Source organism: Neovison vison, chromosome 7 (genome assembly GCF_020171115.1).
Source record: "Neovison vison isolate M4711 chromosome 7, ASM_NN_V1, whole genome shotgun sequence".
Lineage (NCBI taxonomy): Eukaryota > Metazoa > Chordata > Mammalia > Carnivora > Mustelidae > Neogale > Neogale vison.
In genome coordinates this window covers 6,830,013-6,887,797 of record NC_058097.1, presented here as the reverse complement: position 1 = coordinate 6,887,797, position 57,785 = coordinate 6,830,013, and the positions used below count along the sequence as shown (strand labels likewise).

Below are 57,785 nucleotides of genomic sequence, written 5' to 3'. Positions count from 1 at the left end.
CTGGTACATTTGTTACTTTTGATGAAAATCAAAACCGGCTTAATATACAGATATGTAAATATAGTCAGAGAAGCAGGGCTGAACAGTGCTCTATAATGTAATGATATTGTCTATAGATTATAGATATGGGAAGAATACATTTTTAGACATAATTAGCAAACAGCATTGATACTTCCATTATCTCAGAGTGAGGCACTGGGTGTGCAGGGACTCAGTAATGCTAATTTCTTTGAAGACATAGACATGGTATCAAGCATCTGTCCCTATGTGCACACATGTGGTAGGCATTTTTGCTTGGCACCTGAAGCCCTCTATTAGGTCTGCACAGAGGCTCTGCAGCTTTCTAGATGGATTCTCACAGGCTCACAGCCCTCCTTGGTGCTTGGCAGTGATATGCAGTTAGAGCCTGAAAAGGAAGACACTTATCGTAATATCCAGCCATAGTAGAATCGTTTGAGGCTGTACCCTACGGTCCTCTCAGACAGAGGTACCTACTTAAGGAAATGAGAATACACGGAACCCTTTATCTGTTATGTACTTGATGTTCAGTCGGCCCTCAGATCTTCTTTAGGAGGAATGATTCTTTTTTTTTTTTTTTTTAAAGATTTTTATTTATTTATTTTGAGAGAGAGAGAGACAAAGTGAGAGAGAGCATGAGAGGGGAGGTCAGAGGGTGAAGCAGACTCCCCATGGAGCTGGGAGCCCAATGTGGGACTCGATCCCAGGACTCTGGGACCATGACCCGAGCCGAAGGCAGTCGCCCAACCAACTGAGCCACCCAGGTGCCCCTTTAAATAGATACAATTTGGTGTATTCCATGGAGGAGGTGAGTTCAGTTTCTTCCTAGGCCGCAGTCTTGCACAGGAACTTCTCTTATGTACTTGATAATCCAGGGACACATACCGCATTCAGATGCAGCCTTGGGGACAGATGGATCAGTAAGTGTAGACTCAAAGACCTCTACTGCCAAAGGACTTTATGGCACATTAGGTAGGGTCTCCAAAAACGAATAGCTAACATTTTTGGAGTACTTGCTATGTCAGTCCTAAGTATTTTATATGCATTATCTTATTTTCACCACAATCCTATAAGGCAGGCAGCATTACTAGTCTTATTCCACTCTAGTGAATGCCAAAGCCGATGCTAGTAAGTGGCTGAGCTCACATTAACCCCGGGCATTCAGATTTGAGAGCCTGCACTCTGAGACATGCCAAAAGAAACAAGAGCCTGTAGGTGCTATCCCCCACACACATAGCTGTACAGTTTGTTTGTTTGTCCCCCAGTACTTTTAAAAGCAAAAGTAATTTCTGTGATAGGCAGAATAATGCCCCCTACTCAAAGATGTCCATATCCTAATCCCTGAAATCTGTAAATACATTACAAGGCGAAGGGACTTGCAAAGGGGAAATTATTCTGGACTTCCTGAATGAAGTCACTGTAATCAGAAGGATCTTCAAAAGTGGAACGGCAGAGGAAAATGTGGAACAGAAATAGGCGAGATCTGATGGAGAACAAGTCCGTGATACGATGAATACTCAACTCACCATTACTGACTCTGAGAAGCTGGAAAAGGCAAGTAAGCAGATTCTTCTGTAGAGCCTCCAGGAGAAATGCTGCCCTGCCCACACTTTGATCTTAGGGTAGTACTTCTGTCAGAACTCTGCCACAATCTGTGTTGACTTAAGCCACTAAGGTGGTGGAAACTTGTAACTGCAGCAATAGAAAACTAGTACGGCTTCTGATACATGTAAGTTAGCAGTTTTCACATAAAAACCTTGAAAAATAAATCTAGCAACACCAAAGATGAGTAGCATCCTTTAAACAAAGGATGGGTTTTTCATTTCACCAGTCCTCACTTCTCTCCTTTGTCTACACATGGCCTCCTGTGCTCATTTCCTTGGTCTAGCTAGTCCGTCCAAGTATTTAGGTTTTGGAACCCTGCCCTGAGTCATACTGTCTCCTAAGTAGTAGTATGTCTTCAGCAGTGAAGAGGCAAAAACAAAAAAGATACAGGCAAGTAAATCCAGTCTCCCTTAAAATGATTAACTCAACCATAGCAACTTACTTATTTGTACAATGCGACCTGGAGCTAGTTTCTTCTCTGCAAAATGGGGTAAAACTTACAGTACATACCCGTGACACCTGTTTTGAGGACAAAATGAGATACAAAGTGAAAAGTGCCTTCCCCAAAGTCTAGCACATGGTAAACCCTCAATGAACAATAGATGTAATTAACATACTATTGCCTCTCCTGCCATTGAATATTTGGGTTGTTTCTAATATTTGGGGAAATAAGGTTCCTGAGCGTATTGCTTTTTCTTCTATACAATTAATGCCCAATGTTAAGTTTTCTGGGAAGATGAAAATGAATCAGTGGGACCAATACCTTCCACCTGTTCCCAAGAACCCTGTGAAGTTTTATAACCCTCTTGCCTCACCGGGCGGCGGCTTCCCGCAGACACGCCTTCCATGGCCGGCAGGGGGCGCCGCGGCCGTCCCGGTCCCGCCGGATGCTAATGAGGCCGGCGGCCCCGCCCCCTGCCGGAAGTGGCTGCGGCGGGAGGCGGGGCCTGTTCGTTCGGTTCTTCTGCTGTGCGGGAGCCATGGCGGCGTCTGAGGCGGCGGCGGCGGGGTCCGCGGCTCTGGCCTCGGGTGTTCCGACCGCCCCGACGGCCGCGAGGGGAGCCGCCGCCGCCGCCTCGGGCCCGTGGGGGCCCCCCGGACGGCTGAGGGGCAGCCGGCCGCGGCCCGCGGCGGCGAGACAGCAGCCCGCGGGTCCCGCGCCTCCGGCCCGGGAGCTGATTCAGCCGTCGGTGAGCGAGCTGTCCCGGGCCGTGCGGACCAACATCCTGTGCACCGTGCGCGGCTGCGGCAAGATCCTGCCCAACAGCCCGGCGCTCAACATGCACCTGGTCAAGAGCCACCGCCTGCAGGTGAGCCCGCCGCGGAACGGCGCCTCCCCCGGCCTGGCGCTCCGGGGCTTGGGCGCGGGCTCGGGCGTGCGGGGCGTGCGGGATCCCGGCCCGCGCCCGGGATTGCGCCGTGCGTGTGTGTGTGTGTGTGTGTGTGTGCGCGCGCGCGCGTGTGTAGCCTCGCCGGCTGGCGTCCACCCACAAAACGGGCCAGACCGGCCAGGGAGTCCCGGCGGGGCAGAGTGGGGGCCAGCACGCAGGGACTCCCAGTGGAAAACACTGTGTCATGCCCCTCCGCTGTGGGGCTCGGACGAGCCGGGACTGCTGGCCTCTGGCTTCGCGGCCCGGGCATTCGACGCAGGGACCTCGGTAGTTCCAGTAACTTGCGGAGGCCCGTCTCGTCCTCATCCTGCTGTTGAGGAGCGGATTGCGCAGCCGGCCGGACCGGAGCAGCAGTTGAAACCCGGTGTCCGCTTGTCCAGCCCGAGCGCTTTCCACCACACCCACGGTACCTGCGTGAGGCCTTCAGCTTCTGCCCGGCGTTGAAAAGGGCGCCGCAGCTCTGCCTCGTTTTCCCAGTGTCGGCAGAACCGGGTGTGCTCAGGAGGGAGACGTAAGGGGAATTGCCCGCAGGACTTCTCTTACAAAGGGAGCCCGTACGTTAACAGGACAGTCGTGGGACCGTCCCTTCCTCGGTCTGTGCAGTGGGGCCGTGATTTTTACCCCTCAGTGCGCGTCTGTGGAGAGCTCGGCCCCCCCCCCTACACCTGTTAAGTCCCAATTTCCCCTTCGTTACAACGGGCAGTTTCCTCCCCCCGCTCCTTACTCGCTTCTCCCCGTGTCGACAGTGACGGAATTCCGAAGCGTGACGCTCACAGCAGTTTCGTGAATGTAGCTTTGGATGGTCCGAACGCCTCCCGGAGTACGTGTTGCGGGTTCTGTCTGCAGCGGGGATCCTTCACGGAGATCCTCCTTGGAGACCTCCTCAGAATCGGGCTTCCGGGGAGAATTGATCCGAGGTTATAGTTTCTAGTGGCCCAGACATTGGTGCCCATGAGAGGCCGCCCCCGTCGGGCACCAGCTGAACAGATGCAGCACGGGTCCCCCGTGAAGATGAGGGAGCCGGGCCAGGAGGTGTGCTGGGGGGGACCCTGCAGGTGGGGCTGCGGTTTCCCTCAGAACAGAGGCCGTTCCTTCCAGGACTCGAGTGCAGTACCTCTTCCGTGGTCTTTGGGAATGCTCTTCGACCTTGTGTTTTCTCTCTCATACTAAATTTCAACGAAATTCTTCCTTTTGATTTCAACTTGAGTGGGTGAACTACGTGTTTGCAGAAATTCTACATGCCTTGATGCTCTCGGCTCACAGACAACGGCCATCGCCCACCTCTCCTACCCTGTCCTCACTGAGAACCAGCCAGGACACTTCACATCTCTGAGCCCAAGAGAAGCTGCCCGTCTGGCCAGGACTGGATTGGTCCAGAAATTGACGCTCACAGTTTTATTATCCTTTTGTCTGGAGTTCCTGTCTGGAGCTCTTTCACTCTCAAGACTTTGCGAAGCATCTGTTAAGCACAAAGATACCATTTACTCTTCAGGACTACTAGCGTGATAGCATAGGAGGTCTATTTCTAATTATGTTTTTAAAAGACGTTGAGTTTAGGAATATCTAGATACCCGTACATTTACAAAATGCACAAACACGTACAATATACAGTGCGCATACAAAGTATAATGAGATTAAGAAGGAGGCATATGGTTGAGGCAGATAAAAATTTTGATAGTCAAATTTTTACCCGGACTTTTCAGAGCAACAGTATCCTCCCTTGCTTAGAACCTATGTGAAGTCATTCTCCCAATTCTAAGCCGGTTTTCAGATGTCTCTTGTCTAAACCCAGGACAGTGCCCTCAAGATCCCTTTCTGAACTAAAAATGTTGAAGGTAAAAGTGGACTCTCCTGATTTTCCTTCATAGGTCATTACGGAGACCTGTTTCAGGAGGAATTAAAGGAATCTCACCCAGAACCATCATTGTTTTTGTTTTTTATTTTTTTCTTGTCGGAGAGGCTCACTTTGCTGCCTTGTTCTGCCTTTCTAACCACAGCACTCAGCCAACCATGAGCATCTGCTGTATGGGAGGAAAGGGGTTCATTTTCTTTCACGAGCGTGACCTGTGTGACACAGCAGCCTTTGTGTACCTTTACAGAGGTGCCCCAGTGGGGTGAATCTCTTACTCTCGGTCTGCATCCTGAGGAGAAGGCTCTTGAGTTCAAACATTACTCTTGACACTTGTTGTTTTCAAAGTATTGGGAGGAGGGAGGGAGGAGGAGGAGGCCTGGGGAGAAGAGCTGCCTGGGAGCTCCCAGTGGTTTTGAAGGCTTTTTGGAGCTACTCAGGTACCAATCAAGTGCCTGCCTGCTTACTGCTCTGAAGGTAGCCTGAGTTTAGCTGCTTGGCAGATTTGCATAATATTCAGTAGGAATTTTTCCTGCTCTTTCTCTTGGTTACTGGCACTTGCAAAATTCTAGTTTCTTTCCTAGTTTTTATTTTTTCTGGGTTATGATAATCTTTTATCCCCTTCCCCATTAGTTGCTGTGTGGTCCTTATTTTATTCTAGACTTTCTTCACAGGGTACCCTGTCCCCAAACAAATATTCCCTTCTTAATGTAAATAATTAACCAACCCTTCTGAACGATAGTGGTTAAGAATAGGGATTGGATTGTAAGGTGTAGGGACAGCTGTGTTTTGGTGTTATGCCGGTTCTTAAGATACATGTCTCTATTTCATCCCCCGGTAGGAAATCTCCTCCTAGGAAATCTCCCTTGCCTACAGGGGGATTCCTGAGGAAATGAAAGCTGGGGATTAAGGAAAAGGAAGAGTAGGAGTAAATGGACATTTCTCAGAGATTCTTTTATTTCTTGTTTGAAAACAGTGAAGGGGACAGGCTGGCCCTTAAAGAACCTCTAACCCAGCAGCATTTTTATTTTTGAAACCTGGCTTAAAGGATATGTTCGGTCCAGGGTTTGCTTTTAATGATTTGCAAGGAAATTTGTTTTAAGGAAAAAACAAAGGAAAAGAAAGGTTCCAGGTCATTCTGTAGGCCATATTATACAAAGACCTGCAATTTTAAATTTACAGTAAGAAGACAACAGAGCGAACTGATTTTCTTCTTGGATGCTTTCTGTGAAGGCAGTCAGGTGCTGGTGTAGTTATAGTGCCTTTTTTTTCCCCACCAGTTTTTGCCATTGTTCTTAAAATCTTTTCCTTTTACCCTTTCTCCTTAAAGTGCGTCCTTACTCCTGGTTTTCTCTTCTTCCATGTGTTTACTTTTTTCCATCTTGTTTATTATTTCCTCTCACAGATTTTTTTTTCCCCAAATTCTTTTAGTTAAAATGTTTCATAAACATTTTTGAAATGCTTGGTTTTTTTTACTTTAAAATGTTCTGTGTAACAGGTACCCAAAAAAGGAATGCAAAACATGAAGTATTTTTTGTGTTCTCCTTTTAGTCATGCATACAAAAGATGAAGTACAAGAAGTCTGGTGAATTTTGTTTTTGAACATAGATAGAGGATGCCAGAACAAAACATGACTCTCACTGTGGTTCATGTGGTTTTGTGCCACCCCCATTTCTTATCTCCCCCATCCTCATCTCAGCCATCCTGTCTTTTTTTTTTTTTTTTAAGATTTTATTTATTTATTTGACAGACAGAGATCACAAGTAGGCAGAACAGCAGGCAGAGAGAGAGGAGAAAGCCGGCTCTCCGCTTTATTTATTTATTTATTTATTTATTTATTAGATTTCATTTTTTTTTTTTTAAAGATTTTATTTATTCACTTGACAGAGAGAGATCACAGTAGGCAGAGAGGCAGGCAGAGAGAGGGGAAGGGAAGCAGGCCCCCCGCTGAGCAAAGAGCCCAATGCGGGACCCGATCCCAGGACCTCGAGATCATGACCCGAGCCGAAGGCAGCGGCCTAACCCACTGAGCCACCCAGGCGCCCTGGCTCTCCGCTTTAAAGCAGAGAGTCCAATGCCGGGCTTCACCCCAGGACCCCAGGATCACAACCTGAGCCTGGGCCACCCAGGTGCCCCCTCCAGCCATCCTGTCTTTTGAGTTTATTGTCTCAGGACAGGAAGGCCCTGGAACTGGGATGGGGAGATGGTGATAGGGAGGGTGAGGAGTTGGCCCTCAGAAAGCGGGAAAGTGAACACTCTCAGATTGTTGCCATTCCTGTAATAAAGGCCACCAGGGGATGGTTGGTGTCCATTACAGCTGTCTTTAGTGTTTCATCTTCGTGCATGATATAGTTTTGGCTTTGATGGCCACGTGAACATGTTCAGTATAATGCTCCCAGTTTTTATTAAACATTTACTCTGTCCAGACATTGCCAAATGCAACAGATGATACAAATACTTTCTTCCCCTTGAAAAGGTTTGGGGGATTTCAAGTAGTTCCATTAGACAAAACAGGTAAGTAACAGAAGAGAAAGGCAATTCGAAGTATTTATAGTAAGGGACTGGAATGTCTCAAGCTAGAGAAATTTGGACCCAGCAAGATATGGGGTGCCACTAAAAATGTTCGAGTGAGGTAATGGCATGATCAGAGTTATACTTTAGAAAAATGAATCTGGCAAAGTGAATGAAAAAAAGATTGAAGTTCTAGAAATGAGTCAAGAGGCTAATGATTAAAGTCCAAACAGAGTCGTCATGACTTGAACTAATGATGTAACAGTGAAAACGGAAAGGTGAAGGAGGTGGTGGAAGACACGTAAAGAGAAGGGACTAATTGCCAAAACTCGGAATCTGGCAGGATGTTCACCAGTAGGTGAATGGGTAGATGAACTGCGGTACCTCCAGAGAATGGCATATTACTCAGCACGAAAAAGAAATGAGCTCTCAAGCCATGAAACGACGTGGCAGAAATTCAGGTCAGGAGTATACTCGATGAAAGCAGCTAATATGAAGAGGGTACCTACTGCATCATTCCAACTGTATGACTTTCTGGAGAAGGCAAAAAGATTAGTCCTTGTCATGTGGGTTTAAGGGAATATTAGGAATAGGTGTAAGCACAGAGGATTTTTAGGGCAGTGAAAATACTGTGTGATTGTGTAACAGTGGATGTTTATCATTACACACTTGTCAAAAGCCATAGAATATACAACAGCAACAATGAACTCTAAGTGGATTTTTGGTGATACTGATGTGCCAATGTAGGTTCATTGATTGGAACAAATGTACCACTCTGGTAGGGGATAATGTTAATAGCGGAACAGGCTATTCATGTTTGGGGAGGGAGGGAGGGATATATGGGAACTCTCTGTGCTTTCTGCTCAATTTTGCTGTGAACCTAAAACATCTCTAAAACGTTAACTTCTTTTAAAAAGTGAAGTGAACATGTCTTTGAGAACATGATTAGGAGTTTAAAAGGGGATAATAAAAAGGGCATGTTAGGGGTGCCCGGGTGACTCAGTGGGTTAAGGCCTCTGCTTTCAGCTCAGGTCATGATCCCAGGGTCCTGGGATCAAGCCCCGCATCGGGCTCTCTGCCCGGCAAGGACCCTGCTTCCTCCTCTCTCTCTCTGCCTGCCTCTCTGCCTACTTGTGATCTCTGTCTGTCAAATAAATAAATAAAATATTTTAAAAATAGGAGGGGGGCTTGTTAGGGCACCTGGTTGGCTCAGTCTAAGTGTCTGCTTTGGCTCAGGTCATGATTCCAGGTCCTAGGATTGAGTCCCGCATCTGGCTCCCTGCTCTGCGGGGAGCCTGCTTCTCCCTCTGTCTCTCTCTCTCTCTCTCTGTCTCTCATGAATAAACAAATAAAACACTTAAAAATAAAAATTAAAAGTTTTTTAAAAGGCATGCAAAGCAGAGTTGAGTGTATTAGAAGTGAGCATGAATTTTGTAGTGACCTTGTAGGCAATTTTGTGGAGCATCTCAACAGCCTGGAACATACACAGGAGCCATCTCCCTGGCGTATCACTAAGAGGAATTTGATCATACATGGTCAGGTGAATGAAGAATTTCTCAGTCTTAATATTCTCCCCACATGTCATTGTTTCTTACTAATAACACTAGAGGGAAAAATACCAAGTTAACTGAAAGTATTTCATTGAAAAGAAAACAAAACACTAGGTGAACTGGTGAGTAGGATGGTTTGGTGATAAGAGACCATGTCAGTTGCCATTAAAGCTAGTGGCTGCCAGGGTTTTAACAGAGAGCCTTTCAGTCTGACTTTCACAAGGACAGTAATTTAATGTAAAGTACTGGTTTATATTAGATCTTTGGCATTAAGTTGGTTGGCAGAAAGCAAAAGAAGAAACAAAACTCTCTATAGCAAATAGCAATAATAACTAATTGAGTGATCACATGATAAGCACTGTGTTAATGACTAAGTCCCCACAACAACCATGAAGTAGATCCTGCTTTACCTTCTTCACAGGTAAGGAAACCAAGGCAGTTCATTTTCTCAAGGTCACAAGAAAGTGGCAAAGTAGAGAATTCAAACTACGGCAGTCCACATTCCAGAACCCAGGGGTTTAACCACTATGCAAGGGGTTCCAAAGCTAGACTGTATTTTCGGATTATGTGGGGAGACTTAAAAACCAAGTATGGATCCCTAATCCCCCCCACTCCAAACTAAAGTGTCTCCTGTGATTTTTCACAGGCTCCAGGGTTGAAAACCACCACCCTACGCTGGACTGCCTTTCAAAAAAATGCCAGTTAGCAGGCAAATGCTCTCTTCTTTAAGCATTAAGACAATACCAAGAGGTGTACAGAATAGTCTCTGCCCTTAAGAAAGTTAGTTGGAGAGAAAGAATTCTGGGGGAAAAATGGTAATATTTAAAATAGCTTAAGTTTCATTATCTCAGAATTCAAACAGGAAACAGATCTCTACATCTGGGTGGTAGTGAGCAGAACAAGGGAGTGTTGTTTATTGAGGCTATGATCTGGGCTTGGCTTTATGCTAATCCAATACAAGATCATCTTGAGAGTTAACTACTGTATCTATCTCAGAAATGAGTAAACCGACTCAGAGAGGTTAAGGCAACTACCCTAACTGGTAGAAGTGGTTTGTAGGTCTTTCAATGCCAGGTGCTTTTTCCACCATCGCAGTCTGCCTGAAGAGAGCCAGGAGAATGTAGGGCAAATTGGGCCTTCATAGACTGTGCAATTGGAAGTGGGAAGAATGTGAGGCTGAGTAGGGTGGTGTATGAAAAGGGAACAGAAAAAGATACGGCTATAATGGGAGATTTGAGGCATAACACAGTTAGGTGATACATACAAAAAAGTTTTCAGAATGTCACATTTGTTATAACATTAGAAGAGGAAGGAAAATTATGTAAGAGACCATGTAAATAACCCAAATGAATATGAATATCTGGGCAGTATGGCGCAGTAGGATTGTAAAAGAATGGACCAGTGTGGAAGACATGGAGGACTAATTGAATTTGATATGGAAAGATAAATTGTGTTGTTTAAAATAAAACAAGAACAGCTTATTTTCCCTCTAAATGAGTGGACACAAACTCAACAAGGTCAACATGTTCCTCTTGAGATCCACTGGGAAGGCAAAGGGAAGAAGTCTTAGCCACGTGATTATTCATTTCTCACTTCTCCAGAAGCACTACTGGTAGAGAGGGAGGTGGACATGTTCCAACAGTATTGAATCCTCGCTAATCAGAACACTAGATGACCAGGATACCTACCTGAGCGCTGCAGCAACAGCTGACGCTTGAGTCAAAGGGAAGTTCTACCCCTTCCACTTGGACCTCAGTCTGTATTTTCTAACTGATTATGTTCTTCTTTCCAGCTCATCTCTTAACTCAGGCAAAAGATCCAGGGGAGGGGCATCCCATGATAGGGACCCAAAACTATTCCCTCAAGCAACAGGGATTCCCTTTACACCAGCAAGAACCCCGCATGGTTGACTCCAAGATAGCGACTGACCTGACCTTTTCTGCCTGCCTGCCCGTATCCACTGACCTTTGTCCTACATTTTCCTTACATAAACCTGAAAGTATTTTCAGCACTTTGGAGACAGTCGTAGAGAAGTTAGTCCACTGTCTTCCTGGTACTTGATTCACTGAAATGAATCCCTTTTCTTGGTCACCACCACTTGTCTCGCTGCCTTTGTGTCAGTGGTGAGTGGCCAAAGTTGGTCTCTTTTGGGACCCCCGGAACCAGGCGCTCTTCTACCCTTGAGCCCTGGTTACACGAGTGTATCTCCAGTTGTTGCCAGTGGCCTGTCAAGAGGTCCTTCCCCACCCCACCCCACCCCACCTCACCCCACCCCACCCCACCCCACCCCCTTTAGGGCCAGACAGGAATTACGCTGGAGGTCATAGGTGTGTCACACCTGCAGTATGTGAGCTTATCTGGGGCGCCAGGACAGAGCACTCCAAGCTAAATGAAGTCATGCGGTATTTTAAACTCCCAGCTAAAAAGACGATCACATACTTAATAACAAAGGATTATTAGGATTATATGAGTTAATATTATATATGTGTGTATATATATATATAAGTTGCGTTGACTGCCTTCACCTACTTCAGGGGTTTAAGGATCAGAGGAAGTCAGGGTGCCAGGAGGAAGGCCTGAAGAACAGAGTCAAAGGAGGGGTTTTTTAGGGGCTTCCAATAATTGAGGGTGGGGTAAAAGGGAAGGGAAGAATTAGGGTTGAGCCTGAGAAATGGAATATACCACTTACAAACAAAGAAAGCTGGCTTTAAGGACAGAAATTTTAAGTTTAGAAGGAGGAGTTTTAAAGGAATGGATAGAAGACTTTTAAACAACATTTAAAGGGTTTTTTGGTTTTGAAAAAAAAAATTTTTTAAGATTTTATTTATTTATTTCAGGGAGAGAGAGAAAGCGAGCGAGCATGAGAAGGGGGTTGGTCAGAGGGAGAAGCAGACTCCCTGCTGAGCTGGGAGCCCGATGTGGGATTCTGTCCCGGGACTCCAGGATCATGACCTGAGCCGAAGGCAGTCGGTTAACCCACTGAGGTGCCCCTGCTTTGAAAAATTTGTATAGATTTATTGAGCTACAGCTTGATTCACCATAACATCTACCCATTTTAAGTGAAAAATTTAATTATTCAGTAGATCCACGTAGTTGTGCCACCAGCACGACAATCCTTTTAGAACATTTTTATCTCCCCTAAAAGATCTCTTATGCCCGTCTTTAGTCATTCCTTGCTTCTGGTCCCAGCCGGTTCCACTGTTTTGTTTTGTTTTGTTTTTTTTAATAATTATATAAAGTAATTTTTTCTTTTGCAGGATGGCATAGTAAATCCAACAATAAGAAAGGATTTGAAAACTGTACCAAAATTCTACTGTTGTCCCATTGAAGGATGTCCTAGAGGCCCTGACAGACCATTTTCTCAATTTTCTCTCGTAAAACAGGTATTTTATTTGTCTTAAGTATACTTCTCTGAAGGTGAAATGCAGGTGATGTAAACCTAATGTGCATTCTAATCATTTACCAAACCATAACTGGAGAATTCTCAAATTCTGCCTGTGAGGATAGCCCTACCCGGGAGTCTCCGTGTTGAGGAAAACAGGAGTGGGGTGTAACAAGAGTGAAGGAGACGTGGCTTGTTCTGGAGAACATGTCCAGAAGTGGGTTTGGAGAGAAGGGCGAGAAGACCGGTTCCGCAGCAAATGAGAAATGTGTGCTCCACGTCTCTTGTGTGACTGTGTGCCTCCAAGGCCCGAGGAGCAAAGGCACAGAGGAAGAATTCTCTTAAGGAAGGACGAAGCCGCAGAAGTCAGGAAGAGTTCCAGAAGCAGCTGCCTTCAGAGGAGGGAGGGGCTCAGTGAGTGGGGAAAGAGGTCACGTAGGACTGGCAGGGACTGGCAGCTGAACTACTCTCCCGAGGGTTGGCTCAAGCGGTCCTGAGAAAAGCATGGCAGACTTTCTCCTGCCTCCAGCACTAGTTCGTAAACCCAACCGGGTGCCATGAATTGCCACCAAAACAGGGTTCTCTCTTTTCACAAAGCAGCAGTGACAGGGAGAAGGGGCGTGTGGTAAACTGCATTTTGCCTGCTTTTCCATTCTTTTGATGTAGACCGCTCTCGCTTGTCCTATAGACTCATTATTAATGCATGTACAGGTTTGGTTTTTTCAAATGTTTTGAGCAATGTGGTTTTCCACTTTGGTCCTCTGTGTTCTTCCTAGCACTTCATGAAGATGCACGCCGAAAAGAAGCATAAGTGCAGTAAGTGCAGCAATTCCTATGGCACGGAGTGGGACTTGAAAAGGCACGCTGAGGACTGCGGCAAGACCTTCCAGTGCACGTGCGGCTGTCCCTATGCCAGCAGAACTGCGTTACAGTCTCACGTCTACCGCACTGGCCATGAGATCCCGGCAGAGCACAGGTAAAGGGGAAGAAACAGTGGCCCAGGAGTCAGTCGCTATGGGAAGAATTTCAGACGAAACTCCTGGAAAGCTGGTAGTGCAGGGAGAAAGGAGGACTAACAGCGAAAAACATGACGTGAAAGGGGGGACCTTTCGGAAAGGCGAGCGGTACTAGCAAAGGATCCACATCTGTCTAACCCAGTTGTTCTTCCTTATTTCTTCCCAATTGAAAAGCCCAGCTTGAAGCATTTTTCATCAGAGGGATGTTATTAAATTGCTAAAGAGTTAAGTTTTATCATGAAACTGTACTTCATCTTAAAGGTCAAATTTATATTTGGAGTAATAGCTTCCTACTTTAGGAACAGTAAAAGTTGCATTATATAATCTGTTAGCTCCCTCGTGCTTATAGAGCTAAGCTGAGTACTAGAGTACTTAGAGGTATGCCCCAAAAAAGATGGGCTTCCTCCTTCCCTACCTGCATGGTCCTCCACTTCTGCCCACCATATAGTAGTCCCAGTTCTCATAGAGGCACAGAAGGATGGATCTCCCCTCCCCTGGTGGATTCTGATCTCTGCTCTAGGTGTGGGGAACAGCATTTGTAAATAATTGAAGAGACTGCACCAGGGTTGAAGAAAGCTGCAGCCTAAACTCTTGTTTTTCTCTTGTTAACTCTGTCCTTGGTTTCAGGGATCCACCTAGTAAGAAAAGGAAAATGGAGAGCTGCTTGCACAGCCAGAAGTTGTCCAGTAAGACCACTGAGGCCTTGAGCACCCAACCAGCTGCAAGACCAGACACTCAAGAACTGGAAACTTCAGATATAAAGCTGGTCACTTCTTTTGAAGACTCTTGCAGCTCTAATGCCGGAAAGCAGACTCTTACAACACCTCCAAGATACCCTCAGAAGTTGCTTTTACCCAAGCCCAAAGTGGCTGTGGTGAAACTTCCTGTTATGCAGTTTTCTCCCATGCCTATCTTCGTGCCTACAGCTGACTCCTTGGCCCAGCCTGTGGTGTTGGGTGTCGACCACCAGGGTTCTGCCCCTGGCGCTGTGCACATACTGCCCTTGTCAATTGGAACCCTGATCCTCGGCCTCGATTCGGAGGCTGGCTGTCTGAAGGAAAGTCTCCCTCTTCCAAAAATTGTAAGTCCTGTTGCCATGGAGCCAATTAGTACAGGCGTTCAAGTGAACTTGGGTAAGAGTCTGTCTAATCCTTTACAAGAACTAGGGAACACATGTCAGAAGAACAGTATTTCTTCAATCAACGTACAGACAGACTTGTCTTATGCCACGCAGCACTTCATACCTTCCACGCCGTGGGCTGGGCCTGATTCCTCTGTATCTTCTTGTTCTCAAACAGATTTGACGTTTGGTTCTCAAGTCTCCCTTCCCATTAGTGTTCATACGCAAACGTTTTTGCCCAGTTCCAAGGTGACCTCGTCCATTGCTGCTCAGACTGATTCGTTTATGGATGCCTGTTACCAGTCAGGTGGGATCTCCAGAGAAACCCAGACGAGTGGGATGCAAAGTCTGACAGATGACCGAGTACCAATGGACCAAGCTGTTATGGGTGGGGACATTTTTGAGAGCGTCCATTCATCCTACGGTGTTTCTACAGATAGTATTATAAGCAGCAGCTTAGTAGCAGAGACCGTCGCTCATGATTTGTTACCTCAGACCCACCCTAAGACTTTAAATCAAGATCTTGAGAAATCAGCACCAATTATAACCTTCAGTGCACAGCACAGCATGCTTCCTTCACAGAACATGACAGATAATCAGACCCAAACTATAGATTTATTAAGCGATTTAGAAAACATCTTGTCAAGTAATCTCCCCAGTCAGACACTGGACAGTCGTGGTCTTTTGTCTGACACAAGTACCGGACCTGACCCCCAGCTCCCATCTGGCCCAACCCAGAATCCCGCAATTGATTTTGATATTGAAGAGTTCTTGTCTGCCTCAAATATCCAGACTCAAACTGAAGAGAGTGAGCTTAACACCATGACCACCGAGCCTGTCTTGGAATCGCTGGACATAGAGACCCAGACGGACTTCTTCCTTGCAGACACATCTGCTCAGTCCTATAGTTGTAGGGGAAATTCTAACTTCTTGGGCCTTGAAATGTTTGACACGCAGACACAGACAGACTTAAACTTCTTTTTAGACAGTAGCCCCCACCTGCCTCTGGGAAGTATTCTGAAACACTCCAGCTTTTCCATGAGTACTGATTCATCTGACACAGAGACCCAGACTGAAGGAATCTCCGCTGCTAAAAACGTACCTGCTGTAGAGAGCAAAGTTCAGTTGAACAGTACAGAGACACAGACCATGAATTCTGGCTTCGAAACCCTGGGGAGCTTGTTCTTCACCAGCAACGAAACTCAAACAGCAATGGATGACTTTCTTCTGGCCGATTTGGCCTGGAATACAATGGAATCTCAGTTCAGCTCTGTAGAAACCCAGACATGTGCAGAACTACACAGGGTCTCTGACTTCTAAAAGTGAAGTCCAAGCGTGCGACGGCATTGATGATTTTCTTCTGCGTTTGGAAAATGGAGAGCGGGACAACAGTGTTAACGCTATTGAATGTAGTTACTGATGCATTTACTTCAGTTCTTGGAGGGTCTTTGCCTTTTGTACTTGTAAACATGAAATTTGTGTATAAATGTGAGTGTATGATAAAGTGTAAGATGTTGGTCTAAATAATACTGTTTCTGTGTTGCCTACATTTGCCCTGTCATGGTTAGTCTTCCCATCTTCAAAACACAAGTGTATTTCACGCCTTTCAAACCCATCTAGCATTAGCTAAAGCCAAGCTTACCAGGTACTAGGGTACAGACTTTTCAGACCTTCAAAACACTTCAGTGGAAATGTGTCTTGCTTAACTTAAATTGCTCCTAAAATATTTGACAGTGCTTGTTAGAAATTCCTGTTTCCTGATAGTGAATCTAAAGAAATCAGATGCCACACATCAGATGTAAGAGCCGGCGCTCAGATGGTGTGGGACTCATGCTGCCTACGGCTTCATCTGCTTTGACATCTCGCTTTTTTCTGACTTGAAGACAAAGGAGAACTACAGCCGTCTTTAGCTTCTGAGACCATCTCCATGTAGTCAGTGCCATTCTTCCTTTACATGAACTGAGACCAACCCACATGTACAGTACTTCCTCACGAGACTTGTTGCTGTACAATTACTGCTTCGAGAAGTAGCGGCAAGCACTTAGTGTAAATAGCGATCCTTCTAGTCCAAGTAACTGTACGTCATCCCAGCCGTGGAAACTCATTCTGGAGTGTGCCCTGGGAACATCCCTCCTGTTCTCCCCAGTAGGCGAGGGTGGTACTCCACAGCTGCTTCTCAAAATGTACCCATAGGCTGGATCTGAGTTTTGTCTCTCTAAATGTTTAAAAAAAATAAAGGAAAGAGAAAAAGGACATCTCCCCCCCCCCCACAGCTAAATTTCAGTGTAAGGTGATCGGGCAAGAGTGCAATCAACAGTTACTCTAAAGTGAAGCTTCCCATCCACTTCTCATCTTTTCCTTGAATAAGGAAAGACATTGGGCTAGCAAGGATGTTACTGTGCCTTGAGGATAGCGAGTATAGAAGAGATCCACCTAAGATACGGTATTCTGCATTTTGTTGCTTTGTTTAGACGGCAATACCAGTCTTCAAAGAAAAGGAGGTGAAGACCAGTTATTTCAGTAATCGAGGACATCCATGTTTTTAGATAGGAGCATGGTCATACCTGCTTTGGAGGTTAACTGTATTTAGGATTGTTGTCCAACTTTCACCCAAGGAAAAAATCAGTGCAGCCTGTACATTTTCAAAGTTTGTTAAGAAAAAGTTCCTTCTGTGGCACGCTTATGCTGCTGAAGGCTAAATCCTCAAAATAAAACTTAAGGAGTGGACTAATAACCCCAAGTAAATAGATGATATTACTACTAATTCCTGTCCCATAGAAGAATAGTTGGTAGTGAATAAACATATCCTGGAGAGATGAACCCAACCTGGTAGATAAGAGTTTGCTTTGGTCACAGTGGCCTATGACTATGGGTTTCAAAACAAACATAAAGCCTTAACTAGAATTTCATTGCTTTAGAATTGTCACTGCCTTAATGTTTGAACATTGATTTAAATTCTCCCAGCAAAGGAGAAGTGCATGTTTGTTTATGGCTTTTTTGTAAATATAAATGCAGTGATCTTTGGCTTTAAAAAATTCGTTCCTGTGAAAATGTTTGTTAATTAATCCAGCCAGTAGAGTTATTTACAGAAAAATTGAGCATGTCATAGTTCTTTATGTACAAGAATTGTTTTCCCTCCCAAAAACCTTAGTTACCTGAATTGTCCTAAGATTATTCGTAATAACTGAAATTCAGTGATTAAAGAGAAGTGAGAATTCTACCTTTTTTGTGTGTGAATTCTTTGACGTACTCATAATGTGACCTGTTTTGTTGCCTTGACTTTCACAAACCCATCATCTGCTGATAGTCACAGGATGCAATGGTTGTGCCTAGTTATTTTCATAACTGTTTTACCTGTGTTCATGAAAATATACTAATAATTTTCCGAGTAGATGAAAATGAAAAGACCTGCCGTTACTAAACTTTCTATTTTGATGTGAAGTTTTTATCTGATAAAAGTAACACACCTTACGGTTTTAAGTTTTGGAAGGATTTCAAAGGAGATGACTCCACTTCATGCATTTGCTGAAGGCGACCATTTTATAACACGATGCCGTTTATCTTCGTAAATAATACAATTCTAGCTTACGAGCAAAAATAAGAGGGTTAGAATATGAGTAGTTCCTTAGTCAATGTGTTTCTGATTCCTTGATATAAAGGGGAAATAAAAACAATTTTTTGTAGACTTACCTGAAAGATGCTGAGTAAGGTTTGAAGCTTCTTTTTATCAGAAGAAAATGTATCCATGTCAGTCCAGTTGTGAAGCTGTAGTCTTAGTAGTGGCAAATTGACAGGGTGATGCTTTCAAGTAATATTTTATGGCCTCAGTTTTAGAAGGTTTACCTTAATTCCAGTCCAAACCTCACCAAAACTTGCCATCTAATATTGACTCTAAGCATTTACTCTGCTTTATTTCAAGCAATGCTTCTCACTCTGGTCCTCAGAAGCCTCTTAAAGAGGAGGGGAAACGTATACCTTTGGGGATTTAGGGACAAAGGCTTTGTAGTCTCAAGTATTCGTTCCCATTGGAAGTGCTTTCAAGTGTCGCTTGGTAAGATTAGGTTCTGGGAAAGAGCATGTCGATCTTCTGGCTTCATACTCCCAACATCTAAAAGACTGTCAAAAGACATGGAGTTTCATCAAGATGTTGGCTAGTATAATGTAGTTACGGCCAAGAAGTAGTCCAGTAAATATGCTTGCTTTGCAGTCATTCAACCCGAAGGGTTCTCTCAGTTGTATCAACAGTGTTGATGAGCGGACACACTGATGTTTTAGCTTACATATCGGGAGAGGCAGGCTAAAGATGAAGGGGATTCCTAGGTTGTCAGTGTTCCCAGACTAACGTCTGTGGCCCTACATTTGATAACCTGTGTGTGTGAAAGGAGCAAATATCCAAACAATGTGAATAAATTCAAGCATTGTCTGTAACGCTTGAACTGGAAGAGTACCAATATTCATTCCTTTTAACAAACTGCAGGAAAAAAAAACTCTAAATTTTGTATCGCCTTACTAATAACAAAATACACACATTTGTAACTTTGTGCTAAGTCCACAAAGTCAAAATAGTGAGGGCTGGCATAACAGAAACATTGCCTAGGCCCTGCCACTGACTTGGATCGTGACTATCAAGAAAGTTACTATTAAGGGACAGAAGGCTACAAAAAAGAAACAAGAAAACAATCGTAAAAAGTGATACTCATTGGGGTGTCTGGGTGGCTCAGTGGGTTAATGCCTCTGCCTTCAGCTCAGGTCATGATCCCAGAGTCCTGGGATTGAGCCCCACATCGGGCTCTCTGCTCAGCTAGGAGCCTGCTTCCTCCTCTCTCTCTGCCTACCTCTCTGCCTACTTGTGATCTCTCTCTGTCAAAAAAAAAAAAAAAAAAGTGATACTCATTTTTAGTTTATCAGTGAAGTGGTCAAATATTTGAGAAATATTTTTTGAAAAAATATATCTCCATGGTGACTTTGTTATTCTCAAAAGTATATATGCCAAACAAAACAAAGTTGTTTTGCTGTTTTGGGTTTTTTGTTTTTGTTTTTGTGTTTTTGTCATAAAGGCATGAACTTCTTCACATGGCATGTGTCAGACCTTATTCCAAGCGTGGCATCTTTTACTGCTTTTGCTGGAAGCTTTTTTACTCTCTGCTTTCTGGTGCTCCATTGCTTTTTCCATCCCTTGTTTGGTTTTATGATTTCCTCTCAAACATGTTTGTGTTTAGGATTGAATTTGAAAGTCATCCCCCTCTTTATCTTCTTTATCCTATGCTGTAACGAGAAATTTAGTGACTTCAGAAAATGTAGAGCTTGTACTGTAATAAAAACGTGGCAGAAGTCAAAATATCTTAAGTAATCACAAAGGGTATTTAACCTTCCAGTGCCCTGCAGTAACATCTCCCTATTGAAAGTGAGCCTTCAGGAGCACCTGCGCGGCCCAGGGGGTTGAGCCTCTGCCTTCGGCTCACTTTATGATCTCAGGGTCCTGGGATCAAGGCATCGGGCTCTCTGCTCAGCGAGGAGCCTGCTTCCCTTTCTTTCTCTGTCCACTTGTGATCTCTCTGTTAAATAAATAAATAAAATCTTTTAAAAAATTAAAAAAAAAGTGAGGCTTCAGAAATTAAGATTTTGGGCGCCTGGGTGGCTCAGTGGGTTAAGCCGCTGCCTTCGGCTCAGGTCATGATCTCGGTGTCCTGGGATCGAGTCCCGCATCGGGCTCCCTGCTCAGCAGGGAGCCTGCTTCCTCCTCTCTCTCTCTGCCTGCCTCTCTGCCTATTTGTGATCTCTCTCTGTCAAATAAATAAATAAAAAATATTAAAAAAAAAAAAAGAAATTAAGATTTTATGGTACACTTAAAAAAAAAAAATACTTAGCGCACTAGCGTGAGGAGGGGGAGGACACAGAGGGAGAGGGCCAGAAGAAGACTCTGCTGGGCCCTACACGGCTTGATCGCCAGCCAAAATTAAGAGTGAGACACAACTGACTGAGTCACCCAGGCACCCCTTAAAGTACACTTTTTAGAAACCATCCAAACTTAAGCCAGCCATGCTTTGGGATTAATATGGGATTATTTATATTGCCTTACTTCAGTTCATGGGAACAATATTTGTTTTGCTAAATTTGAAAGTGTAGCGCTATTAATTGTAAGCTGCTGTTTGTTCTTTTTACCTTTTTGGTAAGACGTGTTCTATTTTTTTTTTTTAAAGATTTTATTTATTTATTTGACAGAGAGAGATTACAAGTAGGCAGAGAACAGGCAGAGAGAGAGAGGAGGAAGCAGGCTCCCTGCTGAGCAGAGAGCCCGATGCGGGACTCGATCCCAGGACCCTGAGATCATGACCTGAGCCGAAGGCAGCGGCTTAACCCACTGAGCCACCCAGGCGCCCCAGACATGTTCTATTTTAAAACCATTTAAATCACTGTTCTCTAACGAGATAGGTGCCTAAATCGTAAGTCTTCATATTTAATGTTCTCTAGCTATCACAATAAGGATCTGACTTGCCACTTTCTTGGAATTACATGAGAGAAATCAGTCATGAGGAGTGAAACTAAGCTATCAGAACTGGTGGTATTTATCTTGAATAAATGTTTGATTTCTGGTTTTCTTTTTTCTTTTTTTTTTTTTTTTTGATTTCTGGTTTTCTTTAGAATACATGCAGCCTAAAATAAAATTGGTAAACAGTCCTATGGTATTAAAAATATGACTAGTTCATGTATGTTTTCAAGTTAACAGTCAAAGTTCTCATAAGCAGAGATTGTTTCATTTTAAAAAATACACAGGGAAGAAGCCTCTCTAGTTTGAGCTAAATCGAGAACAAGAACTATTTTCATATATATGTGTGATGTATCAGTTTGCCAGTGGCAAAGGAGTGGTATATGCACTATTAGCATATACATATATAATACTCATGCTGGTTTAGCATAAACAGTGAATGTTGAGAGTATTGCTTAAATAGTAGGGAATTCTGAATAATAGCATGTGTAAATACATCAGCTTATCATCATAGAATTCCCTTGAAAACCTTGCCAAAGCAATAATGCACGTTCTCAAAAGACAAAATATGGGAATAGTGACGACTTTTCTGGACACTGGCTAAGTGGGCCCGCTGTCATTATGAGATCATCTCGGAGAAAAAGCTTGTGGTTGCTTCCTTATATGGGGAACCTAGGCAGGCACCACCAGAAGACCTTGAAGAACCAAGACAACACAGAGAGCACCAGAGGGCTTTAGATTCAGAGCACCTGTGCTTTCCAGGAGGCCGCAATCCAGGCATCGCCCATTTTTCCTTTGTCCGTGTGCCAAGGCTTGTGCTTGGTAAGTAAAACTGTCAGAGAAGCTGCAAACACAGAGACTGAATTCCCTAGAACATTGGTTCTCAACTAGGCTGATTTTGCCCTTGTGGCACTTGGTAATGTATGGAAGCATTCTTGATTGTCGCGACTAAGGGATACTACTGGCAGCTATCGGATAGAGGCCAGAGATGCTGCTAAGTATCCTACCCTGTACAAAACAGTCCCTACGAAGAATTATTCAGTCCTGTTACAAAGGAAGGAGAAAAAGATCTTTGACACTCGTGCATTTGCCCAGGATAAAGAGAATAATTAATTCCGAGAAGGGTCCTAGCACTCTTAGTGTCTTGTAACTTTGAAGGCATTGTTGTATTGTGTGGCTGGTAGTAGAGCTTGGGGCAGAGCTGAGTCTGGACATCAGGAGCCCGGCACTGAGTCTCCTGGCACCAGCATCCCAGTAAGTTTGGCAGACTGGTAGAGTATTCCCTGGGGTACCAGCGACTGCCCTGATACACCCTCGGTCATAGCCACAGGAGCCCCTCTGTTTATTCCCCACCTTGCTTCTCAGTAGCCCCTAAACTGCAGCACCAAGGTTGCACCTGACCCAAACCCGGACACCCCAAAAATCCCTAGATGTGAGACCTTCTCCAGTTGTGCATTTGGCCTTGGCCAGCTGGGGATTCCCAGAGAGATGGGCTGGGCCTCTGTGATCTCTCCAGGTCCGAAAGCTCTTAAACTTGGAGGCAGGAAGAGAAAGCCCATTTGATTCTGGGTTCCAATCATTTTATAGCACGGTCCTTCAAGTACAGGTAAATTTCATGAAAGGGGGCCACGTCCAGAATAAAGAGAGTACAGCTAAAAATTAGGGAATGTCTCCCTGAGTAGCCAGAGTCTTACGTACTTGTCCAAACATAGCCCGACCTTATTTCCGATTTAGTCTTCCTCTTGCCCTTCGGAAGTGCAACCCCCGCATCTCTGTCAGGAAACATTCTGTCTATCCAGGTTTCCTGCCCCTTCCGGTCCTCCCTGCCATCACCCAAACCCCCAGCAGCACCCCCAGGCCTCAACCCAACCTCACCCAGAAGGTGACCTCAGGCCGTGCAGAAGCCCTGTGTCAGGTGCTGCCACAGTTCCACTTGATGATTTTTTAAAGTTTTGAGAAAAATAGGGGTTTGGAAAATTTGATTAATGAGACATCCAAAACTAATAGAATGAGAGATGAAAGATAGCTCTCCATGCTTGGTTTAGAGAGGACTAAAGGATCCAAAACCTAACTAAGACCATCACCCTGAGGTAGGAAGAGGGCTGTTGCCATCATTATAACATGCTTACTGCCCTTCAGTGGCAGAATTTTGCCTGAAAGGACATCCTGATTTAATCTGAATGGAAATGGGCAAAACCTAGAGTGATTTTATCAACAGAAAACAAGCTAAACCCAGGCTGATGGAAATAAGATCCCAGCGGGGCTTAATCAGGTTAACTGAAAAACTAACAAAAGAGATGCCCAAGGCAAAACCCTCATATCTATCTATTCATAGAGGACTCTTAGTCAATATTTTGCTAGCCAAACTAATTATTTGCTCAAAAAAAAAGGATACTACACATCGTGAAATTTGGGCAGTTCCTTTGTTCAGACCAGCCCTCCTCTTACATCGAAATCATTATGTTTACCCTAAAATCTATAGAATTTATAACTCTTATCTCAACAAAAAGGTTTTTCTTAAAAAAGACATATTTTGGGGGGCACCTGGGTGGCTCAGTGAGTTAAACCCTCTGCCTTCGGCTCAGGTCATGGTCCCAGGATCCTGGGATGAAGCCCCGCATCAGCCTCTCTGCTCGGTGGGGAGCCTGCTTCCCCCTCTCTTTCTGCCTGCCTCTCTGCCTACTTGTGATCTGTCTGTCAAATAAATAAATAAAATCTTAAAAAAAAAAAAAAAGAAAGAAAGAAAAATATTTTGGGGGTGTCTGGGTGATTCAGTCGGTTAAATATCTACCTTTGGCTCAAGTCATGATCCCAGGGTCCTGGGATTGAGTCCCTTATAGGAGTCCTTGCTCAGTGGAGGGTCTGCTTCTCCCCTTCCCTCTCCCTCTGGCTCCCTCTCCTTACTTGTGCTATCTCTCTCTCTCTCTCTCTCTCGTTCTCTGTAGAATAAATAAATCTTTAAAAAAAGACAAAAATATTTTGTTTTAACTTAGTGTTTTCAGACTGCCTCAAGATCTCAAAATGTAAGCACCTCTGGGGTAAGTTCATGGGCTCTGTCCCTCGCTCATGCTGGTGGACACGCTTCCCCCAGTCGACAACTCTTGCTTGTTTTACATGTTGAGCTTAGTCATGATCTTGCTATTCGTAAGAGGGGGCGTGAAGAACCACTGACTTAGGTGGGCAGGCTGCCAGAGCTGGAGGGTCCTCACACAGCACGGGATCCAACACCTCATGGTCCAGATACAGTGGGAAATCAGAGCTTTTTTTTTTTTTTTTTTTTTTAAGATTTTATTTATTTGACAGACAGAGGTCACAAGTAGGCAGAGAGGCAGGCAGAGGGAGAGAGAGGGAAGCAGGCTCCCTGCTGAGCAGAGAGTCCAATGTGGGGCTCAATCCCAGGACCCTGAGATCATGACCTGAGCCGAAGGCAGAGGCTTTAACCCACTGAGCCTCCCAGGCGCCTTGAAGTCAGAGTTTCTTGTAGGCAAAATCCAGATGGCTTCTTCACTCGGAGAAGAAGAGGTGGGTAGAGCCTAAAAATTACTTCTAGACTATAAAAAAGTAACCAACCTCAACAGGCAAAACACACCTTTTTAATGACCATTGTACCATAATCATTTCTGCATTTCTGGTGTTTTGTAAATAAATCACAAAACAATAAAGAAATCTAAAACTAAGAGAAAAGGCATTACAAAGACCAATTGTGGAAAGCAGGTGTTTAGAAATACAGTCATATTTCCTGTCTACCCATCATTTAGGGGACAGGAAGTCCAGAGTTCAAGTACAACCTACTTAAGCAAATGCAAACTATGTAATTACAGAGTGGCTAAATGCTTATTCATATTACAAAATGGTTTTTCAGAGCATTTCTCTACATAGCATTTTTACTTGGTACTTAAAACATAACTCATTTACAAATGTTTATATACAACTTCAGAAAATAGGCATTGAATAGGTAAAATGAGAGAAGAAGAAGGGCAGAAGGAGAAAGTAACACCCCTATTCCACAAGTGTCTGTGTGGGGTTGTAAGTTGCCAGAAATTAGATGCAAAGTAAGGCTGGAGGAAGCTGTGGGGTGACAATTATAATTACACTGACTTTTCTGTTCAAATGATTATTCTTAACCTGCTTCCCAGGATGGACCTTATAGAGCTGTAGCTAAAGCTTTTGCAGACCTGGAGACTAGCACGAGGCTATCACATAAGCATATGAAACCCTGGGATATGTAGCAAGTAGTGGATATGATATATCCGTGGATATCAGCATATGACACCTCGGACACAAGGATATTTATTTGGACACAGGCTGGAGTTTTCTATTAAAACAATGTTTCAGATCTTTGTTGCAAGAGAAAAGAAATCAACAGACAGATATTTGCCTGGTTCAAAAGATCAGGATACAATTTGATCAAAAATAACCGCTTACACTTAGCTTAGGGCACCAGGGTGAGGCAGAGCAAGCCCCTGCCAGCTGGCACAGGGCTGCCAAGGGCATCACTGAGGGAAGCCCTTCAGAGTCCCCACCATGCACTTGGCTTCTAGGGGGAGTAGAGAGATAAGGCAGGCAGAGGCTGACACTGGCTTTACAGTTTGCATTTTGTAAATGGCTCAGCAACGGAAGCAGGGCACATAAATATGAGGGTTTTGAGAATAAATCAAAACTCATACCATGAAGTTCCATTTCCCCTGGTTCTACTGGAAAAAAAAAAAAAAAAGGCAAGGGGAGGGTGGGTGGGTGGTAAGAGTATGGAAGAAGAGAAGAAAAGAAGAAAGGATGGGACGGGGCAGGAGGGAGACAGGGAGAGGATAAATGAATTCAAACAGTGCTTGTTCCCAGGGAATTCTATTGTGGCAACTCAGAGCAGCCTGTGAGCGGAGACAGGAATGACAACTCTGCTCACGGTGAGGGACGGCAAGAGAGTTCTCGGGAACACTTTGGTCTCCAACGTTTGGGGCCTGTGTTCCTGCTTGGCCTCCGTGAGAATGCACTTTTGGGTGTTGGCGGGAGGCCTTGGCTCCCTGGCTTTGAATTTGGCTTTGTAGTTCTGTACTCCGTGTTTCTGCAAAAGCCGCACGGTGGCGAGGTAGCGCACGTTGCTGGGGTCAGGAGGGCACACCAGGTTTTTCTCAGGCAGGAGGGACCAGTGCAGGCAGCACCGCTCCTGATGCGCCAGCAGGGATGTCGGGGCCACCCGGGGAGGAAAAGGCAGTGTGTCATTGACCTTGGGGTGATTGGCCAGCTCAATGGGTCTCTTTTCACCTTTCCCATCAACTGTTTTCAATCCATATGCACAAGACACACACTCATCCTTTTCCACACTCAGCACCTTCTCCTCCGGCGGCAAGAAGTTCTTACTCTTCTTACCCAGAACATCCAAGCCATTTGGGAGTGAAGCCTTCAGGGGAGGCAGAACTAAAAGGGCCCTGGAAGTCAAGGAGTCTGAGATGGAGAGACCTCTGCTGGGGCTTCTGGGGTCCTTGCCCCGAAGAGCCTCAGGGGTGGCCCAGTCTTCCTTGCACCACATAAACTCCTTTATTTGCAGACTCTTTTTCTCTCCCTGACCGCAGCGGGGAAAGCAGATCTTGCTAACCTCCCTGGAGGTGGCGGTGGTGGAGCCCAGAGAGGTTCCCCGAGTCTGGGAGGGGCTGCCTTGATCATTCTCCAGACCCACCTCAGCAGGAGCCCCTGACCCCAACTTCTCCGCCTCCGCCTGAGGCCTGGCCTCAGCGCTCCCTTGGGAGAGACTGCCACAGAGTAAGCAGCTACCGGCACCTTCTCCCACCCTCGCCTTTTTAAGCTTCTTCCTGGGCCAGATGCAGGCAGTTGGAGAAGTCCTTCCCCAGCCTTGGACCTGCAAATAAAGCAGCAGGTTACTCCCGGCAGAGCTGCTCAAACTCAAGCTGTCCAGCTGTGGCCACAGCCCCATTTTGGCCATTCTAACTGAACTGGTATTTCCCTTAAAATTGACTCACCTTTTTTTTTAAATTTTAATACTATTTTAGCCTCATAGTAATAGCATTTTTAACAGTATCTGTTAATTTAAAATACTAGCAATTGGATTTAAAACTAAAAAACTAAGCAAAAACATCTATAAATGGCCATCTTGATGTGCTGACTCTCTATGTTTTCAGATGCACATTAAAATAAAGTCAGGGGCGCCTGGGTGGCTCAGTGGGTTAAGCCGCTGCCTTCGGCTCAGGTCATGATCTCAGGGTCCTGGGATCGAGTCCCGCATCGGGCTCTCTGCTCAGCAGGGAGCCTGCTTCCTCCTCTCTCTCTCTGCCTGCCTCTCTGCCTATTTGTGATCTCTCTCTGTCAAATAAATAAATAAAATCTTTAAAAAAAAATAAATAAAGTCAGGAGGGGTGCCTGGGTGACTCAGTGGGTTAAGGCCTCTGCCTTCGGTTCAGGTTATGATCCCAGGGTCCTGGGATCAGACTCTGCTCAGCGGGGAGCCTGCTTCCTCCTCTCTCTCTGCCTGCCTCTCTGCCTACTTGTGATCTCTATCTGTCAAATAAGTAAATAAAATCTTTTTTAAAAAATTAAAAAAAATAAAGTTAGGACTCTTAAAATAAAATCAGAGCTGTTTGTATTTATCTCCCTACCAAGCTCTCTCAGACTGCCGGGCTGTTACCACACCTTAGGAGACTGCTGTGTGGGGGGGCTGGAGGGAGAGACAAGGAGCAGAGGCAGGTACCCCCAGCACCCCTGTGCAACCTGCCCCCCCCATCCGTCCACACCTAGAGTCCCCTGGCTGAGCGTGCCACAAATGTCACAGTTAAAAAGAGTTGCCAGGTAAAAATCAGGATCACATTTGAGGCTCACTTAATAGTAAACATATTAGGTACTGTTTACCGAAATTCAAATTTAACCAGGTATCCTGTGTCTTCAATTGCTAAATCTGGCAACCTTATATGTAAAAACAAACAAACAAACAAACAAACAAAAAAACCATATTTCCCAAGCTTCTACCATGTTTCAGGCACCAAGCTAAGGATCCACTGGTATTGACATTCGTTCATTTAACCCATACCACAGCACTGTAATTTAGGTATTCTGATGTCCAGGATACAGAGTTGGAAACTGCCCTTCAAAATGTTACTACAGCCAATGGTAAGTTCTGGCACATTCAGAAGGTCTGTGCATTCCCATGCAGGGGACTGTGAGAACCACAATGTCTCCTGGGCCCAACCACGGGGCCAGCCTCTCTAGTCATCTTGCACGAGAACATCCCTCCATTGTCACTCACTCCAGACCTCTGCACCCTCTTGCTACACGTGCTCAGCCCCCCAAGCTTCGAAATGGGAAGCATCGCTTTTTCAAAAAGGCTAGAAAGTGCCTGACATGGAATCGGGCATTCCTGTTCTCTTCGTACACCCCTCTGGCCAGAATTTACAGATGAGGAAGTTGGGCGCCAGGGGACAGGAGCTCTCCCCAAGGTTAGCTGTCTGTAAGTGGTGAATCTGAAACTGATCTTTCTTATTCCAAAGTCCTGGCCCTTATCAAAGCCACAGGGATACCTCAAATATATGACAACCAAAAACTAACAAACAAACAAATAAAAAACCCGTCTATTTTCTTTGGCATAGTCAAGTCCTAATTCTTAGATGGCAATTATATTTGGGGGCTGTAAGGTTGCTGCCCTGTGCTGCACTCTTGAGGTGCCTAAGGACACCTCTCCCAGCCTACTCTTCCGGCTTCTGTTCTGAAACTCTGTCCCTTCATGTGCTGTTGAGTTGGTGCAGGGTCTTCGAGAGGATCATGTTGCTTGCTTCAGACCTCACTGCTCTTGACCCTGACTTCCCAGGCTATTTTCCAGCTTTTGCAGAGAAGGGTCCCAGCACATTAACTGACAGATCTTCAGGCTAACCGGCCTCTCTACCTTAGGTGGCTTCGAATGAGACAAGTCCCACGCTCCCGAGCGCCCCTCCTGCACCCTCCCCACCATCTTCCTCTGGCCAGACAAGGGGGGATGTGTCTCCTGGCTCTGCTTTGTAGCATGCCAGCTTTTATTCAGGTGGATACTTATTGAGGGAAATCTAATTTCTGGAACTTTAATCTTTCTATGATGTTTACAGATGTTCTATTTAATCTGTTAAACAGGTGGACCTGAGGAGCCAGAAAATGTTCTCTACGTGTTTGACCTTGAGCTGCTGCCTAAAAATCCAGACTCCTGAGCCCCACCAGGGCCTACTAAGACCATACTCACAAGATGGACCTGGGCACGTGGATTTAAAAACACCCCAGGTGAGCCTCTACAGAGGATCTATGTCTCCAGGGTGTTCTGGTGGTCTGGCGGGGATCTGAGTCCAGAGATGGGGGTCAATGACCCCTGACTCTTTTGGTTCTCACAGCTGGGCTGTCACAGGTAAGCTAAATGTTGGTTGGGTTGCTCTGGGTCAAAAACGTGCAGTCCTGGGGCGCCTGGGTGGCTCAGTGGGTTAAGCCGCTGCCTTCGGCTCAGGTCATGATCCCAGGATCCTGGGATCGAGTCCCGCATCAGGCTCTCTGCTCAGCAGGGAGCCTGCTTCCCTCTCTCTCTGCCTGCCTCTCCTTCTATTTGTGATTTCTCTCTGTCAAATAAATAAATAAAACCTTAAAAAAAAACACGTGCAGTCCTGAGGCACCCCATCCTGAGAGGCCCTTGGGCTCTGCAAACATAGGAAACTCTCACTAACTGCTCCCAGCAAAATGTTCTCTGTCCTCATTTAAATGCGGACCCACGGGTCCCCGGCACCAGCTCAGGAAATATCAAAGCGCCATAAGCCCAGGCAGGAAGCTGGCTTTGGTGGGACAGGCCCCTGACACTTGGGACAAGGTGGCCTGAGAAGCCAGGGAGGACAGGTGTGCAGAGAGTGAAGAGCAACCGGCAGCAGGCGGGAGCAGGTGGCGTGGCACAATCGTCCCCAACAGACTGAGCAGCAACATATTCTCAGCACGGGGCACGTTATGGATTGCATGACTGTCTCCCCCCAAATTCCTATTTTGAAGCCTGAATCCCCAAAGTGACGGTCCTTGGAGGTGGGGCCTTTGGAGGTTATTAGGGTTAATGAAGTCAAGAGGGCAGGGCCCTCAAAATGGGATTAGTGCCCTTATAAGAGGAGGTGGAGATAAAGGGTCTACTTGCACCATCAAGGAGGGCCATGTGAGCACAAAACAGGAAGAGGATCCCCCACCAGGACTCAACCATGCTGGCACCCCGATCTCAGATGTCCGCCTTCTGGACTGTGAGAAATAAATGTCTGTTGCGTATGTCCCCAGTCTATGGTATTGTGAGAGAATCCCCGAACTAAGACAGAGCTGGGTCATTCCTTGTGGTGTCCTGGCATCTTGGGCACTGTGGGATGTGGAGCAGCACCCCCGGCCTCTGTCCGGTAGATGCCAGTAGCACCCCTTTCCCTCACCTGCCGTTGTGTGACATCGCGGCTGTTCGTAACACCTGCCTCCTAGGGCTGTTGAGAGGCTGAATGAATTGGTGTACGGGAAGCATTTGGTCCTGCACTTGCCAACACTAATGGGCCACAAATACCCAATCAAAGGTACTGCTATTACCATTCCGTGTGTTTTACCTCTATTCCTAGAGTTTCTATGTTTCGTTGATTATACATATTTTGGTAGTAACCAGTTTTGGCAAAAGTAAAAGGAAAGGCTGGCATCGAAACACAGATGCCCGAGGCACCTCGGTCAAGGAGATACTCACAGCTTCTTCCCACCCCGTTCCGATGACAGATTCGATGGCTTTTTCATCTTGTTCAAGCGTAATGTCACTGATACTGAGAAGACAACAAACATGATTCTTTTCACTTCTTTCATCCAGGCAAGTATAGGTTAATTCTGTTTCTTCTGGGCTGTGAATTTCATTATTTTCACTATTTTCTGATTCCGTCTCATTTTTCTGACAGAGATCCATTACTGTGATTGGGGCTGAAGGTTTTTAACATCTTCTTCCTGTAGCATGAAATGCGGGCTGAACTTAGTTTGTAATATGCATTTCTTAAAAACTGAAAAAAAAAACCCTAAATCTATAACTCACGCAAAATAACAACAAAACACATTCCAGAATAGACTGTAAGAAATATTACAAAACCAGCCATTGCCAGATATTGATACTATAAAAGATACAGCTATTTGGAAAGACTAATGGATTTAATTAAAGACCAAAGTTGGGATTGAACAAAAGAGGATAGGAAGATGTTAGTGGAGGCTTTCTCCCTCGTGATGGGGTAGAGCGAGGCAAGGAATATAGGTTTAAGCACCCCTGTCCTCCATTCCAAAAAAAGTCCAGATGCTTCTGCGCAAACACCATGGGAACTGTGGAGGGCATGTGTGACCTGGCCACTTTCTCTTCTTTCCCTTCCTGGCAGCTCTGGACACCGGTCAAGGCTGGGGAGCATGTGGTCTAGGCTGGGTCAGTGTGCTCATCCCAGTCCAGCCTGGATGACTGGGTCCTTATGAAAATGGACCTCTGGCACAGACACGCAGAGAGGGAAGCCATGTGACGAGGCTAAGGGAGAAGACTGTAAGCCACAGAGAGAGGCCCTAGAGCAGATCCTTCCCTTACAGCCCTTGGAAGAAACCAAGCCTGCTGACACCTTGATTTCAGACTTCCAGCTTCCAGAACTGTGAAAAAATCCATTTCTGCTGGTTAAGCCGCCCTATGGTCTTTGGTCTGTGGTCCTATGTCAAGGCGGCCCAGCACACTGGTACCGTTCATGGTGGTAATGGTCTCAGCAGGAATGATGATGAGCGCGATACTGTCTAGCCTTCACTGATGTTTGTCCAGGTTGAAAAATGCAGCTTGGCATTTATAATCAGTCAAAGAGTTAGGAAAGTTGTCATCCTTTTTATTTTTGTTTTTGATTTTAGTAGGCTCCAGACCCAGCATGGAGCCTGACGCAGGGCTTAAACTCACAGCCCTGAGATGAAGAGCTGAGCTGAAATCAAGAGTCAGATGCTTAAATGACTGAACCACCAATGGAAAGTTATCATCCTGATCAGGAGCACAGACTTGGATGCCCAAAAGCCAGGGTTCCAATCCTATCAGTAGCTCTACGACCTTGGGCAAGTCACTTTTCCGGGTCTGTTTGCTCATCTCTAAGATGGGCATGATTATAGCACCTTCCTATAGCCAGAGGCTCCTCCTGAGCACCCCACAAGCCACAGAGATGAATCCCAGGGCCCAGGCAGTGACCTCCAGGGGTCCGGCTGCATGCTGATGGGCAGCCAGGGCCTTCTGGAGGATTCCTTGCCTTTAATGACACAGAGGCCACCGGGGACCACACACTTGGCTTTCTCTCACCCTAGTGAGCCCTGCCAGAAACCCACTTATTAAGTTTTTTATTGAGGTACAAATCAGTAACTTCTTAAAACATTATCTGTTTAATTACCATTTTGGCTTTTTCACATAGGCTTAAAGTAGTATTTTGAAGCAAATAAAGTTTCATTTACCTATGGAAGTTCAAATATCTTTGAACATCCTAATCGTTTCCAATATGAGATCAGAGGAAATGAAAGAAATCTGAAAGGAAAAAAGTGATATCAGAAGTGGCTAAACCCCCAGAAGTGCTATTCTGTTTATGAAGAATAGCATGATTAAGGACCAGACTGAAAACCAGCCTGATCCTTTCATCTTGTGAAATTTCACTTCAGTCACTACTCAGGCCTTAACAAGTATACAGTTAAAAAGGAAAAAAAAAGTAGAGAATCAAAAGCAAAGCCATTTATTTAAATAAGAAAATAAATGTGCACTTGAGGTTAATGTAGCAAAGAAACAGATAATGTTTAGGAGGGATGAAGTATAGCTAGAATGTTCAAGTCAATAAGAAAAAAGTTCTGTGCTTGAAGCATCTCTGCTGGCAGGGTGCTCACTACTTAGCCCATTCTAGTGGCTCTAATTTACTGGGTCTCAAACTTGGCTGCACCTTAGAATGATGCCACACACCCTACCCACAGAGATTCTGATTCTTACTGGTCTGGGCCAAGTCTGGCCATCACGACCTTCAAAACCACCCTATGTGACTGTATAATCCAGCAGCGCTGTTAGGAAGATCTCCCTTATACTGACCCCAATATAGGTTTCCCTGCCCCCTCAATATCCTCCACCCTCGTGTCTTCCTCACTTTGCCCTCGAGAGCAAGGCTCTGTGATGGGAAGCCTTCCCATCCATGCATGGATTTGAGGAGCTCTAGGACACTTTGAAAAATGCTCCAGCATTTTTCTCAGGAAAAGGGCTTGCATCAGAGGTATAGAGCTGCCTGTCACTGCAAAGGGTTGAAGAGTCATTGATCTAAAGATGGCCTGTTGCCTCAGCTCCCAGCCAGCCCTATGAAAAGGATGAAAAGTTTCCACGTACTCTTATCTCTGTCAGGTTAACCATCTCCAGCAACTTCAACTATTTCTCACTTGTCGTGAGAATATGTGAAATGTGAGAGGAAGACAATATAATCTTTGTATCAAGACAGACAAACGGCAGAGGCCAAAGATGTGGTAGTGGGGAAGCCCCTATTTTGGAGTCAATAGAAAGAAGTTGGACCCTGTGAGGGTACCAGAAGAAGTTCCAGTCACATTATACTCCAAAACCAGAAGAAGTTCCAGTCACATTATACTCCAAAATGCCAAAAGAAACCCAGGTAATGATAATATTAAATAATAAAAGTGAGAGCGCCAGGCATTGTTATAAGCACTTCACATATTTGTTCTAAATACTGGATTTTATAATACTTTATTCATTTAAGGGAGTATCATGGGGAACAGTATTGATGCCTTATGACGAAACACTAAAAAATCATCTGGGAAGTCAGTAAACAGACTATTCTAGTCAAATGGCCAGATTACTGCATACCAGATAGCTAGGTGCTCCTTGGTAACACTGGTGTTCAAACTGGATTAAGATGCTCCACTACTAAAATAGAATGTTGGCAGTCGTTTTCCTAATCAGAAAAGAAAATAATTGAGTTAGTGGAAAGAACAATCTTCATTTAAAATTTTTCTCCAGTAACCATGCCTTCAAGTTGTATTGCCCATTCTTATCTTCCGGCTCATGCAAGAGACGACAAACAGAAGTATACACGAAGCAATCAAAGATCAACTAAAAGAGTGGATATGTGATTTCTTACAAATTGCATGAATTCTTACTTTTCTGTTGAAAGGCAGAAATCTTTAGGGATGTAATAGTCATATTTTCTGATAGTAAAATTATGCCTAGTTTACAGATTTGGAGTTAATCAGTAGGTCATCCTATACCATTTCCCGACTTCTGTGGAGCTTTACTATCATATAACTGAGAGCTTGTTGCTTTACAAGCATCTTGTTTCATTCCACCAGTAGCTCTAAAGATTAGAATGACACGTACAACCCCGAAACTCATGCTCCTCAGTTCCTGGTGTCCCCCCCCAAAAGCGATGTGATAATCCTGAAAATAACTGAAGACAGCTATTATTTCTTCAGAAGAGAATCTCAAATTCCCTCATCTTAAGAATGTATAATTACCGATAATGTATAATATAAAGATAATTAAAATACAGTACCTGGAAATGAGGGTAATATTTCAAATGGGGTCTGGCTAGAAATGCCTATTTTGAAATTTGACTCCCTTTGATCTGAAATCTACACCTATTAATTGAACAAAGATTGCTACATTTTATTTTTTTTTTGAAGATTTTATTTATTTATTTGAAGGCAGAGATCACAAGTAGGCAGAGAAACAGGCAGAGAGAGAGGAGGAAGCAGGCTCCCTGCTGAGGGAGCTCAATCCTACGAGGGGCTCAATCGCCCCAGATTGCTACATTTAAAAAAAAGCAATATCCCATTTTTAAAAAAGCAATATCCTGATTAACACTGACCTGAAGGTCATCTATAACTTCTATATTTTTTTCCCACATGAATTGTTAATAATCCTTGCCCCTTTCACTCCATATCCATGCTGTTAATCTTCTTCAAAAATTTTTTTTTCTTTTTGGGGCACCTGGGTGGCTCAGATGGTTAATCATCTGCCTTCCGCTCAGATCATGATCCCAGGGTCCTGGAATCAAGCCCCATACTGGGCTCTCTCCTCAGTGGAAAGCCTGTTTCTCCCTCTGCCACTCCCCCTGCTTGTGTTCCCTCTCTCGCTCTCTCTGTCAAATAAAAAAAATCTTTAAAAAATAGCAACCAATTTACCCCCCCCCTTTTTTTTTCACTAGATATAGACCTCTGGATGGATCGGATCTTTCCAAAATTTCCTCTTGTTGGTTCTGGACATCATTCCAACCTGCTTAGATACTTGTCAGTTTGACTGTGACACCCCACAGCTTGGTCATTCCTTCCCACTTTAAGACTTGCAATTTGATAGGCAAACCTCCTGTAATTTCCTCTAAGTCCCTGAAAAAATATTGGCAAGGAGAGGGTAAAGGAAAATGCCATGTGTATATTCCTTGTACTGGGGCGTTTACTAATTACCAACTGGCTACAAATTCACCTCAGTAGAGAATTATCTGGCCTATGCATATAAATCTCATCTATAGGATTCGTGATCCATTGATTTAGGTAAACTTCATTTAAAAAAAAAAAAAAACGACTACCAAGAGTTTAGAAATTCACATTTATGCTGATGTCTATTAATTTTTAAAATATTTACTCTCTATCTTAGGCTTGAAGAAGAGATTCCAAATTGTTGGTTCCAAACAGTCCCAACACAACTACAGCGTTGCGTTGAGAAGGATGTTAAGACTCGATCACTGCAGGAAAGAGTTCTGTGGTTGATTAATGATGTCTGCTAGAGAATAAAGCGTGGTAACACACATGCTACCTATTTGCCATTGCTTATATAAAAAGTCAGATTCCAAATGCCTTATTCTAGATTCCTACACCTAGTTGACACATTCTCAGGTAATTAAGGAGGGGGTGTTAATGGGCCAGGAGAGGTGAAAAGCCCAAGACACTTAAGTCAAAAGCAAGCTATGATCCCTTAAAACTCCTTGCCATCTCCTTGGCTCTACACCACGCCCTACACCCTCCCTACTTCTTTCTGGAAGTTTCAGGTTTAAAGGAATCTTGAATCTATGTCCGAATTTCAGCCTGGGAAAGACAGGCTTCTCATAGTCTCAATTAGAATACCGAATGTATGGTCCTGTCGATTCTTACCACCATGTGTTGGGTGAGGAAATCAATGAACAGAAACACCGTTAGCTATGGTGGAAGCGAAGTTTCTTAATACAGAGCTAAGCTTCAGGCATATGAAGTGGTTAAATAGGTCTTGAAGAGTGTCTTGGGCACGCTGATCACTGGTCATATAGTTTCTAAAGGAAAATGATATGAAGGCTTCAACCTAATTCACAGTTTTGGAACACAGCTCGGCAGGGAGTTGAATCTTTGCCTCAAAGTTAAGCACATGCACCACTCAATTTGCAAAGTTTGTTCACATTTTCAGGAGTATAAATCTTATCTCTCTATGTTAATTATCTTGCGCCTTATGCTTCTTTCGTGCCCACAGAGCACAGCAGCTTCGATGACCCATAGAAGGAATCCTAAGGGCGTGATTCATACAACCATCCCTCCAGATCAGCCGTTTGGGTTTTTACTGCAGTCCCAGTCTCCAACCCTTCCGCTCTTTCCACTCACACCCGTTCGCTCGCTAAGTGCCTATCAGATGCCTAGCTCTGGTAATAAAATAGTAAAGCAATGCCTGTCTTCTCAGCTTACAAGTCTACATGAACGCACAAGTCATCAAACACACACAATCCACCTGTTGCTCCTAAAGCCCAGGCGCTTCACACCTGGCTCTTCCCTTTCTCAAAATAGCCCCTCCCATTCCCCGAGGCTCCTTCCCTTCTTCCAAGATCCTTCCTCCTCGTCATCCAGCAGCTCCTGCCGTGCCACAAAAGATGCCTACCCTTCTTTCAAGAGCTGTCCTCTCCCGCAAAACGTAACCCCTTGCCTACGAGACCTTCCCCTTCCTTCCTTGGCTCCTCCCTCCCAGGGCTCCGCCCTTTCAACAGCCCCTCCCACCGCCACACCCATTCCTCGCCGCTCCTCCCCGGGGCCCGCCCACTCTTATGCCAGCCCCCGCCCACACTACCTCTAGCTTTCGCCTTCCCGCCTCGGAGCGCAGCTTCCTTTCCGACCCGGCGGGGCCTGTCGCTCTGCCCACTGTGGAGTGGTCTGGGGCCTCGCCCCGGAGGCGGGGAAGCGGCGGCGGCCGCTCACACCCTTCTGTGGGCCCCACGGGATGCAAGGCCTCGGGACAGCTAAGTCTCCGCCGGGAGGCGAGGGCGACAGTTGCCCTGGGTGACGGACGCGCTGGGGGCGGGGCCGGCGGGGGGTTGTCGCAGGAGTGATGCAGAGCCCGCCTGGCGTAACAAAGCCGGAGCGCGGGAGGCGACGCTGGCTGACGGCTGTGGGCACGTGCTCCCGGCAGGCTCTGCGCAGCTGCGCACCTGCCCGCGGCGCCTGACGAATCGCCGCCTCCTGTGGGCGCCGGAAGACGCGTTTGAGGTAAGTGTGAGACCCAGCTGCGAGGCAGACGGCGCTGCCGATGCCCCGCGGACCGTGGAGCTAGAGAGGGTCCTCGGACCGGCTTCCCCTCGGAGACCCGGGGCACCACGCCCCGCACTGTTGCCGTCGAGCCGGAGGGTGCTTGGGGCTGGGGGAGGGGGGCTGCCCTGCGCGTTGTAGGGTGCCGTGGCCTCCACCCTCTAGATGCCCGGCAGCCACACAGGTCTCCGGCTTTGCCAGCGGTTCCCAAACCACCCCTACTCTGGAGAGCGGCTGTGGGCCGAAACCTCCTAGTGGAATCCACTCCCGGCTTGTTCGACGGGGCGGTAGTTTGAATCCGCCGACGGCGCCAGGGCGCGCTCCTGGAACTTGTCCTGTCGCGGTACAGCCCGGAAGGGAAGTCGCCTCAGGCCCTTAAGGCAGAGGGCGAACTGGTGGAAGACAATGCGAAGCTCCCCACTCCTCCCCTCCTCTTGTCCTCGCACTTTGGAAGGCCTCGGAAGTGCAGCCGGGGGTGGGAACCCATGGCCCAAGCCAGTTCCTCAGGTGGAGCCCGGACCCAACTCACGTCTGATTCCAAAGCCGGTCTGCTTTCCAGTTGTTGTTTTCCCCTCAGTCTGAGTATTTCTGTTGTGTAAAAGCATTTGCATGTCTTTTATAGCACTGTGATTAAGAGGCATTTGGAAAGATAGCTATATATTACCTTTTTTTTTTTTTTACAAGCCCCCCCCCCGTAATTACCCTGGGAAGTCTACAGAAAAACTACTGTTAACAGTAGTAACAGTTAACATCTAACAGGATGTTAGAACAAAGTACTTTTCTGGATTTGACTTTTTTTTTTTTTTAAGATTTTATTCATTTATTTGACAGACAGAGATCACAAGTAGGCAGAGAGGCAGGCAGAGAGAGAGAGAGGAGGAGGCAGGCTCTCCGCGGAGCAGACAGCCCGATGCGGGGCTCGATCCCAGGACCCTGGGATCATGACCTGAGCCGAAGGCAGAGGCTTTAACCACTGAGCCACCCAGGCGCCCCTGGATTTGACTTTTTTAGGTGTCATTTCTTTACCGAAAAGATGCACATTTGGGTCTTGTATCTCACAACCTGGAAGAAATGGTATGCCTGCATACTTCTTTTTTTTTTTTTTTTTAAAGATTTTTTATTTATTTATTTGAGAGAGAGAGACAGTGAGAGAGAGCATGAGCGAGGAGAAGGTCAGAGAGCGAAGCAGACTTCCCATGGAGCTGGGAGCCCGATGTGGGACTCGATCCCGGGACTCCGGGATCACGCCCTGAGCCGAAGGCAGTCGTCCAACCAACTGAGCCACCCAGGCGTCCCGTGCCTGCATACTTCTAAGAACAATTGTACAAAACTGCATTACTTCACTGCACATTTTTAAAACATAAAACGTTCATAAATTTAAATGGTAGCAAAATATCATAGATGTTGGCATTTAGAAGTGTCACATCCCTGGGGGCTTGGGTGGCTTAGGCAGTTAAGCGTCCCAATCTGGGTTTGGTCCTGATCTCGTGGGTTGTGAGAGGGAGCTCTGCACTGGGCTCTGCTCAGCGGGGAGTCTGCTTGGATATTCTCTACCTCTGCCCCTTCCGCTGCTCGTGCTCTAAGTAAAATCTTTTTTTTTTTTTAAAGATTTTTTCTTTATTTATCTGACAGAGATCACAAGTAGGCAGAGAGGCAGGCAGAGAGAGAGGAGGAAGCAGGCTCCCCGCAGAGCAGAGAGCCCGACGCGGGGCTTGATCCCAGGACCCTGGGATCATGACCTGAGCCGAAGGCAGAGGCTTAACCCACTGAGCCACCCAGGCGCCCTCTCTAAGTAAAACCTTAAAAATAAAATGTTACAACCCTCTTTGAAAAGTACTGAAATCTAAGGACAGTTTGATACCCATCAACATCTATTTAAAAATATGAACTGATTAAAACAAATTCTTCTTTCTTCTTAAATTCATAATTGTATTCAGATTCTACTTTCTACACAGAACTTTATTCTAACATATTTATGATCAAATGGTCAAGACTTACTGAGTACTCGTGTCAGTTTGATGTGCAAAAGAAAACTAACTTGAAAGTGAAACTTCAAGACCCTACGGCTAAAATATAAAGCAGTGCCTTGTTTTTCCAGATGGAGAAATGTCCTTATTCCTACAACTTATTCCTAAATTGACAAATAGTAGGAATGTATTACATGTGTTGAGAGTTATTAATGTTGCTGGAAGTTACCACAGTGAAATGGGTGGCACTACTCTCCCCTCCACAATTCTTTTATCTGTGGATATGTATCACATGTTGCTAGAATGAGACAGATTCAGCCCCAATTTTATTCTTTTAAAACATGTATAATCTGGTAACTTGTTCATATGAAGACGCATATGAAAGAGGTTTTGTTATAGCAGTCTCTCAAGTTTTTAAAAACTCCTTTCCACACAGAAATCTGTTAAAAAATTTTTTTTTACTGACAGTTCAGCTAGGTCCTCCTTCACTTCTTCTGAAAACAAAATTTGAAATCACCTGACTAGCAGGCGGCTTTGTTACCAACTCACTAAAGCTACTTTCTGTTTCTGTGAAGTATACCAAACATTTTAACAAACTGTTTTACTAAATGACTCTTAAACTTGACGGTAACCATGTTTTCCTTAAGCACATCGGAAAGTTGGAAGGTGGTAACTGATTTCCTTAACAATAACTGCCTGCACACCTTGCTTTTAAATGGACTTTTTTTTTTTTTTTTGGAAGATTTTATTATCCATTGACAGAGATCACAAGTAGGGCAGAGAAGCAGGCAGAGAGAGGAAGGGAAGTAGGCTCTCCGCTGAGCAGGGAGACCAATGCGGGGATCGATCCCAAGACCCTGGGTTCATGACCTGAGCCAAAGGCAAAAGCTTTAACCCACTGAGCGACCCAGGCACCCCTAAATGGGCCTTTAAAATGGGCTAGTGGTAATCACTGTTGGAAGTTCAGCAGGTAAAAACCAGATAGCATGACTGAGCAGAAACGTTGAGGGACAACTGTTCAGTTATTATTACAAAAAGCCATTCTAGACTGAATCAAGATATGAGAAGCCCTAGTAGAATAAAATCCTAGAGTTGGCCCAGGAATGTTTCAAAAGCAGAAAGATGGAGGCAAGAGATATATGAAAACTGTATTTTCTATTTAATTTTGCTGTGAACCTAAATCTGGCCTAGAAAGGGAAAATACTGATGGCGATAGGTAGTGAGTAATAAAACCATTTGCAAGGAAAAGAATTTAATCACCTTGTAAAGTGAGGATCATTTCTGAGGAAAGCATGTGTGATTAGGTCTGAAAGAACAGAATGACTACTTTGTTTTTGCTTTTAGTTTTATTTGTCAGAGAGCCAGCAAACAAGCACCAATGGGCAATCAGGCTCCCTGCAGAGCAAAGAGCCCAGTGCCGGGCTCCATTCCAGGACCCCTAGGATCATAACCTGAGCCGAAGGCAGATGTTTAAGCGACTGAGCCACCCTGGGATCCCGAATGCCATGATTGTTAAGCAGTAATGAGGACAGTTACAGTTAGCATAATTAAAAAAATATATTTATTTAGGGGCGCCTGGGTCCTGCTCTGCAGGGAGTCTGCTGCTCCTTTTCCCTCTGCCTCTCTGCTCCACTCATGCTCTCTCAATAAAATCTTTCTCTTTTTAAAAGATTTATTTATTTATTTGACAGAGATCACAAGTAGGCAGAGAGGCAGGCAGAGAGAGAGAGGGGGAAGCAGGCTCCCTGCTGAGCAGAGAGCCCGATGTGGGGCTCGATCCCAGGACTGAGACCATGACCTGAGCCGAAGGCAGAGGCTTAACCCACTGAGCCACCCAGGCGCCCCTCAAATAAATAAATTAAATCTTAAAAAATATATATATATTTAGAGAGAACACAGAAGCAGGGGGAGGGGCAGAGTGAGAACCTCAAGCTGACTCTCTGATGAGGGCAGAGCCCCATGCAGGCTGATGCCAGAACCATGACCCCAGCTGAACCCAAGAATCAGATGCTCAACTGACTGAGCCACCCAGGTGCCCCAAGTAGTTTCTTTCTTAAAACTTAATGTCATTTATTTCTTTAAACTCTGGGAGGTGATAAAATTTTTAAGCTGATAAAAATACCTCTAGGGTAATCTATTCCATTTCTTGAATTTTAATTATTAGCAAACGTTATCTAAAACCTTTATTAAACTGTTAAGACCAAAACCATTCAAAAGGAATATGAGGTAAGAAAAATTAAATTCTCTGCTGATTTACCATTTGAAAGGCCGTTCAATGCCTGTTATTTATTTATTTTTTAAAAGATTTTATTTATTTATTTGACTGACAGAGATCACAAGTAGGCAGAGAGGCAGGCAGAGAGAGAAGGGAAGCAGGCTCCTCACTGAGTGGAGAGCCTGATGGCGGGGCTTGATCCCAGAACCCTGAGATCATGACCTGAGTTGAAGGCAGAGGGTTTAACCCACTGAGCCACCCAGGCACCCCCAACGCCTGTTATTTTTGACAGCACTATAGTAGAAATGTGGGTTGAAATGGTTCTATATTCTAAATAGCAAAAGACCAACTTGCCATACCAACTGGCTCTTTGAAAAAGCTCACAGGGATCCTAACAAAGCAAATGTGTGTCTTTGGGAAAGGATGAGAGAATAATAAACTGCCCATCTCTTTCAGATGATAATCACTGATGTCCTTTCATGCTGGAATTGCCATTTTTGCTTGCATTGATCCTCCTTCCCTACCACCCCTATTCCAACTTCAGTATTTTTATAGTAACATTAGCAAAGAACTGATAAAGAATGGAACAGGAAATGTGAAAATCCTAACCATGGATTTTTAATGTCCAGCTATTTAAGTGTCTTATCCTCTCCACTACCCTTTCTTTTCTGTGAAATGATGGTAGTTATGGATCTGTCCCACCTACCTCTGGATATTGCTGTAACCATCAAAGAAGGTAATGTGTGAGAGTACTTCAAAACAAAAGTAAGTCTATGTAATCGTTACTCATTCTTTTTTATTTCCAAAGCAGAGTAAATTAATTTTAATAATTAAAAGTTGATGAATAATTATACAAATAAGGAAACAGTCATCCAAACTGTTTTGGGTACTTTCTTGATAAGGGTGTAAAGATATAGCTCAGCAGTGACATGGCCATTAAAAGATGGCTTCTTTCTCCTAAGGACTAGGAAAAATTTATTTACCTACCTATTTCCTCTAGGTTTTCACATTTGCAGTTTATTCACGATCAGAAGGTGACAGTATCTAAACACATCCCTCTTCCTGCACTAACTGGGAAAAACGTTAAGAGGTATGTCTGCTCTTACTATGTGTATGTGTGTATTTATATATTTATAGTTATGTGTGTATATATAATATCCCCTTCAAAATATCAGTGGAGTATACTTGGCTTAGAAAATACGCTATTTTGCTACTTAAAAACACCACTAGGCACTGTGAATTTGCTTAAGTTGTGAAGAATATTCACTAAGTCCATGTGTGAGCTTATAAGTTCCACTATGTCCATTTCTGTTCCCATTACTTAAAACAGAAACCTAAATGTGGTTTATTTTCTTAAGGATGCCATGTGTTGTGCTTAGCAAACTTTTACCTTTCCTTGTTTTCCTCTTCTGTCTTCTCACTTAGCAGTATTAAAAAAAAAAATACAAAATAAAACAAAAACCACCATTCAGTGTCTTTTTTGATTACATTAAAGATGACAAAAAATGATACTTAATGCTATCAGGCAATTAGGTCTTTTAAGAAAAACCAGATTTGTGACTAAAAAGAAACATTTTCTTGGAAACTTTCATTGTTATGGCTTAAATTTCCTTTAAAAAAAGTAACTTTCTATAAGTTAAAATCAGCATTTGTTAAAATGAGCATTTTCACAAATAGTAGCAGAGTCATTAAATGAAATATTAAGTGCAAAACAAAAAAACATGATTAATGAAGAAGTTGAATGTTTTATTATTAAACGATTTATCTTCCTGCAAAGCTGTTGCTTCACTGTATAAAAATAGCACCAGCAAGTGCAGTATATTGCAAAATTAAGATAGTATTGTTTTTATCTGACACTGAACAACTAACAAACCTTTCTCTACTGCCAGTTATTTCCAATGGAAAGATTATTTAAGTATTTTGATCCCCATCCAGGGATAGATGTAAGGAAGTTAAACAGTATTCCCTAAGGCTTAAGGTAACAATGTCATCCTTCAATTACATGATTTTTAAAACTAGTTTTTAACCACAGATAATTTCAGGATTCTGCATATCATAACTGGAGCATAAAAATCATATGGTGTTGCAAAACAGAGGCATACTGTGTTTTTCTGCAGTCATTATAAAGTTAAGGGGTATTTTCTTCCATTAGCATTGTTGCAAGTAGTTTCTTTTTCTACTGTTATTGTCAATAGTTGCTATTTTAAAATCCTCTGTGTACCACTAATTTAAGACAACTATGCTAGATTAAGTTGTTTCATACTAGTTTATTTAGGGGTTCCATTTTCACTCCTCAATAGATTTTATGTATTTCTCATATGCTTCTTCACTCATTAATTCATCCAGTTCTGAGGGATTACTGAGTGCTATCTTGATCAGCCAACCTGCAACCGAGAAAAAGTATCATATTCCAAATTACCTTTTTAAAGAGTAATAGTTCATTCAAAATGTGACATTTTTGAGCCTCATAATTAATCTAGTATTCTTTATGTAAATCACTCATTACTTGTTTAAGGAGCTTTATATTTTAGCCTTAAGAATTCAGTTAACATCCTTGCATATCACAATTGAAAAGAATGCAAGTACATAGATTCTACTCTAAAAGTTTAAGAACTCTTAACCTCACACCTGTTAGAATGGCTAAAATAAAACAAAAAACAAGTGTTGACTAGAATGTAGAGAAAAAGGAACCTTTATGCATTGTTGGTGAGAATGCAAACTGATGCAGCCACTGGAAGACAGTATGGAGGGGCCTCAAAAAGCTAAAAGTAGAGCTACCCTACGATCCAGTAATTGCACTACTGAGTATTTATCCAAAGGATCCAAAAGCTAATACAAAATGCTATATGCGCCCTTATGTTTACTGCACCATTATTTACAATTAGCCACATTATGGAAGCAGCCCAAGTGTCCATCAGCAGATGAATGGATAAAGATGTGGTTATGCATATGTGTGTTGATGTGTACAGAATGGATTATTACTCAGCCATAAAGAAAAATACAAAATCTTGCCATTTTCAATAACATGGATGGAGCTAAAGAGTATAATGTTAAGCAAAATAAGTCAGAGAAAGACAAATATCACAGGATTTTAATCATATGTGAAATTTTTACAGTAAGCTCCACAACCAGCATGGAGCCCAACATGGGGCTTGAACTCATGACCCAATCAAGACCTGAGGTGAGGTCAAGAGTTGGATGCTTAACTGACTAAGCCACCCAGGCACCCATGATATGTGGAATTTATGAAACAAAACAAAGGAAAAAAAATAAGAGACTCCTCAGTTTAGAGAACAAACTGATGATTATCAGGGCAAGGTGGGTGGAGGGATGGGTGAAATGTGGCATCGGAATTAAAAAGATTATATTTATCATGATAAGCTATGAGTAAAGTGTAGAACTGCTGAATCACTGTATTGTATACCTGAAACTAATATAAACACTGTATGTTAACAATACTAGAATTAACTTTTTAAAAATTAAAAACAAAAAAACAAAAACCAAGACCTCAAGTTGTCCTAACTATCAGCAACACTGAGGGATCCAAACACACAAGACCAGGGATATCTTTCTTTAACAGAAGGAACACCGACACTGTAACGGCTGAGGTAAAGGGGAGCTGGTAGCAGACAGCACTACTAGAGTTAGAAGGGCTAGGTGACAGGCAACAGAGAACTACAAGCTAATCTTCATTTGGCAATTCGTGTACAAAATGGCAAAGTTTTATTCTATTACCACCTATACCACACAATATGATTGGACACCTTTATGTGTGAAGACATAAATACTTGTAAGTGTTCATAAAAAGTCTACCACCTGAAACACTAAGAACTCTATAAAATAAGGCAATGCTTTATTTGACAGAGATCTAAACCTAACCTTACATATTCAGCTTCTGTGTTTCCCTTTTTTAAAGCAAAACATCCCTATTTAGTATTAAAAAGTGAAAAAGATGGAGTTACTATCTGCTAAAGCTCGCTTTAAATTCTAAATGTTAACTGCAGCAATAATCCTATGAAAAAATTTCTAGCAACAACTTACCATCTTCATAACAAGATTTGTTGACAAGTCCTGGATTTTCTGCAAGAGCTTCATTAATTTCAGTTACTTCTCCTGACAGAGGAGAATAGAGTTCACTAGCAGCTTTCACACTTTCCAAAGCACCAAACTCATCTGAATTGAGAAAATTTAAAAAATATCAAAAGTCAATGACCTGAAAATATAAAATATGGAGAAGTGGTCACCCTTAATAAAGGCATGACAGAACATTCTAAATATCTTTAAAGATTTTACTTATTTATTTGTGAGAGAGAGGGATAGCGAGAGAGAGCATGAGCAGGTTGCAGAAGCAGAATCCCCCCTGAGCAGGGGGCCTGACACAGGGCTTGATCCCAGGACCCTGAGATCATGACCTGAGCCACCCAAGCGCCCCAAAACATTCCAAATATATTTTAAAAATCACAGACTTTGTCATGCTCATATCACCTGTGATTAGAGTATAAATATTCTCAATAAAGTAGACCTGTTTTAGACAGAGTCAACAACAAATGGCGATGTATCTGAATACCAGATGTACTGAATCCCAGTAAAACTCAATTTTCTTTCAATGTACCATGGCTCTGAAAAAGTAAATGAAAATTTTAGGAAATTCTAGTACTGGTGAAGTACCTCATCAGACCACCCTTCTTACAGATAATAATTATAAACTCTGAATAAAACAAAAAACAAATATGAAGGCTCTGAAGAGTGACCAAAGGAGGAGTACTTTGGTCCTTAAAAGGAGCCCCAAATGGGTGTGATCGTCATTTATATAATTTGTACTGACAACATTGCCCCATTCAAAGCACACAGTGTAACCAGAACACAGAGAAAACCAGTATCGCTTGCTTGAGAGGTCAAAGGATGGAACATGACTCTGCCAAGGTAGCTGGAAATTGAGGGCTGAAATCCTATAAAGAAGGGAGCCATGGTTGAGAAAAAGTAGTCAACAGATCCCAAAATGACCACAGACCCACATAATGGAATAAGCAGAGAACCTAAAATAACTTTAAAAAGATCATCACATGTGAACACATGGGGGAATACCTGCAAAGAAATGGAAATTTTAAAAATGGACATCCTAGGGGCGCCTGGGTGGCTCAGTGGGTTAAGCCGCTGCCTTCGGCTCAGGTCATGATCTCAGGGTCCTCTCAGGGATCGGGCTCTCTGCTCAGCAGGGAATCTGCTTCCTTCTCTCTCTCTGCCTGCCTCTCCATCTACTTGTGATTTCTCTCTGTCAAATAAATACATAAAATCTTAAAAAAAAAAAAAAAAAAAAAAGGACATCCTAGAACTGGAACGTGTGATACCTAAAATGAAATTCACTGGAAGGCAGAACAACAGACGGGTCAGTGAATGTCAACAAAGAGCACCTGAAATCAACCATATTTCAGCCTTTTGATTGAAATAAAAGACTGAAAATTTAAGAGACTTAGTCACCTGTGGGACAACATTGAGTGATCTGAACTGAATGATGCTGAGAATACCATCTATCCAAGTATGTGGGATACAGCTAAAATAGTGCTTGGAAGGAAATTATTCTTTAGGCCTCATTTACAAAGAACATCTTAAAAATCAGTGACCTGGGTTCTAAAGACACTAGAAAATGAACAAAAGCAGTCACTTCATGGGAAGGAGATAATACTTGAAAGGGAAAATAGTGACTTTTTTCCTGAAAAATGGCCTTTGGCTTGAAGATAGGCACCAACCTGTCATTTGGGGCAGCCAAAATTCTGAGAGAAAATCTCAGTCTTAGTTGGCATAAGGAACCAGAAGACAAACTAAGGCCACTGTAACTACTGGAAAGTGAGGTGGGAAATTCCAAAAAGAAAGAGACTAAATAAGGGAGAGCCACAAATCCTGTGCATAAACTCTATCCAGGTCTCTCTGAACGATGCCTGAGCCATGCATGCACACCTGGTGTCCCACCTAAGGCTAAAAGAATTAAACTTAGATTTTAGTTGTTACCCACCACAAGGGAGACAGCATTTTACAGTATGGGTAAAGAGTACTTACTAAATTTTCTACCTAAAGAAAAATTAGAGCACCTTCAGTCTAAGTTGAAGGAAGAAAACAAGGATTTGAGCACAAAATAAATGGACTATAAAAAAATTACCAGTAAAAATTTGCTTAAGATTAGTATGATTGATATATAGCTAACAAGACTGATTTTTAAAAAAAGAGAGAAAACACACAAATTGCCACATCTTTACTACTAAATCTGACAATATACCATGGAAAAATTCCCCCCAAAACATAACAAAACCAAAGATGGTGTAGAAAATATGAATAGCCTTATTTGTATCAAAAACCTTCCCAGACGGGGCGCCTGGGTGGCTCAGTGGGTTAAGCCACTGCCTTCGGCTCAGGTCATGATCTCAGAGTCCTGGGATCGAGTCCCACATCGGGCTCTCTGCTCAGCAGGGAGCCTGCTTCCCTCTCTCTCTCTGCCTGCCTCTCCATCTACTTGTGATTTCTGTCTGTCAAATAAATAAGTAAAATCTTTAAAAAAAAAAAAAAAAAAAAAACCTTCCCAGAAAGAAATCATCTGACTCAAGATTTAACTGTTAATTATATGAAACATTTAAAGAAGAAATAAGGGCGCCTGGGTGGCTCAGTGGGTTAAGCCTCTGCCTTCGGCTCAGGTCATGATCTCAGGGTCCTGGGATCAAGTCCCGCATCGGGCTCTCTGCTCAGCAGGGAGCCTGCTTCCTCCTCTCTCTCTCTGCCTGCCTCTCTGCCTACTTGTGATCTCTCTGTCAAATAAATAAATAATCTTTAAAAAATAAAAAAATAAAAATAAAGAAGAAATAATACCAATCTTGCACATTCTCTCAGAAAGCCTGATGCTTCCCCCTGCTTATGCAAGTATGCTCTCTCTCTCTTTTGCTCTCTCACTCTAACAAATAAATAAAAAAAAAGCAAGTCAATATAACTAATTCCAAAATTTGACAAAGCCTTTATAAAAGACCAGTATCTCTCATGAATATTAATATAAAAATGATTAATTAGCAAATCAAATCCTGCAGTATATTTTTAAAGATAATTTTTACATCACAACTACCAGGAAGGCAAGTCTAATTAAACATTTTAAAATAACCTTATTCATCATATTAACAGAATAAAGGAGAAAACCCTTATGAGAAATTAGTAAGATGGATAAAACAAATGTGACAAAATTCAACAATTTACCACCCATAAATGATTAAAAACAGTCAGCAAACTAGATGGAAAGGAACCTCCTCCTCTGATAATGAGCATCCAGTTGAACTATCATGTGTAAATGATGAAATCTTAATGAATTCTCAAGATCAGGAACAAGGCCAAGGCAATAATGTCTACCTCACGGCTTCTATACATCATACTGAGCTCAGGGCTGTGCAATAAGGCTAGAAAAAGAAAATGCATAAAGACTGAAAAGAAATAAAGCTCTTTATTTTTTATTAATTTATTTACTTTTTAAAAAAGATTTTATTTACTTAACAGACAGAGATCACAAGTAGGCAGAGAGGCAGGCAGATAGGAGAAACAGGCTCCCCGGGAGCAGGGAGCCCCATGCGGAGCTTGATCCCAGGACATGGGATCATGACCTGAGCAGAGGCTTTAACCCAGTGAGCCTCCCAGGCACCCCTAAAGCTCTGTATTTACGGATTACAGTACTGTTGACACAGAAGATCCAAAGGAATCTAGAAAATGTTAAGAATCATTGAATTTAATAAGGCCCAAAATGAAAGCAAAAACTATGACAAGTTTCAAGAAAAAAACATGGAGAGTACCTTTGCAAACTTGGTATATGCCCCAGCTGGTCAAACTTTCTCAATTTATACTGCCCTAAGATTTTAGTAACATATTTTTCATTTTAAACTACACCTATTTACTGATAATGTGTGTCTGCTGCATACTCTACAACTTCTCCATCAGGGAATCAGACTGAACACCAACCACTGTGTTATAATCCTTGTTTACTTTCATGCAGTATTTGCTTCAAAGACACATTACTCAAGATAACACCTAATCTAATCTAATATTGGAAATAACTCTACTGAGCTATCAGTGTGTGGTGTCCAAAAAAGGTTGAAAATTTTAAATATCCCATAGCTCCAGGGTATATAGGATGGGAACCAGGGAGACAAAGATTTCTTAGAAAAGATGCAATGTTCTATACATAAATAAAAACATTAATAACTTGGACTTGTTAAAAATTAAAGCTTATAAAAAAAAGTTATGAAAATGATAAGGCAAAATCAAAAACTATTAAAAAAATATACAGAATGCTTAAAAATCAATGGTAAGAAGACAACCCAAATAGATTTGGTAAAGGCTTGACTAGAGATTATAAACAAACAAAATAAGATGAGTAGCAAAGCACATGGATGGGTGCTCAAGAATAATTTGTCATTTCACAGTGGGATATGCAGTGCCTAGAATTCTCATATTGCTGGTGAAATGTAAAATAGTACAGCCACTTTGGGAAACTGTTTGGCAGTTTCCTACGAAGCTAAACATACAACTACTACACTACAAGCCAGAAATTCCACACACATACACATATACATAAACACCCATCCAAGAGAAATGAAGACATCTACAAAAACCACTTCTACAAAAAAGTTTACAGCATCTTTATTTCTAATAGCTAAAAACTAAAATAACACAGAAATTCATCAACAGGAGAAAAGATGAAAAGGTTACATAATGGTACAATATTCGGCAATGAAAAAATTACTGATCACTAAACATAAACCTCAATGTCATAATATTGAACCAAAAAAGCCAGACGTAATATAAAAACTGTGTGGTGCCTTTAATGAAGAAAAATAATACACAAAACTAACCTATGGTGACAGAAATCAGAGAACAGGCTGTCTCAAGAAGGGTTTTAATTGACAAGGTTTACAGTGTTTGTCTAATCGCATTGGATTATACACTTCATGAATTCACTGTATGTAAGTTTTACATCAATTTTATAAAAGCCTTTGTCAGAAAAGTCTAAAGTACTTCTTAGGGATATTTACGTTAACATAAGTTTTTTAACCACAGAAAGCAGGTTCATGCTGCTCACTTGCTGTAAAGAGATGTTCAAATCAGGATCTCTTGCTTGAGAGAAGCAGAGTGGGTACAAAACATTATGAAAAAGGAACAACTAATCTCTGATTCCCAGAGCACAGAAAAATGAACAGATAAAGATTATTAATCACAAGGGTCTTATTATGACTGGAAAATGTTCCTAAGAAGACCTTCAAAAAGGAAGATATAACCTAATATAATATGAGAACCAGAAAGCAGAAAAAGTTCAAATGAGATAAATGACTGGGGAAAGTTTAAGTAGAAAAAACATGGCCAATATTGTCCAAGATATTTAGAAAAAGATTCTTTACTGGCTCCAAAGAAAAACAAATTTTACCTTCTCATCCTACTATTGGATATGGCCATATGACAAAGTCATACTTGAGGATTTTGCTGCCATTTTGTGACCTCTGACACATGATGCAGAAAAAGCATGAAAAAGAGGTCCTGTCCTTGATGACCCTCCACTGTACCACTGAGCTAATCCCCTGTTTCCACCTATCTCCAGACTTCTTGAAGGAGATAAACCCCAACTGTAATCTTTTAGGTGAGTTTTCTGTTACTTGGGTAAAAAGCACTCTAACTGGTCCTAGGTGCAAATAAGTTATTATTCAAGATAAAGGAAACATATGGCATGAATAATATACCAAGATGAGAAAAATACTCACCTTGTTTGCTCAGTTTTGTCCCGACCTCAGGCAGACTACAATAAACAACATCTCCCAAAGCTTCCTAAAAGAAACAAAACACAAACCTTTAAGAAATCAAATTAAACCTTCCAGTGAATAGAAACAAGACAAACGCTAACCTTCTATAATTCAGACAGTATGTATTTTACACCCCAGGAGCCACAATCTTTAGTTTTTCTTACAACCCTTCAAAAAATGCAGAACAGCTAGCCTGGCCCACAAGCAGCAGTGTCACAAACCATATTCCCCTCACCCCAGATACTAGCTCCTCTGAAAACAAACACACCTTGTGCTTTTCCACCTCCACAGTTTTGCTTAGTAGGCCCTTTTGCCTGCAGTATTTGCTGAAATCCTTTCCACTGATCTGTACATCATAGTCCTTGCACTCTCTGAAAGACTTTGATTCCAAGTTAAGAAGTAAGCTCTCCATCAGGTAAGTTACAACCCCTGTACTACTTAGGTCATCCATCATATAATGTTTTGTGTGTCATTTTCCACGTAGGTGATTCCCCTCATAGATAAACTCCAGGAGGGGAAGACAACACTTGTACAGCATTGTATACAGTACCGTGTACTGGGCCTCAGTAGGTACACAGACAGGTCAGTGAAGATACAATTGTCAATGATGCTCAATACCTGAGATTCCAACACTTCTGAAGAATACTATATACTCCTTTCAGTTACAGTTTCCCTTCCTACCCCAATGGAAAATCATGGACTCATACTTGCTATCTGGCTTCTCATTTCCTTCTGTATAATTTCTCAATATGGGATCAGTGGGAATAGCGAAATTAAGAGAAAAAATTGGCTACATAAATGGTTTGCTTTGTCTAATCTGTGCCAGTCTAGGTTTTCCCTCTTCATCCCCTGGGTCGCGCACATATCACAGTGTCCACAAACGCCATCGACACTCCACGCCTTCTGCCTGCTCTTTTTTTCTCCCTTAACTGCCCCAACATGAAACACATTTCTTTCCTGAATAAGATATATTTACTTCGAAGTGTTAACCTTTTAATAATCTTTTAAAACACTGTATACTGCCCTAATTTATCTTTTGCTTGTTTACTTGATTGATGTTCTTTAAAGGGCCCAAAATAACAAGGGGCAGAATAAACAATTTTTTTAAAAAGGTAGAGCAATCCAATTTAGGCAAGAGGAGACCGTTTTAAGTATTTCAAGACAATCCAATACCTGTGCAAAATTGCTGATTCCCACTGTTCCAATACCATTTTCTGTTGTTATCCATTCATGCTTGTCTGTGAATTTACGCACTAAAACAGAAGACCAATATTTCAGAAAATCAGTGGTATCACTTCTTCAAAAGCACTTTTCATATCAGTACTGTCAAAAGGCAAGACCTTCCCAGTATTTGTGTTTGATTTACTGACACTGCCTTTCAGTAACACACTGCCCAGGAAAAACCAGACCACATGTAAAGACGGAACATCTTCTTACGAGTACCATCATTTAGGCGAAGATGGCTTGATGTGAATGAATGCCTTGTGTATCTTTTGGAGATTTGGTTATTCCAACATCAGTCTAAATCACTCATACAAACTATTTTGGAGCATACTTCAAATGTATACTCATCTATTACTGGTCTGTCTTACAGAAGGTAGTCTATCCATCTGTAGACTGGGGTGAGGAGGCATAAATTTGCTCATAATGCTTGTAAGTGCTCATAAATGAGCATAGATTACTTAACCTGAAGAAAAAAAAATGTACCTTTTTAGGTAGAGTTAACCTAAGAGGGTTTCATTGCAACTTGGTTATAAAGTGGAATCTTATATGAATGAAACTGACCCAAAACTATAATTTGATTAAGTTACTAAAATTCCATTTTCATTGAATTTAAGCCTGCCCTTGAAGAAAGTGGCTACTATCATTTATTTAAAGAAGCAAACTGTAAGATCAGAACTCAACAGTCACCTCAGAGCTAAGGCATTAACTGCTGGAAAGTCAAGCTCTGCTCAGCCTTCAATGGACAGGTTAGCCCTTGGCTTTATGAGCGTCTTCTCTTCAAAGACATGGCCGAACTAGTCAAAGATTCCTGGAAAAAAAACTGATCAAAGTTCAAGACATGTGAAAAAAAGCTATTTAGAATTTAATGTTCATAGTACCTGCTTTAAAGAATAATTTTTTAAAAAGCATATACTATCTTCTTAAATATATGTATGACTTTGAGGCCAAATATTTTTCCAAAAACAGTGCCTCAGAAGTTAATAGGACAATGGTTCATCAATTCAAATGCTGTTTTAGAATATGCCTTTCTGGTTCACTCATACACCTTACCCCAAAGATAGCTGTCCTTAAAACAGCATTAAAATGCTTTGATTAAAGCGCCTGGGTGGCTCAGTGGGTTAAAGCCTCTGCCTTCTGCTCAGGTCATGATCTCAGGGTCCTGGGATCCAGCCCCGCATCGGGCTCTCTGCTGAGCGGGGAGCCTGCTTCCTCCTCTCTCTCTCTGCCTGCCTCTCTGCCTGCTTGTGATCTCTGTCTGTCAAATAAATAAATAAAATCTTTTTAAAAAAAAATGCTTTGATTACACAGCTCTGATCCACAGCAAAATGTAACTTACTGCTTTCTTTTTCTCCTAATAATTAAAAAACTTTAATTTCATATTCTTCACTGGAAGAAGTTGTAAAATCTCTCACAAAGGGAACTTGCTTTGCTTCATTCCACTTCAAATAGCTAAAATGCTTCAGGTCAATCTGATCTTTCCATAAAGTTTAACTTTGTGTTCTAACTACAACTCTCTCCCCACACTGCCTTTTCTTGACTACTTCAAGTTTAAAAGCTCTTTCTTGCCAGAAGCCTTCTGGAGCCCTCCAAGATTCCCAGGCCATCCAGCTGGCTCCCACAGCACTCTGTACCACTCTCCCCAGATCCTGACCCTACAACACCCAGCACTTAAAGGAGCTACTCATATAGCCCTTTTATCCATTCTCCCCAGCAAGGAGATGAAGTACAAGGCAAGCAAAAGCATGGGTTATCTCGTTTTCAATTGTATTCCCAGTTCAAACATAGTGCTTACCAAACGGTAAGCACTCAGAGGTTTAAGGAGTGAAGTAATTCTTTGGTTTTAATTAAGCAGATTCTGAGCAAAATAATCTGTATAGGTACTTGGCTACAGTCAGTTCTCCCTACCACTCTGTTACAACTCTAGAGCTGGCCGATTACAATACAAATTACGAGAACTTTAAATAAAGTTTTTTAAAACTTTTTTTAGTCTAGGGGCAGACAACAATAAATACGACTTCTCTGAGACTACTGTCTCAATTTTGGCCTTGGCATCTTGCCTAATTTTAAAGATAATCCTAGGAGTAAAGCTGCTCACACACACTCAGTTTAACGATTCAGCAACCACAAATTTAGAGGAAAGACAGCAACATCATAAGGTAAATCCATGTTAAGTCCAACTAATTTCAAAGTCCGGGGGACTATTTACAAGGTCAAGCTGTTTAGGCTAAAGACAATGATTAGTTTAATTCTCCTTTAACCCTCAAGCCCAATAGGAAAAAAATGGACAGATTAGGTAAATAATTGGCTCGGTTGGTTGGACGACTGCCTTCGGCTCAGGTCATGATCCTGGAGTTCTGGGATCGAGTCCCGCATCGGGCTCCCAGCTCCACGGGGAGTCTGCTTCTCTCTCTGACCTTCTCCTTGCTCATGCTCTCTCTCACTCTCTCTCTCTCAAAATAAAAAACAAAAAAAAACCTTTACTTTCTTACTGAGTCTTTAAGAACATCATTTTTTGCTTCAAAATGAAGCGTTTTCAGTAATTTATGAAAAGTATGCATTTTCCTCCTTTCAGAGTCATTAGTCAAGGGGCACCTGGCTGGCTCAGTAGGTGAGCATGTGACTCGATCTCAGGGTCGTGAGTTCAAGCCGCACTTGAATGGGGTAAGCAAGAATGGAGCTTACTTTAAAAAAACAACAGGAGCGCCTGGGTGGCTCAGTGGGTTAAAGCCTCTGCCTTCGGCTCAGGTCATGATCCCAGGGTCCTGGGATCGAGCCCCACATCGGGCTCTCTGCTTGGCAGGGAGCCTGCTTCCTCCTCTCTCTCTCTGCCTGCCTCTCTGCCTACTTGTGATCTCTGTCAAATAAATAAATAAAATCTTTAAAAAACAACAACAACATGGGGGCGCCTGGGTGGCTCAGTGGGTTAAGCCGCTGCCTTCGGCTCAGGTCGTGATCTCAGGGTCCTGGGATCGAGTCCCGCATCGGGCTCTCTGCTCAGCGGGGAGCCTGCTTCCTCCTCTCTCTCTCTCTCTGCCTGCCTCTCTGCCTACTTGTGATCTCTCTCTGTCAAATAAATAAATAAAATCTTTAAAAAAAAATAAAAAATAAAAAACAACAACAACAAAAAACCAAAAACAAACAAACAACCCACCCCCAAAACCACAACTATTCCAGTCACTAGTCAGGTAACAAATACTGGCCAATTTTTACCTACTTGATTCTATAATATTTAAAAATGAGTAACATTTACCAAGTACTTAACTATGTGTCAGGCTATATGTACAGCGGTTACATTATTTCATTTCATACTCCCAACAACTCTCTGTGGTAGAGGTTATTATCATTTCCATTTTTCTGATGAGGGAAACAGACTCAGAAGTTAAGTGACTCTGCCCAAGATCACATAGCTTGTTAGAGGTAGGATCAAAATGGGAACTTGGGTCTCTCTCTGTTCTTAAAAACCTTGGTGTTCAACCAGATCATGGGTATTGATGTTTTGGACAATATTTAACTAGCTAACTGGAAACTGCAAAATGCCAGCAGTAGCGCCACACTGAATAACAAAAACAAAAACAAAAACAAAACCTTGAAATTCATTTCTTCTCTGAGACATGCTTTCCCCTTTGTATTCAAATAGGTAATTACTGATACGTGTCACCAGCAGAACTCAAGGAATACATTAGCAACAGGAGAAAAGCATCTTTATGTTTCAGGCTGTAACAAATCAATGTTATCAAGACTTCCACTTCCAAACAGGTTTCTAGAAACAGTGAACTTAATGAGACAACAGCCATCACAGGCCTATGCACCGCTAAGAAAGAAGCCCGAGTTCTTGGAGGTACAGTTAGCATCTCAAGCATTTGTGCCCGCAGTTAGAAAACTTTTCCCGCTGCAATAATTGTGCTAAAGTATAAAGTAGCACAGATGACCAAGACATTTGTGGGCAGGGCCCCCACTTACTTCAACTGCATGTCTATGTGAGGCATCATTTCTGTCCCAACACATCCATAACTCAGTATAGACTTTAGCATAACGTAAGGGTCCAAAAGACTTTATCTCACTGTTTTTAGGAAAGAGCCGAGTATTCAAAGTTATGCTCACTTTCGCTAGTAAAAATCTAGCTCCAGTGCTTTAATTTTATTAAGTGCTCTTGCTTTTGTTTTACTTCACAGAGTTCTCAGTGACAGTCCATGTAGCAAACTAAAGCCTACCATGTCTCCAATTTTAGGGCCCACGATTCACACACGCGCGCGAGATAACCTAAGGTTGCGAAGGAGTTTAGCGATGACTGCACGGTTCTCCAGCAGCGAGCGGCCGGAGCTCCCGCTGGAACAAGCCTGCACTCGGCTGCCGCGCGTGTGCTCCAGGATTCCTCCTCCTGGCTCTCCAACCCGCAGGACAAAGGCTGCAGCATCGGCCACGCGACTAGGGATCCCAGGAGAAGCGAGGGCAGGGGACACCTCGCTTAACCCAGGTGGTCAGCACCGGGGAATCGAGGTAAGCAGCGACCGGGGGGAGGGAGGCGCCCAACTCCGTCGCCCCAAGCAGCCCGGCTCTCCCCACGTGCCCGCCTGCGCTTACCGGATAGCAGAGCCGAGCCTGTGCGCAGTGTCCGGACGGTACCCGTCCTCAGTCCCCAGGGCCGCAGCAGGCAGGGTGCGGTGGGCGCGGACGTGACGCGCAAGCTGCAGGCCGTAGCCAGTACGCTCCGCACGGCTCGCAGCGCCATGTTCACACACGCGCGGGGGTCGTAGTGCAAGCCGTGCGGGAACCCCGGCCGGCAGGGGCGGGGCGGGGGCGGCCCCGGACCGGAGCGAGCCGGAGCGAGCTGGCTGGTAGGGGGGTGGTGCTTGGTAGGGGCAGGGGTGGGAATTCCAGGCCAGGCAGGGCCCTGGATAGGGGGACAAGCGCGAGAGGGGCGGGGATATGCGGAAGAATTGCGGCCCGGAAGGGGTGGGGGGGGTGAGGGGCGGGGCCTAAGCTCAGTAGCTGGTTGGAGGGGGCGGGTGGGGCGGGGCTGGACCTCGTCCCTGGGAGTCGCTTTCCGGCAAGTGAAAGTGCAAGGTCAGCAGTTCCAGCTTTGCCTGAGTGAGAGACACTAGGGGGTATTGAGAAGGGTTCCTGATAGA

General features: G+C 43.5%; 3 protein-coding genes across 4 annotated transcripts; 1 reads left to right on the top strand and 2 right to left on the bottom strand.

The window, feature by feature from the left end:
* The first annotated feature begins 2,603 nt into the window (after nt 1-2,603).
* Nucleotides 2,604-17,662, top strand: ATMIN (ATM interactor). The gene is made up of 4 exons (XM_044255673.1): nt 2,604-2,933; nt 12,182-12,307; nt 13,083-13,282; nt 13,950-17,662. Exons 1-4 carry the CDS (start codon nt 2,604-2,606, stop codon nt 15,760-15,762), a joined length of 2,469 nt encoding a protein of 822 aa, XP_044111608.1. The 3' UTR covers nt 15,763-17,662.
* Nucleotides 17,663-25,671: 8,009 nt separating this feature from the next.
* On the bottom strand, nt 25,672-37,161 carry C7H16orf46 (chromosome 7 C16orf46 homolog). Of its 2 annotated transcripts, none has more exons than XM_044260372.1 (4): nt 36,984-37,161; nt 33,771-33,858; nt 30,630-30,877; nt 25,672-26,780 (listed from the first exon to the last, which is right to left on the bottom strand). In XM_044260372.1, exons 3-4 carry the CDS (start codon nt 30,837-30,839, stop codon nt 25,785-25,787), a joined length of 1,206 nt encoding a protein of 401 aa, XP_044116307.1. In that variant the 5' UTR covers nt 30,840-30,877; nt 33,771-33,858; nt 36,984-37,161; the 3' UTR covers nt 25,672-25,784. The 2 variants fall into 2 exon arrangements, with proteins under 2 accessions (XP_044116307.1, XP_044116308.1); XM_044260373.1 differs by lacking the exon at nt 36,984-37,161 and adding an exon at nt 32,378-32,447 and having other exon boundaries at nt 33,771-33,911.
* A 6,706-nt stretch (nt 37,162-43,867) lies between these two features.
* Nucleotides 43,868-57,464, bottom strand: GCSH (glycine cleavage system protein H). The gene is made up of 5 exons (XM_044255672.1): nt 57,238-57,464; nt 52,606-52,685; nt 51,394-51,457; nt 45,662-45,793; nt 43,868-44,004 (listed from the first exon to the last, which is right to left on the bottom strand). Exons 1-5 carry the CDS (start codon nt 57,383-57,385, stop codon nt 43,907-43,909), a joined length of 522 nt encoding a protein of 173 aa, XP_044111607.1. The 5' UTR covers nt 57,386-57,464; the 3' UTR covers nt 43,868-43,906.
* Between the last annotated feature and the right edge of the window lie 321 nt (nt 57,465-57,785).

Bases quoted from the DNA above. Each gene is read 5' to 3' on its own strand.
- ATMIN (XM_044255673.1), top strand. From the start codon at position 2,604: ATGGCGGCGTCTGAGGCGGCGGCGGCGGGGTCCGCGGCTCTGGCCTCG. The intron at 2,934-12,181 runs GTGAGCCCGCCG...TTTCTTTTGCAG, and splicing joins TCAAGAGCCACCGCCTGCAG to GATGGCATAGTAAATCCAAC. The intron at 12,308-13,082 runs GTATTTTATTTG...TGTTCTTCCTAG, and splicing joins AATTTTCTCTCGTAAAACAG to CACTTCATGAAGATGCACGC.
- C7H16orf46 (XM_044260372.1), bottom strand. From the start codon at position 30,839: ATGGATCTCTGTCAGAAAAATGAGACGGAATCAGAAAATAGTGAAAAT. The intron at 26,781-30,629 runs GTGAGTATCTCC...CTTTATTTGCAG, and splicing joins GAACGGGGTGGGAAGAAGCT to GTCCAAGGCTGGGGAAGGAC.
- GCSH (XM_044255672.1), bottom strand. From the start codon at position 57,385: ATGGCGCTGCGAGCCGTGCGGAGCGTACTGGCTACGGCCTGCAGCTTG. The intron at 51,458-52,605 runs GTATTGGATTGT...TGTTTCTTTTAG, and splicing joins GAATCAGCAATTTTGCACAG to GAAGCTTTGGGAGATGTTGT. The intron at 45,794-51,393 runs GTGAGTATTTTT...TTCTCAATTCAG, and splicing joins GACAAAACTGAGCAAACAAG to ATGAGTTTGGTGCTTTGGAA.